The 72089-nt window shown below is 32.2% G+C and overlaps 1 protein-coding gene across 1 annotated transcript; it reads left to right on the plus strand.

The window, feature by feature from the left end:
* Positions 1-49825: 49825 nt before the first annotated feature.
* LOC111020024 (cellulose synthase A catalytic subunit 2 [UDP-forming]) lies at positions 49826-56069 on the plus strand. The gene is given in 15 exon segments (XM_022296562.2): positions 49826-50207; positions 50775-50970; positions 51065-51288; positions 51388-51490; positions 51628-51805; positions 52141-52407; positions 52496-52841; positions 52973-53110; positions 53202-53327; positions 53415-53627; positions 53748-54018; positions 54125-54321; positions 54405-54755; positions 54850-54976; positions 54979-56069. Coding segments are annotated over 15 exon segments (3273 nt in total). The 5' UTR covers positions 49826-50126; the 3' UTR covers positions 55434-56069.
* The last annotated feature ends 16020 nt before the right edge of the window (positions 56070-72089 follow it).

Below are 72089 nucleotides of genomic sequence, written 5' to 3' on the forward strand. Positions count from 1 at the left end.
CAAAATTTTCACACCATCCAAACTCCTCACAGATCATGTTTTTTAAAATCCGGGAAAGAAACATTGCCACATGTTTGATCATTGTCCCCACACTATCTAAAATCGTTGTCCCACATTTTCACATTTGAAGAGTTAGAGGTACGTTAACATTAAACTTTCTGAAATGATTTGAAATATTTTCCATTCATACATTTTCACTTGGCTTCTTAAAAAAAGAAAAAAAATGCAGTCGGTATCCCGGACCAAGTATTGTTCTGAGATTGAAGCTTCAAGATCCGGGATTGAATGTTCAATCCCGGACAAATCCAGGTTCAATCCAGAATCGAAAGATGGTTCGGGAGTGAACCGGGATACATCCCGGACCAATCTCGAAGCACTGTGGTCCGGGATATGTCTCGGACCAAGACTGGTCCGAGACGGTCCGGGATGACATGTATTTTGTTATTTTTTTACCACTTTTTTTGGACGATATTCTTATCTCACTTGATTTTATCTATTTGTAGGATGCCTCGTATTTTCATAACATTTGGTGGATAATGGAACGATAGTGAAAAAGATTACGTTGGTGGTCGCACGAGAGGATTGACAGTGGATAGTACAACCACGTACAAAGAATTTCTAGGTCACGTGTATAGATTGAGTAATATAAACCCCCTTCAGTTCGATATTATAATTAGACGCGTATATCATTTTAAAACTAAAGTTTGTGTAATGGAGATAACTCATGACGATGACCTGAATTTTTTTTTAACTGGTGAGGATGTATCTGAATTACCTATATACATATCTACTGTGCCAAAGCAGGTACATGAGAATGAAGCGTACATGTCTTCTTTCCCATATCATGTAAGCCAAAACGTGTCCTCGAGTTGTATGCCCACAGCTTGTATTCCCTCATTCCAGAGACCCACAAATTCGATACATTCATTTCCTTCCTCATCATCGAACTCCTCTTCTTCCCAACAACCACACCCCTATTACGGGCATTTAGGTCATGATATAGCGGGTTTAACACCATTGGAATCAGATGTTGTTCCATGTAACCTAGGAGATGACAGGGTATGTGATTGGAATGTTATGGGATTATGGAATGATAATCAAGATGAAAGTGATGAATCATATGACCTGCTGGGAGAGTTAGAAGAAGGAGACTATGAAGCAGAATTTGTGAATGATGATTATGACGATGCACTTGATGAAGAGTCTGAGCCCGATGTGGAACAGGTAGAAGCTGAGATTCGTAGGGATGAAGCAGCAGTCCGACAAATGGGGTGTGATGGTCTCACTGGACAGCCTAATGATGAGAAGTTGCAACTCATAGTACAGTCTTCTGGAACAAATGATGTTAAGGAGGGCGAAGTATTTGATACGAAGGAGTTGAGTTTGAGAATACATTTAGTTGCAATGCGGTTGAATTTTCAGTTTAAAGTAAAAAAGTCGACACCGGAACTATATATACTACGCTGCATTGATACTAGTTGCACCTGGAGACTTCGAGCTACAAAGCTGAGGGACTGCAATCTGTTCAAGATAAAAAAAAATATTATACCATCCATACATGCAACGGTGGAGTTTTGAAACAGGATCATAGGCAAGCCAAGAGTTGGGTGGTCGGACATCTTGTCCAAGCGAAGTTTACAGACGTCTCCCGCACGTATAGACCGAAGGACATAATACAAGACATGAGGAAGGAGTATGGTGTGAATTTAAGTTATGACAAAGCTTGGCGGTCCAGTGAAGAAGCACTTCGACTTATTAGAGGGGATCCAGCATCGTCATACGATCTACTACCAGCTTATGGTGAAGCATTAAAAATCATGAACCCAGGTACTATTTTCGAATTGGAACTCAAAGATGGAAAATATTTCAAATATGTCTTTATGGCTTTGGGTCAATCGATTAGTGGGTTTCTGACTTGTATTCGACCAGTGTTGGTTGTCGACGGGGCCCACCTAAAAGGGAAGTTCAGAGGGGTATTGTTAACAGCTTCTGGTGCGGATGCGAATAACCAGATTTACCCGGTTGCATTTGCTATTGTCGACGGTGAGACCGTAGCATTATGGGTATGGTTTATGACTCAATTAAAAGGTGCGCTCGGCGTAGTGAACAATTTGGTTTTCGTTTCCGATAGACATCAAACCATTTGTAAGGCAATTGACAAGGTATTTCCCACTACATTTCATTGCTTTTGTATACAACATATTAAGACGAACTTGTTAGCAAAATTTAAAGTCGATGATGTCCTGCCTAGGCTCTTCAACCTCTCTCCACAATAGATGATGTATTAATGGACCGTTAAAAACTACGTCCATGTCCAAAATGGGACCGAAACGCGTTTGCCTAAACATGTCTAACTGGGTTGGGGTTAACCTAGCCTTCAGCCTAGAAGTGGTTTTATCTACATGGGCAAGGTTGCTCAACGTGGCCGGAAACCAGTCATCACGGTTTAGAATTAGTCTCAAATCCATTATATGTCCTATACAAAGGTAAAATAAAAAAAAAAAAGTTAGATAAAGACTAATGCAAGGAACTTAAAAAAAACGTTCAGTGCAGACCAACATAAAAAAACTTAGCCCAACTTCTGCATTCTGCCTTCCATCCCGGACCTTATCCCGGACCATTTCGCCTCCGGGATGAAAGGCATAAAATAAAGCCTTATTCTCTGCCTTTCATCTCGATATTTCGAAGTGTCTGCATTCTACCTTCCATCCCAGACCTTATCCCGGACCATTTCGCCTCCGGGATGAAAGGCATTCCAGCCTCATCCTGGATTGATATCGATCCGGGACAAACATCTGAGATGGAATTCAAAACGTCATCTCGATCCCGGATTCTATCTCGAACCAAATTCATCCGGGATTGAATCCGAGATTGATTTTTTCCCCAAAGTTCTCAGTCCTGTAAGCACAACATGAAAATGACCCTAGATCTACATGGCTGCTTCAGATAGTACCGATAATGATATCAGAACAACAAATGTTTCTAAAAATTTTGTTATAATCTACCCGACCACTAACCTTGCAATCTATGACTTCGTTGCCTCCCACTGCACCAACAGTGTCCCATCATCTTGGCAATCCCACCAAGGCTCAGGTATGACTGCACCAACAGTAACTGATCAACAACTGCGCACGACCCCAACCAAGTCTCATATGTGATTGCTTCGAGACTGAGCAATCCCCCGTGGTCTTATCTCCCAGACGGTAGAGACACGGCCACGTGCTCCCACTCAATCTAAGTGGTCCTTGATGCTTCCTTCCTCGATCGAACCCAACGACCTCTGAAGGTAGATCTTGTTGGGTTTGGTGCCTTTAGCTCGTGTATTTGTAATTTATGAACAAATTATTTATTCAATAAAGAGTTATCTTATTATTTCTTTGCATTACTCGTATTCCAATAAACTAAGATCCAGGATTATTTAATGTAACTGGAACAGTATATATTCAATCTACCGTATATATTTAATATACAATGTATATATTTGATATATATTATATAGACAATATATATTCGATATACAAGTGGATAATGTCCAGTAATAACCTAAATGGTCTGTAGTACATGGATAAGGTTGGATTCCTTATCTTGGTAACATTATGGATACGACCTGTTTTGTAATAGTTACAAACGAGTTTATCTAGGTCGTTCATGTAGAGACATACGAGTACAATTATCCTATACAATGAGTTTGTATAAGACCGGACCGTGAAATAATTAATCGTTAGCTCTAACACCGTTAGTCAATATATTGTTGTCTCATAGGATGACCAGGTAACTCGATCTTAATCCTGAACGAGTTATGGACTCATGCCTATAAGGGATCGTCCTTTGATTTGTATGTGTGAGAATGACTCGGGTTGCCGACTCAATAATCCTACCATTTTGGGGACGAGACTGAGTGGGGAGTGTTGCGTTCCCACAACCTAGGTGAATGCAAGTGCAAGTGTACACTATATTCTTGCCGATTGTAGTATAAAAAGGTCGAAATCCACAGGGACTAAGGATGTTACTTTAAGCAGGCACTTAAGAATACCAAAAAAATGCAAATAACAGATAAATAGTGTTTGTAGAATTATAACTAAGTAAATAAAACACAAAAAAAAATTCCAAGAAAGAAATACTGTATTAACAAATGCTGGGGCAAAGAAAATGTTGTAGCAAAACGAACAAAATGGGGAAACAGTCAATGTGATGGAACCAGGGGAGATCATGACATGCTTTCACACGCTCACAGAAGATGCTCTAGCATAAAATTGCTACTAATGCTCAAACCGATGTGGTTCCCTTCCGAGACACCCAAATATGAATATCTACAACTTTCGTTGCTAAATACCCAAACATGAAGAACAGTTTATACGCATGGTTAGGTAGATCTTATCCCTAAGCATCCACAAATCTATTAGAAAAGAGTAGCTAACCACAAAAAGAGCCAAACATGCTACTTATATACTCTTTCGCGTCATACAAGAGCAAACAAACTAATAAATGTGGCCAGCATAGATCAGTAAGATGAAAATATTATAACAACTCTATTTAACAACGGCAAAAACAACTAGAAAGCCTCTTTTCACACGCTATAGCAAAGGATCTCTCCCAAAAATGGGGTTTAGTTCATGGGGAATGGGGAAAATACAATGGGTAAAGAGAGAAACAACCCATTTGGTGAAAAAGCTTTGAGAAATCTTCTGAAACCTCCAGCTTAGAGAGAAACCAATAGTTCCAGCCTCCTTCTGTCGGCTTCTTCTCGAAATTGGGACAACTTTCCTTGTCTTCAACACGTTTTGGGACTAGTTTCGTCTCTTGGGATCTTTTCCCCCTTGGGGATTGATGAATTCTTTCATCAATTTTCTTTACTTTTTCCTAAACAAAATTATTTTTATTTTTAAATTTATAATTTTAAATAAATTAATGTAATCATCATCTAATAAACAACTTTATGTAATTAAGTATATTTGTACATTACATTTACCTGTAAAATAAACTGCAATTAAATTATATAGTACCCCCATTTATTTTTAATATTTTTAAGGAATTATATTATTAATATTTATTATTATAAATGTATAATTTTAAAGCAACATATTTTTTACTATCAACATATCTGTGATATTTTTTTCTTAAAAAAAGTATAATGTGTGATAATAAGATAAATAAATTTCATAAAAATAACACCAATTGTATAATTGTCTTTTTGAAAAAATATTAAAATTCATATTAAATTAATGTGAATTAATTTGTTCTACAAACTAACATATAAATTTGTTATAAAAAAACAAAATAAAAATAAAAATAAATCTATTATATAAATATTCGTAAGGGCTGTTAGCTTTATGGCTTCAACAAAACCAAATATTTTGATGATCAATAACCAAGTATAAACTAGTAATTTGAATGTTTCAAAGTGTCCATAGCGAAGAGCTCAAAAAGACAAAACCAATATCTTTCGAATTACTCAAATCAAGTTCAATTGAAGAAGTTATAGTCAAAACAAGTCAAGAGAAAATTCCTATGTGGCAAGTGACATGGACAAGTGACCACTCAGAAGTTGATATGTGGCATCAAGAGACATACTTATGCTAACGTGGCAACAATCAAACAAATGAGAAGACGCATGTGGCGCTTTCAATCTCCACAAATCAAATTCCCTCAAATCTCTCAATCTCTACAATTACTCAATCTTCATAAATTATTTTTCAAACTCCACATATTCTTCCAATCTCCATAAATCTCCTTTATTCTTTTACCTTATCATTCACCTTAATGAACATCATTCATCCTTGTTGCCTTAAATCCAATGGCCAAAATTCATCTTCAAAATGTTGGCTTTTTTGCCTTAATCTCAAATTAATTAATTTTAATTAATTAATTAATTAATGTTTTGATGATAACAAACTTAATTTTATTTATTGACATTTTTTGTATTTTAAAGTGTCCACAACGTAGAGCTCGTTACAACAATTCCAATGACTGTTAGATCAACCAAATCGGAGCTCAAACGGAGAAGTTACGATCGAAACAAATTGAAAGGAAAAATACCCGAGAAGACGAAGTGGACAATTCGTAAGCTCACAAGTGATAAGCTTCTTTTTAAAATATATATATTGAAAAAGAAAAGAAAAAGATTAAAAAAAATTTCAAAAAGTTACAAACGGTAACTTTGTTAAAATAAAAAAAAATAAAAATTGAAAACTTTACCGTTTTCTCATATATATATTATTTTATTATTATTATTATATATATAATTCAAAACTTGTCACATCTTTATTTATATATATATATATATATATATATTATTTTGTTTTATCATTATTATATATATATATATATATATTATTCTTAATTTATTTTTTTTTCAAAATTATCTCAATCCTTCATTTTTAATAATTAAGATCTAATGGTTCAAAATTAAACTTGATTTTTTTTATCATTTTCTTCCCTCTATTTAAACTAAACTTCTCATTCAAAATTATACAACAATTCTCTTATTCTCAATCCCCCATAACTTCAAAATTCTCATTTGCTAATCTCTCCAAGTTCTCAATTTTTCTTTCCATCTTATTTGTGAGAGAAATTTATTGTTGTGAGGATTGAAATTTTTTTGAGCTCAAATTTGTATATTTACTTTATTTTAGAGTTTGTAAGTGTGTGTTTCAAAATCTTCAACTCATTGTAACGGTGTGATCCTCACCGTGGAGAGGATCGTCTTTGCTGTTATGAAGAGTAGTGTACCGGTTTGACTTCTACCGTGGAAAGAGTCAAAATTTCAATTTACAACCCAAGAGGTGCTTGGGAAGTGGAGTAGGACAGTTGTGCCGAAGCACTATAAAAATTACCGGTGTCAAATTTCTCTAACCCTCTCTCTTATTTATTTTTGTAATTAATCTTAGAATTTTATTGTTTGCTTTAAATTTCTCTTGTTTGCCTTAGAATTTATTTTATCTTACTTTGTTAAAATTGCATATCTCAAAAAGTGTATTATTTTTGTTTAAATTGGGCCAATTTATTAAAAAGCTTATATTTTGTAAATTAAACCCTATTCACCCCCCCACCCCCCTTCTAGGGTTGCCATACTGATCCAACACAAAATTCTATTTAAAACCACCAAATTTTATCATCTTTCACACCAAATACTAAAGCAAATATCTTTCTCTCTTCAAATTCTTCTCTTAAATTTTGCAAAATCTTTGTTCTCTCCTACACATAACTTGCTCAATTTTTTTGTGAGAGATACATTAGAGTGTGGCTTTTTAGCCATTATTTTAGTGCAAAACTTGTGTAATTTTCTTATGATTTGTATTGTTAATTTCATTTTGGGTTTTGTATTAAGATGTGGGTACACCTGGGTTGTGAGAAAACACAATTTGCTGGATTAAGAACCAGTAAAAATGATGGTGAGGTTTCTCTTTAGCTTATGATAAATAAATGGTCGATCAGTTTGGTTCTCACCCGTAGGAGGATCGTTGCAGTAAAATACCTAAGAATGAGTCTTGTGAAATGGAATATGAATTTTCGAACAACTATAGAAATTCTCAGTGTCACTCGTTCTCTTCTCTTCTCTTTATTAAATTCAGTATTTAACTACTTTGAATTATTTTGCTAGATTGCATCTAAGCTTCCTTAAATATTTTGTTCAATAATTCTTATTGTTAATCTTCTTTTATTGATTGCATAATTGTTTGTTACTCTTGAATTTATTTTTTATTTTGAAAAAAAGTGGTAGGCAACCCTATTCACCCTTTCTAGTATTGTTGTTCGATCCTACAGGGGCATTTTTTGAACATTAAATAAATTTAACACATCCTCAAGTACAAATCCTGTAAACCAAACGTGAATATCCAAATATTCCTAGACATCTTTATAAATTTTCCGACAAGTTTTGGGCATCTGAAATTCCAAGCATTTGTAGATGTCGGGCATGTACATTCCCGAAAAACAAACAGCTCCTTATGTCTATTTTTAAACTATTCTCATTTGAACTAGGGATTTATTAGATTTCAGACCAACTTATCCTCCCCTGTTTAAGGGATAAGTTAGTTTTACTGTAGATTACATTTTAAATTGAATGATTTAACCGATTTTAGGAATAAATTAAATTTGGATTCTTTTTATAAAACAATTGGATTCTTTTTATAAAACAATTTGATTTTATTCTTAAATTGATTTTGAAACTAATTTTAGTATTAAAATTAATTTTGGATTCTTTTTAACTCATTTTATTCCCAATTAAATCTAGATAATTTTAAATGAAATGATTTAACTTATTAGGAATAAATTAAATTTAGATTCTTTTTAAAAACGATTTGATTTTACTGTTAAATTAATTTTGAAACCAAATTTAGCAATTATAAATGTAAAATTTGAATATCTTAGTGTTAGCCGATTTTGGTGTTAAACGATTTTTCATACCTATCAAATAATGCTTAGTGTTTTAGTATTTTTATTTGCTTCTTGTATATTTATCTTTGGGGGATGGCAACGAGGCGGGGCGGGGCGGAGTCGGGGCCATCCCCATCCCCACCCCGTTGGGAATTTTTTCCCCATCCAGCCCCCGTCCCCGAAAATTTGGGAGTGGGAATGGGGTGAGGATTCCCCAATCAGTGACACGTTAAAATATATTTTTTATAATTTTTATTTAATTTTTTAAGAATTTTAATTAATTTTTTATTACTAGTATAAGAAGGGAAGAAAAAATGGCTAATTAGGCTATTAGCTTGAGTTTTTTTTTATTTAGTTTAAAAAGTATTTATAAAATATATATATATATATATATTATTATATAAAAAATAGAGAAATAAAATAAAATATTAAACCGAGCCCCGTCCTCATCGCGGACACTGATTAGGATCCCCGATTTGACCCCGTTCCCGATCAAACTGGGGATTCCTCGACCCGATCAGGTCAGGTCCCCGCGGGGATCGGGTCCCGCGGGTTTTTGCCATCCTTATTTATCTTTGATTACCCGCACAATTTTTCACCAATGTGAATATATGTCTATTTACCTCAACATATGTATCCAATATTACGTAGTTAGTTTTAATATTTACATTGGCTTCTTGCATAGTTACCGGTGATTATTTGCACAACTTTTCACCAATGCGTATATAATGCCTAACTTGTTTTGATGATATTTTCACTTTGGTAAATAGGCATAAAACCAACAATGATATGCATCAAAGGCAGAGAGTTCATGATCATAAGTAAATACGAGCAAAATGAGTGGTAAATATCATTGAGGTAGTTAGGCCTACATACAAAAGATAAATTTCATAAATCTAGAAATGTAAACATGTCGGAAATCCTATCGTAATTCCGAGCAACATATGTAAACAAAAATAGTGTCATAAATCCAAGAGGTAAACTACCTCAATGATATTTGCACTTAGATAAATATGCACAAAACCAACCAATCAAATACTCAAAGCTAATGATCATAAGTAGATCCCATGGAAAATGGTTACAACAACTATTTAGGACCCGTTTGATAACCATTTTAGTTTTTGGTTTTTGGTTTTTCTTGTTTTTAGTTTTTGGTTTTCGATTTTCTGTTTTTAAAAAACAAAAACATATATATTTGATAACCATTTTTTGTTTTTTGTTTTTGAAAAAGCAGAAAACTAAAACATGTTTGGTAACCATTTTTAGTTTTTTGTTTTTAAAAAGTTAGAAAATTGAAAATACATATTAGAGAGAGAAAATTTTATGTAGAGTAGAGATGGCAATGGTGTGGGTGCGAGTGGGGATGCTCTCTAACATTCCCGTACTTATGAAAATTTTTAGTCTCCGTCTCCATCTCTGACTCCTTGGGTCCGAGAGATATTCTCAAGAAAAATTATCGGTTTTATAATTGTTTTTAAGTATTTTTAGAATTTAAGTATAAAAAAAGTGTAATAAATATATATTAATTATTTAAAAAATGGAATTGGGGATGGGGACGGGGTCGGGACATGCATTTCCTATTTTTGGGAAATTTTTGTCTCCCCCCATGAAAATACAAGTTTAGAGAGATGTAAATAAACTTTTTGAAGATAAATTTTAGAGAGACGAATAAAAAGATTTAGAAAAAAAACCGTGAAGGAAAAGTTAAAGAGAAAAAGAGAAAAATTGTAGAGAAAAAAAATAAAGTCGAGAGGAAAGATATGTTAAAGAGAAAAAAAAAGAAATTATAAAGAAAGAGAAAAATTATAGTGGAAATAAATTTAGAGATAATAACACGATTCAAACTATAAATTTTAGAGAAAATAAATAAATACAAAGATAAATAAAAGTTATAGTGAAAGAAAATTGAACGAGAAAATAAAATATAATTTTCAGAGAAAAAAATACGACGAGAGAAAAATTATAAAAGATGAAATTTTAGAGAGAAAAAAGTTATGAAAAATATTAAATTTTTAGAGACAGAAATGAAACTGGTCTATTAGAAAAAAAAAATACAGAAAAATTTGGAAAGAGACAAATAATAATAAATATTCAAAGTATGAAAATTTTAGAGAGAGAAAAATAAAGTTTGTAGAGAGAAATTTAAAAATAAAAAAATTTTAGAGTGAGAAATAAATTTTTTAAAGATAAATATGAGAAAGAAAAAAAAAGTTGAGTATTAGAAGAAAAAATCAGATTTTGAAAAACAAAAACCTATTTTTGTAAACTACTTTTTTTGTTTTTGAAATTTACATAGAATTTCAAAATGGTTTTTGAAAAACAAAAAATTGGTTACCAAATAATCCTGAAAAACTAAAAACCAAAAACAAAATGGTTATCAAACGGGCCCTTACTTATTAAGATTCGTTCATATTCTCCATAAATCCATAAAATAAATGTAAATTTATATCAACAAAAGTAAACATGTCGAACCATAAATTCAAGCAACATATGTAAACAAGAATAAAAATTCTTTTAGATTTACTTAAGTATGCGAGATCGTTGGAAAATATTTATATAAAAGTTAAATAATACAAAAGATTGACATGGCGGGTCCTATATGTCATTTTTGTTTATAAAATATACATACACATTCCTAAGAATATCTCAAAAAAAGGGATAGGAATATTAAAAAAATAAAAAATAAATGTTTTCAATAAATGAAGCCTCATTTAAATCGACATTACAACTATCTCAGTTTGTACATAAAACTTTAGATAGTCCATCATTCGCATACCTTCTAAATAGTGTTGGAAATTCTTGCCCGTGGGAAGAACGACTCAATTTGAAGAATGACTACTGGATGAAAGGGTGGTTGGTGCTAGGCAGTGGTAGAGGGAGGGTTGTTGGGTGACAGTGTCTACTGCTTAAACGGATTGCAGCTTCTTCTCGAACGGATAAAAGAGAGAAGGTGGGTGATGGGGCTGCGGCAATAGCTTCTACACGAACGAACGGAAGAGGCAAGGGAGGTTACTAGGCGTATTAAAAACGATAAGGGTTGAAACCAGACTGTGAGCCACTGTCTGCCATAATTGCAGCACCATGCGACTTTGAACTGACGAAAGAGCCGGGTGGCAGCCCCATGCGACTTCGAACGGACGGAAGAGTTGGGCGGTGGCACCGTGCAACTGCAAATAGAAGGAGTAAATGGAATGGGAAACAAGTGAAAGAAGCTCTATTGTTTGCAATGACTGGGAACTGGAGAAGACCAAATGGAATGAGAACAATGGGAATAAACTCTTCACTTTCAAGCAATATGAAACGAACCACGATGTGAATTGACAAGGTAGTTTGATTTGATTTTCTAGGGTTAGGGACCAATCAAACTATTTACTCCCTATTCAAATAGGATATTTTTTTAAACCCCACCCTTATTCTTATTCTTAAAAACTTAAAATTTTAAAATTTAACTTAAAAATATAACATTACAAAACAAAACTATCTTACTATTAAATTTTAAATTTCAAAATTTACATTATCAAATTTTAAATAAACTTTTATATATCTACTTTCCAAATACTTTTTGATTTCAAAATATAGAGCATCCATTTCAAAATTAAGATGCGTTTGTTCACACAAAATTTTTAGGAAAATTATATTTTTGGATCTTGATCGGCCTCTTGGTTTGTGGTTTGATCGATCTCTTGGCTTGATGTTGATCTTGATCGATCTCTTGGCTTCTGGATCTTGATTGGCATCTTGGCTTGATGATCTTGATCTTCTTTGGCTTCTCCTTGATCTTCAGAGGACAAAGGGATTTTGATCCTATGTGTTGAGAGGATTTTCTTATGCAGGATGAATTAGACGGTGAATAAACCCCTCTGTTTATAGGGTATTTCATGGGCATTAGGTGGAATTGAACTAGTTTTAAGTCGCTTGTCACGCGGCACAATCTAATTGGGTCAGCTTATGTGATAAACAGACTTGACAAATTTTGATTCGACCAATTTATGTCATACATGTCGCAATCTTATTGACCAACTTATATCATCACATGGTCATGACATAAATTGATTGATCGAATTCAAATGCTCAAAAATAACATGTGACATATTTAATTGGCCATTTTTTATATCTTTTAATTTAAATGCACTTGTCAAATTTTAATTGGCTTCCATTGAATAATATATAATTTTGCCGTTATTACGCACTACAAAAATTTTAACTTTTTCCAACGCTATAAAATGTTGGGAAATGACCAAAAAAACGTTGGGAGTAGTTTCTCCCAACGATAAATATTCGTCGGCAAAAAAGTCGGCACAAGTGCGTTGGGAAAGCACATTGTCAACGTTTTTTTAAAAACGTTGGCAGAATAATACTTTTGCCAACCTTCAAAAAACGTTGGTAGAGCTGATTTTCTACCAACGTTTCCTAAACGTCAGCAAATCTACTAACATTTTAAAGAAACATTTTAGAGAAACGTTGGTAGAGTTGTCAAATTTATGAAAACATTGGTAGAAGTTTCCATTTGCCAACGTTCTTTAAAATGTTGGCAAAAGTTTCCATCTGCAGACACTTTTTAAAACATCGACAAATCTACTATTTTGTCGACCTTTGAAAAGCGTTGGCAGATCTACTATTATGCCAACGTTTTGCAAACGTCGGTATATTTACAGTTTTACTGACGTTTTTACCAAAGATGTTGGCAATATTTATTTAATTTTTTAAAATAAAATTGGCTAATTTCAATCCCGACATTCTTGAGTGACCTCATTTGAAGGTCAAATACCAAAATATCATCCAGGTTCATATGTTTCAAAAGATATTGAGTTTACACGTTCAATATCTTTCAAAAGCTACAAAAACCTAAGTAGAGGTTTTATGTCTATCCAGACAAAGGGCATGATCCGCCTGAGGATTGACTCATGAAACTTTCGAAACTGCACAGCCTACCTGAAACACAGAAATGGAGGGATTCCTTAAGCACCGTACTTCGAAATAACAAACCCAATTTATAAATTCTATTTCCCCGGCAACGGCGCTAAAAACTTGTTCGATTCCCTCGCAACTAGGAAATATAGTGCAAGTATACACTAATTTACCCGTTGTAGTATTTAAACAAGGTCGTCTCCTTAGAGAAATAGATTACAAATCAATTCAGTAATTTCGAAATACCAAAAGTAAAAATAAAAGATGTTTTGACTTGTTTTGTTAAATCTAAAATGCATACGAAGAAAACAACAAACGATAGATAAAATTTCTAATTGCACTCAAGAGCATCCACCTATAGAACACAGAAATGATATGAGATTATGATTTGTTAGTCAATCGGGGAGGGGATTTCCACTTGCTGCTTTTCTCCAGGATGCTATCTAAAATTACTTTAAAACACTGACTGCCCAGATATTTACTGCTCTCTCCCGAGATACCCAACACATTCTTTAACCCGACTCCCGCCGTGATTAAAACAAGCAATCCAAACAATCTATAGGCGTTATATAGTGAACCTCATCCTTGAGTATTCACATTCACACTTCACAGAGGGAAAACTACAGCTAACAGAAGTAAATCCACTCAACAAGAACTCTCTCGAGCCTCAAGTGAGCTAACACACTAACCAAGTTGGCCACACAAGTTTAGTGAGATGAAAAAATAAGCACACATCTATTAAATCAGTTCTAAAGTTCTAAAACATAGCAACAATGAATATTACAGCAAGCTCGAGACCCTCCCCCCCCCCCCCCCCGGAGGTGGGAGTTTAGTTCATAATGAAAAAGAGGAAAGAAATGGAAAAGACATAAGAGGAATTCATTGTTGATGAAGATGACAGAGAATAAGAAGCTTCCTCAGGTGTACAGTGTGACCCATGAGCAAGACAGATACTCTCCAGCTTCTTCTTCGATGAAAAACCACTGATGTTAATGGGGAATGTTCCCTCAAATCGATGCTACCCAAAATGGATCAAGAATGTCTCTCTCTTTTCGGTTAGGGCACTTTTCATTATATACCAGGTCCTTAAAATTTAGGGCACCCTTTGGAGGCTGTACGGATGCAGTAACATAAGTTCAATGAGTTACTGTACTATCATACGCTCTGGGGCATCCGGGCGACTATAGGCTCCAGCATTAACACTTCTTTTTCAACGCTCTAGCATTATCCCCACGATCTTGGCAGCACTCCTTTCATCCTTAGCTGAATTCAATAATTCCTGCATAAACCATTCATAATTTAGCATAAATCATTAAAATTGAGGAATTTAGGAATTATAACAACTTTGAGGCCCACTCAATTTATTCTCACATTTTCTTAGGTTTATTGATAAGGATCCTCACATTTTCGCATATAAAATGCCCCAAAAAGCCCATAAGACACTCTCTAATTGAGAGTTATCAATACCCCTACTTGCATGTCTCCACACGAACGACCTGGATCAAGTCATTTGTAACTATTACAAAGTGGGTCGTATCCATAATGTTACCAAGGTAAGGTACCCAACCTTACCCATATATTATAGACCCTTTAGGTTATTACTGTAACATTATCCACTTGTATATCGAATATATACTATATATATATACAATATATATCAAATATATACGTTGTATATCTATTATATACTGTTCTAGTTACATGACATAACCTCGGATGTTAGTTTATTGGATTTGGGTTAATGCAATTCTAAATGAAACATCAATAACAACTTTATTAAATAAATATTTGTTTTATGTTTACAAACCACGAGTTTAGGGCATAAAACCTAAAAACGCTCCTCAATTTTATCTCATCCCACATGAAAATTATTGGATTGTTCATCCAAACATGCCTATATTGTATGCTGATCCAACTTTATTGAGACTGCCTGGAAGACCAAAAAGTTCTCGTATACATAAAAAGATGGATTGGAGAGAACTAAGTGAGTCAACAACGATGTGGGCTTTGTAATCAACTTGGTCACAATCGAAGAAGTTGTCCTTCGAGATGACATGAAGCATCATCGTAGTTGATGTGATTTAAAAATTTAGTTTAGAATCATTTATGTTACTTTTTTTGTTAATGTAATTTCTTTTTTAATCATAACTTTATGTGATTGTAGTTTGATACTTTTACGATGAATCTTGTTTACTCAAATTATATTTTCATTTAAGTTTCCAACTAATGATTATTTATGGTATTAGATTATGGAACTAGATCTAAGTTTTACTGATTGATCTGTATTGTATGTCCAAGCTCGACATCGATCAGAATTAGTTTGGCAAGGTCAATATAATGAGAAGTTGCACTACCGACGTAGAGAGGCATTATTCGATCGCTCCATCCCGCTACATCCTCTAATTGAGCCACCATTACGTGCTTCTAGATTTTACGGATTTGCCAAATTGGGATTCATCCTATTAGATTGGCATTTGATAACCACACTTGTAAAACTGTGGAGGCCAAAGACTTATACATTCCACATGCTGGATGGAGAGTGTACTATCACTCTGTAGGATGTAATGGTGCAACTTGGGTTACCAGTAGATAGTGAGCCTCTTACTGGTCCTATTGATTATGATTGGAAAGACACCTGTGAAACATTACTTGAGGTGACTTCAGATGATAGACACATCAAAGGCTCTAGGCTGAGTTTACCTTGGCTAGCTTCCCAATTTCGTAGCCTGGATGATGATGCAGATCAGGAAACTGTTGCTAGATACACCCGTGCCTATATTGTGCAGCTTATTGGTGGTATCCTATTCACCGATAAGTCTAACAACTTAGTGCACTTGATGTTCCTCCCACTGCTATCAAATTTTGATATAGCTGGACGTTTCAGTTGGGGTGGAGCATGCTTGGCATGGTTGTACCGAAATTTGTGCAAAGCGTGTTGCTTTGATTTACGTGACATCGCTGGTCCAATTATACTTCTCAAGTATGGGCTTGGGATCGGTTTCCAACGATGACTCCACAACGTCGTCATATCTCAAATCACAAGCTAATGGGCCAACCATTAGTTGCTCGGTACATCAATATAACTATTGATTTGTTTTAATGAAATTGTAGATCATTGTTAACCTATAATATTATTGTAGATGGATGGATCAATTTTGTGTTACAGAAGTATCTACACATGTTTTGATCCAATATAGATACATTTTCGACCTCTTGTCACCAGGCTCAGTACGTGTTTAACTGTTTAAAAATATAAGTATATATTTACAATTAATTATATGTTTTTACATTACTATTTCAGATGATCTGTGAGCCATATACTAAGGAATTTGCAAGCCCACCTACCTACTGTACCAATGAACATGACGTATAGTGCACCATTAGTCCACTCATATGCTTTCATGTAGTTGAGTGGCATCAGCCAGATAGAGTTACAAGACAATTTGGTACAAAACAAGCAATTCCAAAAGTGCCCAGCTGGGAACTGAGGATACATGACATAGACATTCGGGATAGTACATTGCAGGATCAGACTGCACCTTTTGTGGCGAGGTGAAGCGTGCGTAGAGATTTTATTATTCTCAATCCTCCGGTACACAATGATGCTTGCGATCCCAAATACATTATTCGATATTTATCAATAACTAGGCAATATATCACTCAAGAAAAAGCAGCATTTGGTGCTACGGTACGATTTTTAATTTGGTTATATAAACTGAATTTGAATATATATTTATTAACAAAAATTTCCATGTAAGATACGTGTTTCGAGCAAATAAGTCTTCTCTCGTCATCAGAAGATATTAATAGGTTATGTAATGTTGGTGGAAAACATCTTCAAAGCCTTCATCAGATATATAGAGTGCCTACACCTGCTTGTGGCCCTAGGCGTAGAGGACGTCGTCAAGTATTGCAAGATACTCCAATTGAGCTTGACGTTCATGTACCTAAAATTATTTATCATAACATGGAGGACATTCCACTGTTTACACAGATACAAGATGATGCTGGTCCGTCCACTATTATAGTCATGATACCAACTCTTGGTTCAAGTCAATATCACACACCACATTTGCCACCACAATATGGTCATGGGACTAGCATGGGTGTGGACGTGGGGAGCATGGACAATACATCAATCCTATAAAGGATCGAGAGATACCCGCGGTACCAAGAGTTCGTCATTAGCCACCTTGTAATCGACAACGTCCCCATTGTGAGACGGATTAGATAGAAAGACTGTAAATTGACATTAATAATTATTTTATTTATATAAACGAAAACTATTATTCTCCAATTTATTATTTTTAAATTTTTTTAATAATTATTAAAAGATATTGAAGAAAATTAAAATTTAGTTTATATAATATTATGAATATAGTTAAAATAAATTTAATGTGAATAAAATTTAGATTAATATTATGAATTAGTATGTAAACTTAAAAATAAATTAAAAAAATACAAATACAAATACAAATTACCCAATTCGATTTTACCGGCATTATTTCTGGAACAAATTTGAAAATATACAATTTTTTGTTTAATTTTAATAAATGCAGCATTATTTTTAAAATAAATTTAAATAAAAACATTATTAAAAAAATCCTCGAACACGTTATCTCTTTAAACTGGCATAATCCTGAAAGGGGTAAATAGCCCTTAAAATTGTATTATTAAATGGGCCTTTGAGAGTGTAGAAGCCCGAAAGAGTGAGCCGATGGTTGAAAAAGCCCATTTGATAACAAATTTCACCACTATGATGTCCAACCAAATTTCACCACCATCCAATCAAATATTCTCTTCATTAAAGATAATTATAAAAAATAAGTAAATAAAATAGAAAATTTGCATAGGCCACCTTATACTATTCATTTTTACGATCACATTCTTCAACTCTGTGTGTTTGAGTCTAAACTTTTTTTTAATATATAGTTTTGATAGCAAATAAAAATCACTTTAAATATTTTAAATTGATTTATAATGGTCAACCTTAATATGGCTCAACTATTTAGGACATACATCTCCAACCAAAAATTGGTAGGTTGGAGTCCCACCCTACATGTTATATTATTTTAAACCATTGAATCTTTTAAAAATATATTACTTCAATATATTTTATATTTTATATTTTGTCTCAGCTTCTAATATTTTTAAATTTTTAAATTTCGTCATTTATGTATCACACTGTCATTTGATTTTAATTTCAATTTTTTAATTTGACATGTTCGTTCATGTGCTTTTTGGTGTTAGATTTATATATTGCATTCAGCAAAACCTTAAATTGTACTAAAAAAACAAAACAAAACAAAAACAAAAACCTTAAATTACATTTAGTGAATCGGTGCTTAAATTGATGAGAGTTTTGGTATTTGAGTTTAGAAACAAGTAATTCAGAGCCTGTTTCTCGTTTCTTGTTTCTCGTTATCTAAATATTTGATAACTATTTGTGTTTCTTAAAATTATGCTTGTTTTTGTGTAATTTGATTAGCAGGTTTTTCACCACTGCTCAAAACATATTTAGTCAAATTTCAAAAATTAAAACAAGCTTTCAAAAACTATTTTATTTTTTCAAAATTTGGCCTAAATTTTGAAAATATTTTTAAAAGTTATATAACAAAACAAAAGACAGTAGTGTTGAAATCATCATAGAAAACATGAGACTAAAAATAAAATTGATAAACTAAAATATCACTTTTTAAAAGTATAACTTTTAGTCTAAATAGGTACCTTAATGAGTCATGCTTCTGGAGAAAATCTGTACTCCAAACCAAACACGTTTTACTTTGAAGTTCTTGATTAAGTTGAGCCACCAAAAAAGAAGGTGCACCTTGTTAGTACAAGAACTAATTATCAATTCTTAAATCTTTGAATCATGCTTCAATGGTCCTGAATTCGAATGTGGTACTCGTTTATCCAGTATCCCTCCTCTCTATTCGAGCACCACACCTATATTGAGGTTGACGTATTATTTTTATATATAATATAAAAAACAGAAAATTATAAAATATATATTTTGAAACTATTACTCGATATTAATAATTAAAGTAGTTTTCTTGAAAGAAAATAATAATAATAAAAAAAAAAAAGAGAAACGTGGGAGTGGGAGCCTGAGGTTGGAAGGTAACGCGGTCCGTGACAGTAACAGTTGGAGTCAGTGACACATATTTACTTCAATTTTTTTCATTTTCCCTCCTTCCTCTTTTTCCTAATTAAAACCTTCATAAATTCTCATTTTAAATGCTTCTTTTTCTTTTTTCTTTTTTCTTTTTTTATCTTGGTCCAACAATTTTTCTATTTATTACATTTTCACCTCAAAATTTTGTAAATATCTAATTTACTCTCAAAATTATAAAAGTAAACAATTTTAGCCAACTGTGAGGTTTTCGTCTTTAGTTTCAATTCTCTTTAACATTATGTTTATTTGCTTACCATTTCTTTAGTTTAATTTCACATTATTTTAAATACACAATTAAACTTTTAGCCAAAATCCAAAAAGAAAAAAAAATCTATTTTTTTTTCCAAAATTTAGCTTAGATTTTAAGAATATTTATAAAAATATAGATAGCAAAACAAAGATATAAATGGGTAAAAACAATGTTTATAATTTTCAAAAATAAAATGACGGACCCTTAATTTTTAATCTTGTTTTGCTCTTCCACCCAATACTCGTCTGAATTAGCCTACTACATTACACGACTTGTCAATCTAAACATAACTCATTTGACAACGCATCTAATACCTTACAAGATTAATTGATTGATCATCCACCTCGCAATTATTAAACTTAAATTAAAATATATATGTATAATACACACACACTTCCGACCCGCAAGAGTATACAATGAAAACTTCCGGACACTCATGCCTGATCGTGTTGAACGTTTACACGAAAGAGAACGGGGAATTCTCAATGAAAAAAGTGCTCTCTGGACCGAACGTGAAAGTCGTTTTCCATCATACGGTCGTGAGGAAGAAAGAGATCTTTGCCACACACACAAAAATATATATATATATATTTTTTTTTTTTGAGAAATGACTTCAATACATATTAGTAGTATATAAAGCACAAAACTTAGAAGTTGAGTAAATTGGGCCAAAATGTGAATCTTGATATTTTTAATTAAAGCGAAGATTTTATTTCATGAAGTATAATAAAATAATAGGGAACCACCCTAATTATTAATTAAATCGTCTCCCGGCATGAAATCTTACCAGAATCCAAACACATTTAATTTTTCTGTTTGATATTTTATAAATAAAAAAATATATATTGTTCTTATAAATGAACAATACAGCATTATGAGATGGAGAGAGAGGCCTTGCACCAACCACTGGGCCCATCCCAGCCCAGCCCACCACAATCCTTCATGTGCAATTATGCTTATTTATTTATTCATTCCTTCCTATTCTCTCCATCAATTTCAGGTTTCATCACAATATAAAAATCTGGTTTTTCCTTTTTGTTTTCTCAGAAATAAATCGACTCGATCCCGGTATTTTTATTCAAATATTTCAAACTTAGCGTCAACTTAAGTATAGCTCAACTAGTTAAGATATATATCATCGACTAGAAAGTCGAAACTTCGAATCTTTTACCCTACATGTTATCAATCTAAAAAAGAAAAGAAAAACAAAATGAATGAAAGTTTATCAATTACACGCCTATTTTAACTTGAGCAATCTCTTTTTAACTCTTATTTAATAACTATTTGAAATTTTAGCTTATAAACACTGCTTTATCTTTTTCAATATTTTGTTTTTTAAATTTAGTTATGAATTCAAATGTGTTTATAAGAATAGCGAAAAAGTGTTGAAATATTGAACAGAAGTAAACAGAACAAAATTATTATCACACAGGATTTTAGGCATTCAAATCAGTAACTCACCTTTCAAACAAAGGCACAAGAAAAAATGAAACCTTAAATATATATATATATATATGACTCTGGAAAAAGATTAAATTCTTAAAAGAAAAAAAAAGTAAATGAAATAAAATTGAAATGTAGGAAGAAGATGGCGCCACGTTGCGGCGCTATCCAAGTTTGGAAAATAGCAACCTAGTCGAGTCCCACCGACGAATAGCGCAACCCTGTAACCAAACAGGCCCCTACACCGACAAGAGGAGGATTTTTAATTTTTAGAAAAAACAATTAATTAAAACAGGAAGCGGCTGACGGATAAAAATAAAAATTATCAAATTATCAATAGATTTAATCTAACGACGTCAACCTTTGCTTTTTTGGTGACAGCTAATGAAAGCGACGAACAGACAATCACAGGCTGCTGACTTAGCTGTCACTGGGCCCCACATTTCCGACGTGGCGTCCTCTTGACCGTACGATCATCTCGCCACTGATCGTACAATTATGATTTTTTTGACCTTTTTTTTCCTTTTTTCTTTTTTTTTGCCCTCACCGACGATCCGTCTGGACTGTAGACTCCATAATTGGAGTTTGTGGGGCCGGGCGTATTACGTTGCGACACGTGGCGATTTTTGTGCTTGATTTGATAATTTTGAGGTGATGAATGGACGTACACGTACTTTTTGCTAATTAATCTGCCTCCGGGTTTAATCATATGCCCACTCTGTCATTGGTCGTTCACCGAATTAGCTGCTATCTGGGTTACGTTTACATCTCTCTGTTTTTTCTCAATTGCCCACGTGGGTTGCCATTTGCCAACTCCTTTCTCTCTCTCTCTCTCCCATTGGTTTGTTTGTCTTTTCCTTTCAAATATTGATTTAATTGATGTGGTAAACATGGTATTAACGACATGTCGATGTATTTTTAGACTCGATATTAACACGAGGTTAATCGACATTTTTATAAGAATTTTGATAAAATATCAACAAAATTTTCACTAATGTTCATAATATTAATAGTTTAATTTTTTATAATTAGAAATATTCATCGACATTCACATTTGTATGAAATTGAGATCTCAATTTTCATCAACATCGACCTTAGAACTTTGATAGTAAACAAATTAAAAAATAGTTTTTTTTGTAAGTTGGGTAGAATTGAGGGGAAAAAAATAGCAATCCAATTGGAAGGTCTTTGTCACTTTGTTTCATTTTCTTTTCTTAATTTAGTTTTTAAAAATTAATTTTGAATAAATATTTGCTAGCTGTTTTGATTTGAGAAGTTGTTTGGAATTGGAAATAGTATTTAAAAGTAGTTTTTTTTAATGATAAAACTTATCTGACAATATAATTTTTTAGGCTAAACATACTAAATAATCTATAATTTCTTAAATAATCCTTCATTTTTATTTTTAATCTTTTATAATTCTCAGTTTTACTTTTCATATGATATAAGTTCTTAGTTACCTACTTTTGAGGAGAAAAAAAGGGTAAAAAGGGTTAAAATTTAAGGACAAAAAATTTAATATATTATTAGATTATTGTTTTATTAAGATATTTAGAAATATAGTGACTTGCTTGTCAAAAATTAATTAACGCATGAAATCCAATTTACTAGACTGGGCCCGTTTCATAACCATTTCGTTTTTTATTTTTGTTTTTTGATTTTTAGTTTTTAAAAAATAAGGTTATTTGATAACCAATTCAATTTTCTTGTTTTTTGTTTTTCAAAAACCATTTTAAAAAATATAATTTTTCTCGAGAACATCTCTCGGACCCAAGAATGAGGTGGAGACGGAGACTAAAAATTTTCACAAGCCCGAGAATGAGGGAGAGCATCCTCACTCGCACTCACATCGTTGTTGACTCTACTCTACATAAAATTTTATCTCTAATAGTATTTTCAATTTTCTAGCTTTTTAAAAACAAAAGACAAAAAATGGTTATCAAAACATAAATGATTTTGTTTTTTAAAAACAAAAAAAACCAAAAACTAAAAACAGAAGAAACCAAAAATTAAAATAGTTATTAGAGGGGCCCTAAAAAATTCATTTTTTCAATGTGGCATGTCTAGTACGTGTCCAAGTATGTCTGTTTTTTTTATAAATTTAAGGAGGAGAGAAAATAGACGTAATAACAAAATATGATTTCATTGAATTACTTTTTCTTTTTCATCTCAATATAAACATACCTATTCATAATAGGATAATTTCTAATCATAATAGGAATGTCAATTTTTGTCGGCGAGAATTTCCCGTTTGGGGCACAGGTGGATGTGGGGTGCAGGACGAAGGGAAATTTTTTCCTTTTTTATTTTAGGGACAAGGACAGGGTTGTGGTCCCCGATCCCCACTTAAATATATATGTTTTTATTTTTATAATATATAATTAGTATGTTTATGATATATATAATTAATTACTTAATCATTTGTATAATTTTTTTTTGAAGTACTCATTTGTATAATTTCATAACTATGTTTATTTTTATTTTTATATCTGATTGAATTATTTTATAACCTTACCATCATCTATGATTATTTATTTTAAAAATAAAGTGCATAAAATATTTATTAAATTGTTGAACTTAAAATGAGATATTTGTTTCTAGTACGAATTTCAAGTTTAGCTATTTCAATGTAGATTCTCTGTGATGAATTAATCCAATTTCTAGAGAGGAATTTAACCTTAGTGTCTTAACGAAGATGACTCATTTTTCTTTTTAGAAAAAAGTAAATAAGAAAATTCGACCCGCATTCAAAATTTTTGAACAAATATGGTGAACAGATGAATAAATACGATGAATAGATGAACAAATATGATGAATAGATGAACAAATACTTGAAATTAAAATGAACATATACTCTGAAAATTAAGGTGAACACGTCATGTTTATTTTTGTGATACAATTAATACAAAAATTAAAAAAAATTCTACCTTTGAACTCATACGGTTGACCTCTCTCTTCTTGACCCTCTGACACTCCTCACCCCACTTACAGCTTTGCACCTGCCTTATTGCTTGTATCTCTTGCTCAATTTCATCAATTCCTCGCCCCACCTACACCTATGTCACCCGTCTTGCTGCTCCACCGTTGTCTTCCTTGCTCAGTTTCGTCCATTTCCCGCCTTGTTGTCACAATTGTTCAAATCCCGTCCATCCCGTTGTCTCTATCACGATATTGATCATGTCTCACTCTATGTGTATCGAGTTATGTTATGTTATATTTAAATATATATTTAAAAATTGAGATAGATGGTTTCTAAAATCTAGGAGAGAAAATGTAGGAAAAGAGAGATAATATAACAATAAAATCTAAGAGAGAGCATAATTTTGATTATGAAAATAATAATTAAATAGAAATGGTAAGATGGTCAAAATCAAACCAGTAAACCAGTTAGAACAATCGGAATGGACATTTTTTATTAAAAAAACCATCTAGCCATAATTCCCAAGATAATTTAGGGACAATGATGGAAAAGTCAGTCGTCGTCCCCCGTCCCACCCGTGAATATTATGGATATTTGATATATTTAACTGATTATTTAGAAACAAGACAAAAATAGATTTGCCAAACCGAGCATAGCTCAAGTGGTTAAGGCATTTATCTCTGACAAAAAAGGTCATGAGTTTGAACCCCACCCCCGTTGTATCAAGAAAAAAAAAAGATAAAAATAGATTTACGTATATTGTTACTTTTTTTTTCTTTTTTAGTACTAACATGTGAGGGTGGAGGATCGAATTTACAACCTCTTAGTAGAGATATATGTCAATTAAGCCGGGTTGATTTTGGTTAAAGCCCACATATAGGTTTAGGAAAATTTTCAACCTGACACTAGCATTGATTTTTAAAAAAAATCGAGAATCGAACAAAACCAACCAAAAACGAATTCACTTATTTATTATTAAAATTATAATAAATTAATTTTTTTAATTTAACTTATATGGTTCATTAAAAATTAATCTATTTTAGAAAATAGACCAAAGACAAAATATGCACGGTAGCAATTTCAAGAAGTAAAAGATAATGTATTGCAGCAAACTTGAAGAGTAGTTAGAATAGAATAATGTACGGTAACAAATCCGAATTTATAAAACTGGACTTAAGTTAACCTAATACTCCCCATTTCTAAAACCATAAACCAAACACCTTACCTAATCTAACTAATTTCAAGTATGTTATATTTTAAGTTGAATAAAATGTCAAGAAAAGTACAATTATTCCTTTTATATAATTAGAGTATGTCTTAAATTTTGGATGAACATTATTTTGATAGAATCCATTCTACAACCCCTTAAATAAAGTAACTCTATGAGATTTGAAATTCCAATTCTCTTCCCCTTTCTTGTGAGAATTTTTAATGATTCTATTTGGTCTCTTTTCTATTTTTGAAGAATATCTTTAGTTCCCTATCAGGGAAATTTATTGGGTCTTTTTTTATTACATTGATTTAAATTATAAATTTCACCTTAGATTTGGATAAGTATTGCAAATTTTACTCCAGGTTCAAATTCAAACAACTGCACTTGCTAATTTGAACGATAACAATATAAATACCTCAAAGAATTTAATAATTTTAATGAAATCAAGTTTGGAGAAAAATTAAGTTTGACCAACGCATAAATTTGACTATTGAATAACTATATCAAAACTCACAAACTTCAACTGAAAATCAGCTCTCGTGTTGTTTTTTCTATGAAATCTTATCAATTTAATATGTTTGGTAATTCATTGAACGTACTTGAGATTACTTTACTTTAACCATTCTTCAATGAAAACTCGTGAGAAGTTAAAAATTGCAACATTCTTTTGAGTTTGAGATAAAAGTGCAGCACCTATCTAAACTTAATGTGCAATTTAAAAATTGAAAGTTGGTACAAATTGATAAATTGATATCCCTTATCAAGTTAATGTAAATTTTGATTTTTTTTTCCTCAAAAGATTAACCAGAAAATAATATGACTTATTTTATTATTTATTAGTATCTACGTATAATTAATAGTTCATGGAGAAGAAAGTAGGGAACATATTTTAATTATAGAGTTAATTTAAATCACTTGATATTTTATAATAATGTATTCGATTCGATATCACATTTCAATAATTCTTAAAATACATCATTAATAATATTTGTTTAGTACAAGATGACATGAAAGAGAATGTATAGATACTTTAATTGCTGAACTATTTTCTGACTTATTATAAATAATATTAACTAAATAATTAATTTATCAAATTTCTATTACATGCATAGCATAGGTTTATGGTTTATTTGATAATTATTTTTCATATATATAATTTCTTATAAAAATCATTTTATTTATTTTGTAACTTATATTTTAAACAACTTTTAGAAATTAAAAAAGTAGTTTTTTTTAGAATCCAGTAATTCTGGTTTATGAAAATTGGGCAAGATTCGGGAGGATTTTTGTTGGTAAGGAAAACTTAAAACAAAAAGTTGTTATTGGGTCAACATTAATATTTAAAAAAAATAAATTAAAAATCACTTCTTAATTATTTATACAAATCTTAGCACTAAAAAGTGTTCATTTTATTGACAAGGAAATTGATATCATATTTTAATTTCCGTATTTCAGTAATTTATTGAGTAGAACTCAATAATTATTGAAACTATGCAATAATTAATTTATTAAAAATGAATGAATGATTATTGAGAACTATATTTGTAAAAAATTGTTCCTAATTTTTTAGGACAATTTATTATTAAAGTGTAATAATTAACAAAAGATATTGTAATAAGGCCTTATTGCTCGGAATTTTTTGGAGCCATGCAATTTTAACTACGATAGATTTTTTTTCTCTTTTGAAAATATATGCCTTAATAAATAAAAACATAATTTTTTATAATAATTAATGCCATTTTATATGGTCAAATAATATTTTATATGTTTTAATATAATATTATATTACAAATAAAAGGTGAGTATTCGAATATAATGCATAAAAGAGAATGAAAATGTAAGTTAGCCTCAAATGGATCCATTTTAGAGTATATCAAGTCTTCAAACTCAAGAAAAATAGACTTTTTTTTAAATTAAACTTACATATTAAAGTCTCAATCTTTTATCGTTCATATTATTCCAGTTATCATTTTACAACGTGTAATTCTAGCTCGCACACATTAAATAATATCTTATAATTAGTCTTTAGTGTTAGTTGAGTTAAAAAATTGATCAAATGATGTGGTATGGCTTAGATGTTGACGTTGTGCCACATATGTGTTGGTGTACTTTATACCTGGATCATCACAGGTCAATCTTTTGTAATCCAGATCTCGTATTTGCAATAAAGTTATAAACTCATCGCGTAAATAAGCTAAAGATGGTATACTCATGTTTAAATTTATCTTAAATAATTAAAAAAATAGCAACCGTGCTTAAAATAGGTTTTTTATTAAAAAAAAAAGGATGGGTATAAACACAAAATTAAATAAGTGGGTCAAAATAAGATTTAAAGCTAAAATTTATAAAATGCAATTAAACTTAATACTTTAGGATCAATTATTTTAGAAACTTTCTATTTGTTCAATCATTGCACTTCTACCAACTTAGAGCATCCAAAGTAAAAAGGCCAATCTCTAATGGGTGGAAGGGAGGGATTTTAGATTTTTTGAGTGAAAAAAATAAATATTTAAGTGGAAAAGATTGAAGAGAGAGAGAGAGATCATAGAATTTGTAGAATATAAAAATAAAATATTTAAGTTTGACAAAAAAGGGTTTTTTTACAAGTTGGAATAATTTAAAAAGAACATTCTATCTTGAACAACTCAAAGTTAATAACCAACTAATCATATTGAAATTTTCAAGTAGGTTACCCCTAATTTTCTTCTATATTAATTACCTTTTCAAAAAAAAAATAATAATAATAATTTCATTTTCATCTCTTTAAAATTATTTCTACAACATTATGATTTATAAAGGACAATCCATATCTTCAAAGTTTCTTCCTCATAAAAATGACAGAATTTTCCAAATTCCACTCTAGTTATGATTTCACTAATCTTAATTTTTTTTAATCACGTGTGTAAACTATTGTTTAAAAAAAACAATTAGTTTTGATCGTTTCAACTCTCATAATTTTTGTTTTAATTCTTAAATTTTTAAAAAATAGCTATTGGCTATTTTGGTCCTTGTTATATTATTTTTTCACCTATAATTCGCTTATTCAATCCTCGGTTTCAACCTATGTGGTCAGAATTACATGTTCACCTTAACATGTTAGTAGTATTTACATACTCAAAGTCGTGTTAAACCAAAATGATTTAATGTTAAGAGCTATAATAGACTGATGTGGGTCAAAAAAAAAAAATTACTTGCCACGTGGAGGATAGAGTAAGGTTGGAAGGACAAAGTCTCCCGAAGACCACCTAAGGGAGACTTGGCCTTCATACTTATTCGAAAAATCACAGTGGAAAAACCTCCCTACGGCTCAAGGTCTTACCTCATTCCAACCTTATGCACTCAACAACCTGCCTTCGGGACAACACAAATAACCGCCAGTCAGATAGCCTATCGAATCTCCAACCTATAAATAGAGAGCTTCATTTCCATATTAGGTATCACATTCTAGCTCGGTCTTAATAACTATGTCAAATTTAAATTGACTTGAGTATTGGAGTGTTTTGCCTTTTTTGTGCATGTTTTTTCTTGTCAATGACACCCAAGCTTGTACCAGTCTACCAATTGATCAAGTCTCAGACCTTGACTGATTTCACTACACAAACATAAACATCATGAGAATTTAAAGACTAAAATAAAACAAGCCTTAAAGTTCCGGAACCAAAATATTTAACATATATTTTAAAATTTTAGAAAAAAATAGAGGACAATCTTGAAAGTCGATGACCAAAATAAGATTTAAATTTTATTAATGATACATGAAAAAAAAAAGAATAACTCCACGATATGACAGTGTAGCATATATGAATTTATTTTTAAAAATAATAGTTCGATTTAAATAAATAGTAAAACAATACTATCTTTTACTCTTTTTCTCATTTATTTATAAATACATCACTGAGTAGGAGAAATTATTCAATGAGGTTGATACAACGCAACAAGTTTTAATTTTAATAAAAATTTAATCTAATTTAGTTTCTTATCCTCGAATATTCTGGATGCCACATCATATTCTCTTTTGCAATTTAATTATCACACGATATAGTAAAAACACACATCTATACAAATCATATGGTTTGTATTTTTGCAATAAAGTGTTTTATATGTTTTACAAATATTAATTAAGCCATACCCACACGATTTAATAAGTCATAATAAAAAAGTATAATTAAACTTCTCTTTCTCTTACTAAAATAGCCTCTCAAAGTAGATGTTACATCACTTTCGTGTTTTTTGAATATACACTCTCATAATTATTTATCATAATTTCATATGCAAATTTTTGGTTAGATGTCGTGTCACTAAAAGGGTATAATATTTGACAAATTATTAGATTACATAAAGTAAAAATGATGAATTGTGATTAAGTGAAAATTAACTGCAAATAATATAAAGATCTCAACTAATTATTGAGCTATTTTTGGGTATTATTTTATTTTCTTCCCATCTTGTTTAAATTATTATTTGTAAAAGGATATAGCATGATAAAGGTTTAAAAAAAACAAAAACAAATTAAAGCAAACAAAAAGAAAAAATCTACTTTGAGAGGCTATTTTAGCAAGAGAAAGAGAAGTTCTCCATCTTCTTCCCATCTTCTTTTAATAATAATACTTTTTTTATTATTTTATTTTCTTCCCATCTTCTTTTATGGCGATGGGTAGAAATCTTTCAACTAGCCACCATTAAAAGTTGACAACTATGTATTTCTTCGAAGAAAAGAGAAAACTATTTTCTCTTCTTTTTTCTACATTTCTCTTCTCTACCTGCCAAAAAAATGTTTCCTAGTAGTAGTTAGGTTGCAACTTAGCATATTTAAATTTTGAATTTAAAACTTTAAAATGTAGAATTATATTAAAAAAAGATTTTAAAAGATTTTGATAAATCAGGTTATAAACTCATTTCATTTTGGTTAGAATTAAAACATGTAAAATACAATATATTATAAATTATACAATATGTAAAAATAATCCTACCAAATTTTTATACTAATAAATTAATTAATATTATTTTAAATTAAACTAAATATTTAGTTTACAAATATATTACGAAAAACCCTGAACAATTTTTTAAAGTGAAATTCAATTTTAAAATCTACTGACAAACACATCTCTAAAAATACTGAAAACATAGAATACAACTCTATCTTTTATTGAATCCGTTATTTTCAAATCATCAATCAAATTCAATCTTTTATAGAGTTTCTATATTGTCCTTAAGGGATAGTTTGGGTGGCTTGGGGTTTCAAAGAATATCTTTAAGGTATTGGATTTGGGTATAAGAACAGCACACATACTCTTAGATATAAGGATAAAAAGACCAAAAGAGACGACCGACTCCTCCGTAGTAAGGAAAAAAAAAGAGTCTATTAAAAAGGACCCTCTTTTTTTTAGTTGACTAAAGATAATAAATTTTGATTTTATGGAAGTGTTTGGATTGGGAGGGAAACCATCCAAACTCCCATCTTTGCCCTCAAAAAAGATCTCCACAAGGTTTTATATAGAGAGAAAGAGTGGAGTTTCATACAAGAAATCTAAAAAGCTAATCCAAACAATGCCTTATATGTGTATGGTTTGCATTACTCTATCTTAATAATTATTTATTCCTTTTGCTTTTTCTTTCTTCTTTTCTTTTTTTTTTTTTTAATAATAAAAAAATTTCCATTGTTTATGGTTCACCTTTTCAATTTCTTCTTCATTAAGAGATGGATCCACACACTTTTCCAAAACAAAAACAAAGAATAGATTATAAAATTTTCTAAAATAAATCCTTTGAAATATTCTAACTTGGAAAATCGATAGAGGATCGAAAAATGGCATCGGAAGTGTTTCATTAGATAATCAAAAATATTTTGAAAATTCTATAAACACTTAAAAGTGCTTTCAGGAGAAGTATATAATTTGTGTGCTTTTCCTTTAAAATATTTTTTTTCAAAAATCATTTCAAAGTTAATTATAAAGTACGAAATTAAATATATACATGATTCAATTTAGGCACACGATCCAATTGGAGACTCTTTACCATAAAAATAAAATATGACATGATTGATAATATTAAAAAGGAATTAATAATTCTTACACTATAGTTTTTAACCATAATATCATTATAAAATAATTGTCTAAATCACGCGTGCATACTAACTTCAAAATCTTAGAACAAACACACCAACTTAGAATATATATATATATATGAAAGGTTAAAAATACTATTTTAATTTTTATGCTCTGATATTTGATTCATTTTTATTTTATATTTTAAACTTTTATTTATTTTAGTTCATGCACTCTTGAAAGGTTCATTTTAATCCCGACATTTAGAAAAAAATGGATCGTTTTGGTCAATTCATTTTACTTTTTATCTCATTTTTCTCAATCACAATTCAACGTGACACTACACTACACTCAATATATTTCTTGAAATGTAACTATGACTTTACATTAAAGAGTTTCCATTGTGTATAATATTTATGTTAAACTTTCATTTACATGAACTAAAATGCTCAATTTTTAAAAGGTAACGGGGATCAAAATGAACGTATTGAAACTATATGAACTAAAATGAACTAGAGTTGAAAGTAAAAAACTAAAATAAATAAAAGAAGAGTAATAGTATTGAACCTTTTTAAAAGCCATTAAACAAAATTTTGAGGAAAGAAAAAAAAACATTTTTTTTAAATAAAAGATATCTAAGGGTCCATTTAGACAACGATCCTGTTTCTTGTTTTTCATTTATAATTTTATTAAGAAACCTAAGCATTTTACTGTTTCTTCTCTCTCATATTTTAGAAACATTCTTAAAATTGTAACTTGCGCTTGCACGAAAACTAAGAAATAGTTTGTGAAAATTTCCTTTTTATCATACTTCCATGAATTTCTTGTATATCTTTGTTCGATCATACAATTCGCATAAATTTTTCTCTCTTTCTCTCTTATTTCTGTTGTTTTCTCTCAAAGATTTTTTTAGTTCGGTTTCGATTCCAATCCATTCCGATTAGTGCAAGTCCAAATTGGAGGTTGTATTAACCTTGGATAAGAAAAAGATTTAGCATTGAGGTCGTGTCGATATTGCTTTCAAGGTAGTGGTTCGTCTACGGCACAACGCTATTTTGTTTTCTCGTCTTCAATTCTACTTTCTTCTTCTCCAACAAAAATAGATAAAAATATTATCTTATCATTATATTCTTGAATTCATGAGTATTGGAGTCATACAATTCTATCTTCTTTGTAAAAAAAGGGGAGAACATAAACAAGAAACGAAAACGTTATCAAACATGCCCAAATGACGTTATCCTCGGTGCACAAGGAAAGGGAACAAAGAGAGAGATTTTGTTTTTCTTTTTTTTTTTAAGAAATTCTCTCTCCTATTTCTTTCTCTCTCCCTATTTTGATGAAGCAAAATAATAAAATATATGGTAGGTAATGTGTCTTATAAACCCACCACTTTACATTCCAATGGTTCTTAGGGTCCTTATTTTTCTTATTCACCCACCATTTTTGGTCCCCTCCTCCCTCTCTATTTTTTCTTTTCCATTGAAATTTTCTTTCCTTTCATTTATGTTTTTGGGACCAATTGATGCTGACTTTTTTCCTCTTTTGAGATTCGGATCCTTCCATTCCATGAAAATCTCTAAAAATGGTTCGAAATTCAATTGGATAGAATGTATATCACTTTAAAACAAGATATTAATATCGATGTTCATAACAAATATTTAAATTAATAAATAATTATTTAATTAGTTTTAAATAAGTTAAAAGATTATTAATGTTAATAATATGTGTTAATATTTTGTTGGTATTTTGTTGATTTTTTTACAATATCGATTCATCTCTCGTGTCGATATGTCGACAAAATTTTAATATCCTATTTTCAACCGAAGAGAAAAAATTATCCTCAAGATAGCGAAAGAAGTCGAGTTTTTTTAGTAGATTTCAAGAATTTGTGTCAATCATATTCTTAATAACAATTATACACTCCACTTTTTCCCTTAAAAAATATAAATCATAATTAATTTTAATATAAATACATTATTATCAATTATTAATATGTAATTTTAAACTATTTGAAATAATGATTCGTATTTCCATCAATCAATAATATATCACATTTTATTCACTTTCAAATGGTGAATAATATTTCCCAATACGAGTATTATCCATCGGTGATTGACACCTAATTCTTCTGTGAAATCGGAGGTTCAAACCTTTATACTCTTAATTTGTTGAACATTTTTTCTTACAATAAATGAGGGTAAGAATTCGAACTCATGACCTCAGGTACCGATTATCGTTGAGTTAAACTCGGCCTAGTTTATTCTACTAAAACAAAGAGGGAATAAGGACAACTTTAAAATTCAAATTTTACCTATTTTTAATATTCTAGTTTGACATATTATATTTATTCATATATTAAGACCTTCAAAAGTACAAAAATTAAATTAAAGATCGCATCGAAGAGGGCACGATTGGAGATACATTTTCTATCATTGACGTCATATGATATTTATTTCTCATCATTCTTTAGTGGGAAGAATAAAAAAAATGTCGAAGTATTTCTAGTGGAGTGAGAGATAATCGTACGGAAAATAATCCTTATTTGAGGATATGACAATTTTCTTCATGGGACAATGTCACATAGAGACTTGCTTCCAAGAAAGTGGGGATGAAGAATTTTTTCCCTTAATTTAATTATCGTGTAACGATGGTATAAATCTATCATATTTGAACAAAATATTACAAAAATAGCAACAAAATTAAATAATTACAAAATCTAGCAAAAAGGACGACACATGTATATACTTACAAGTATTTTTTTTAGTAGGGGATCGAACTCACAACCTCTTGATTGAAGATATATGCAATTATCGTTGAGTTATGCTCAGTATAGGTTTTTTTCCTTTTTATAATATGCTCATTATAATTAATCAATCAATATAGGTTAAACAGTGACAATTAATCAATGTACAGATTAATCAATATTTACCATTAATATAGTTAATTAAGCAAAAATTAGGTTATTACTTATTTAAGTTAATTGACCACTATTATACAATAAAAGCGTATTAATTTACTATTATTGAAGTTAGTCAATGATTAATAAGTTCTTTTTGTAAAACATGCCATACTTACAATTATTTTTTTAATATGCTCTATGTGTAATAACATTTACACACAATACATATTTGTGAATATTTTATAAAATTATGCTACCCATTCAAAATTTTCTCAATTTTGGTATGAAAAAAAGCTCTCTTTTCTACGACCTCCACTTTAAGCATTTTCATTGTTTTTTAAAATATATTTATTAACTTTTATACTCATGAATTAATAATATTGATTAAAAACATAATTCACTTTTTTAGAGGTCAAAAGTTCAATCCATCATCCCGTATTTGTACTAAAAATAATAATGATGATTAAATAGTTTATGAAATTAATCATTAAAACTACGAATAAAAATCAATTTATCTACATTTTAACTTTAAAAGACATTTTTTTAAATATTTATTATTATTTGTCATCAGCATAGTTCATTGACAAAGTTGTTTACTTTTTTCACTGAGAAAGTTAAATCGTCACACCTCGTCTTTGTTGTACTTAAAATATATATATCTTCCACCGCACCCGCTTTATTGCCATTTCTATCCTCATATTACATTTTTTTAATTTCATTAATTAAATTGATCTTACACTTGAGTAAATAATGAAATTAATATTCGTTTTTTTCTTTTTAATAGTTTGATGAAAATAGATTATTCGAGCATTGGTGTAGCTATACAATAATGACTATATATAAGTGTTGATATTTGTGGTGTTGGATTAGATTAGACATCTTTTTCGTTACTTAATTTAGAGGCTAAATGGTTTTGTAGTTGGGTTTAAGCAAGCTTTTTTACTAAATTTTATATGTCTCATTAACTCATTATTCTAGAAGAGTCTTAATTTAATGGAACTAAATAATGTTAGGCAAAATTTAGTTTTAGTTTAGTTTCTTACTTTTTGAATTTTTTTAATTATATCTTTCCTATTAGTTAATGATAAAATCTAGCATAAATTTGAAATGAAAAAAATTAATTTCTTCCCCAATTATTTTTAAGAAATTTGTAGAAATTTCAACTTTTCTTCTTTTAGGTGGTCCAATTCCGTGGATAAAGTTATGCCAAACTCTTTTTTTATATAAATTTATGGTAACTCATAAGTATGTGTAATGTAAGCTATTGATGCGAGATTTTGGATGATGGTGAGTCAAGGTTAGCTTTGAGGCGAACGCCTAATCAGTCAAAGTACTAACCTGCAAATCAAACCTTGCACTAATGTGGTTCTCAACCACGTACACTTTAAAGTTTAAGTTAGTATTTAGCTCGAGCTCGAGCTAGTGTCTAGTGAAGCTTAGTAGGAATTTGCGTGCCTTTGTAAAGAATGGATCCCACCTTTTATAGGGGGAACTTTGGAAAGCGTTGCTTCGCCATTATCAACGGCCTGTACCTAACAGTCAGCAAATTTTACGTTGGTAGCATCCATGTGCTTAGGGCGTTGCCAAACTAAGCTTTCATCTGGTTGGCAATTTTGGCTAGCGTGTCCCTGTCTTGGCATATTCAGACTAAGGCTCGGACATGTGCTTTCATATAGAGCCACGTGGCAAGTTAAGGTTTCACCTATAATATAAATTTACCATCAATTAATTATAACATTTACCAACAAAAATGTTATAATATAAGGGATTAATTATATAGAAACTTTTTAAACAATCCAGAGTGTTATAAAGTGTTGATGCGTGGATTTCGGTCCTCCGGTTCTCCTCCTCGCACCTACCAAACTTGTTGATCCGGGACTAGTACCTGCAAAACCAGATGAGCTAAACCGGTGCGACACTAGTCACACGGGCTCCGATGCTTAAGTTAGCAGGAGGATAATGTGAAATGTAGCTAGTTTTAGATGCCCTTACCTCTAAGGCTGGATCGCTACTTATAGTCGTCAGGTTGTTCCAGAACATTCCATAGATAGCTAACCCTAATTTCGTTGGCGGGCCTGGGCGAAACCGTGGATCGAAGATGAAGGGCCGCTGGAGGGCCGTGGGCCGTGCCACGGGTCGGGGCCGAGCCACGGGTCGGGACCGAGCCCCGGGTCGGGACCGAGCCCCGGGTCGGGACCGAGCCCCGGGTCGGGACCGAGCCCCGGGTCGGGACCGAGCCCATCGCAGCCCAGTGGCTTCCTTCCAATCTTCACCTGTACCTCGACTTTCGGTTTCCATTGCATAACATAAAGTAAAATTGAGAGAGACATATGGAGCACTCCTAGTAGGATATGTAGGCCTAGGCTAAAGCTCATCCTACCGAGTCGAAGAGGAAAATCTCGTGCTAGCTCTTACTTGGAGTAGAGCTTGCTTGGCGAAATATTGCTAACATACGGTAGAAAGGTGATTCTGTTGTTAGGATATCCCTGCAACTAGCAGAAGACCTGTTTGCTAACAGGTACGGATAGTGCTTATCAGTTCCATGCTTCTCAATGTTCTTAAAAGATAAAGTCAAACATTCCCAAAGATATACAATCTCTTGCATTAACCCCTAGCTCATAATTGCACCTCTTCGAGTTGAGTCCTAACTTAAGCTTCAGAGTACATTTGGTCGAGCACCACAACGATGCTAGATTCTATCTTGTAGATACTAGGTTGGGTTGACCAGAGATCTATGTCAGGTTCACGTTGACATGCTATCCAACCCAACATCCAATATCAACAGACTAAATTGATAAAAATACGGATAGTTTGGGTGGGTTGGGGCTTCAAAGAATATCCTTGAGGTCTTGGTTTCAAGTCACATGAAACACAACTCCACCAAACAATGATATTTTACGTAGGACTTAAATATATATTTAGCCAAATTTTAAAAGTTAAAAGTTAACCAATCCATGTCAATTAGGTGGAAAATAGTTTTTTTTTTTTTTTTTTTTTTGCCCTCTAATTTTGTTTTCATTAAGAAAGTATTAAATATTTGGAAGGTATAGAATATGTAGAGAGGAAGGGGGATGGGCGGCTAGTGGTAGGTGTCGGCAGGCAGCGGCTGAAATGTAAGCCACATTAAACTTTGCCTTTTTACAATCATTAATTCCAGTCAACCCACGTCCCCAATATTTAATTATATATTCTTTTTCTTTTTACCTTTTAATATTTCTCTATTTTAATATTTTATATCAATTTTTATTTAAAAAATTAACTGATACTGAAATGTATGATCCAAATTTCATGGCGTATCTAAAGCCTACCTCTCCATGACCTTCTTCTGCAGCATCATCCCTTTTTATTTTTTTTTATTTTTTCTCTAAAATTATAATTACACTTGGTAATTATTTCTTAGCTTTTATAAGTCAATAATAATATAATAATATATTTTTATTTATATCTTTAAAAAATTTGAAATAGGAATAAGAAAACAATAAATTTTTGTGTTGTTCCAAAATTTCTATAGGAAGGTTTCCAGAAAATGAGAAAAGAGAAACATAAATAGTTGTCAAATACTTTATGTTTCTGGATAAAATTGGAAACAAGAAATAAATAAAATCGGAAACGTTACCAAATGGACTCTACATTTTTATAACGTACATTTTTTTTTGTCTATTGTCACTATGGTATACTTTCATAACATTCATTGTGATTCATGTACCATTAAAAAGTAACCATTTGATCTTTCGTTTTTTTTATCTCAATTTTTTCTACAAAAATTCCAAAACAACATTACATACACTCAATAAATGTCTTGCAATATGTTTGTAGTTTTGTATTCAAGAGTTTTTGTTGTATGTTAAAATTTTGTAAATAGAGATTTAACAATCACTTTTTTAAAGTACAGGAAATAAAATGGACAAAAATTTATATATAACTTTGACTTTGCTAATAAGGTCTCTTAAAAATTTTATTATGTTTTTGAAAAATTGGGATAGATTACATAAAACTACACTTAAATTAGAGTTCTTTTACAAATCATATTAAAAAAGAATATTTAATTGTAAAAATCAAACCCGATCTTGCAGCCTAGAGTTAACTTAGTTAAAACTAATTTCAGGCTGGGAAACATGTTTTATTAACCATTTTAAAATTATTTTTTAAAAAAATTTTATTCTTGTGATATATGGAAATTAACATTTAAAAAAAATAGAGGTGTTTTATTTATTTATTTAGAATTTTGATAAGAGAGAAAAGAAAAAGGAAAAAAATATATTAATTGTGGACTCTCACAATGTTGTTTGGCAGTAAATAAACCACACTTCTTTTAAAAATTATATTAAAAAAAAGATTAAAAAACACACTTGATCCTAAGTCCCTGAACTTTAGTTTGTAACAATTTAGTCCATGTACTTTCATTAAAGTAACAATTTAGTCTTTGAACTTATAGCTTGTAATGATTTAGTCACTGTATTTTAAAATTTGTAACAATTTAGTTCCTATCGTAACATAATTTATTAAAATCATATAACAATTTTATCTTTCTAATTTATAAACATATTTGGTCCCTCTTTAGTTTATCAATCTATATATAAGAAACTTAACAAAAAAGTTTCACGATGAAGACTAAATCGTAATCAATTTTAAATTATAAGGACTAAATTGTTACATATTAAAGTTCAAGGACTAAATTGTTATCAATTTGAAAGTATAGAGACTAAATCGTTACACACTAAAGTTCATGGACTAAATTGTTACTTTAACAAAAATATAAAAACCAAAAGTATTTTTTAACTAAAAAAAATATTTAATTGTAGATCTTGCACTCTAGAGTTAACTCGGTTTCTTAAAACTAATTTTAGACTGAAAATTGAGTTAATCATGTTTCATTAACCATTTTTAAATTTCATTTAAAAACAGTTAATTCTAACGATATATGGAATTGAACCTTTAAAAGTAAATAAATAAATAAATAGTTGTGTTTTATTTATTTATTTGGAATTTTGGCAAGAGAGAGAAGAAAAAGAAAAAGAAAATATTAATTGAATGTGTTGGTAGTAAATGGGCATATAGAATGAAGTGTTTTCAAATCACGACAGATTGTCAGAGTGAATATAGTGCTCTGTCTGTAAGTTAACGGCATAATATTATTTTTTATTTTTCTTTTTTAATAACAAAAAACTGTTTTTTTTAAATTAATGAATGGTTAAAACTAATTATGTTAATTAAACTATTACTAGATCCTCCTATTAGAGTGCAGTGCACATGTTATTTTTCTTAAGGTAAAAGTTGGATCCCGTAGTTTTCGGGGTGACCTCCTTAGCAAGACTTAAGATATTTTAGAGGACTCAAATTTGAACTTTCGAGTGAGTTTAATACAAAATATTTTTTATGTTTCTCGACTCCAAACCTTGGGACGGAGGGTTTGGAGAGTGAAGTTACGACTCTCAATTTATGAAAAAAAAAAGAAAGTTTGATCCTATAAGTCTATTCGGTAACATTCTCGTTTTTTGTTTCTTGTTTTTCGTGCCAAATTTTTTAGAAACACAAACATTTGAGAAGTTTTCAGGTTTCTTATTTCTTATTTTTAATAAGTGTTTTTAAAATTGTGTAGAAATTTTAGAAACAACAAAATTAAGTTTCTTGATTTTTTTTTTCAAAATATAGATAGCAACATTATTTTACCATTTTTTTAACATCTGCCATGCATAATAAATATCAAAAGATAAATATAACATAAACATTTTGATTATTTAGTTTAAAAAATTAAATTTCATATATAAACTTTACTCTTTTAACCTAAAATTTTAGAGATAAAAACCAATAAATTGTTATCAAGCATACATATTTTGTTTCTTTTTTCCAATATAAAAGAAATAACAATAAACAAGAAATATTCACCCAATGTGTTATGTTTTTCTTGATTGAAAAGAGTAAACAAGAAACAATAAATAATAAACAAGTTTCTAATTATCTTTAAATCTGTTAAATTAAAAAAAAACTACTAAACCAAAAAGTTTAAACTAATAAATTATGGTAGATTAAAAGAAATATATATATATATATATATATATATATATATATATATATATATATTTCCTCATTATAATAGATTGAGAATCGAGTTTAGTCATGTCATTTGAATTTGTAAGGAAAAAAAAATTGTAAGTCTATCCATGAATTTTCTTTGGAGATGGTCAATTTTGATCATAAACTTTAAATTCTATCAAGTTGAACCTTAAACGAGAAGCATTGCAAATTCAACATTGTTTCAATTTTCACTACATCCGGTTATTAATTTTAACACAAGTCATAGTAAAAATCTCTCAAAATTCACCAATTTCAACTAAAATCATTTATCGAACAAGATTATGTTTTAATAAATATTTCAGAGTTCACATTCCAATCAAAATCTAGCTTTGGTTGTGTCTTCTCCTAAAAATGTTTTCAATGATTCTCCCACGTCATGGGAAAGAAAGTTACTGGAATTAAATTTGCATCAACATTTCTACGTCTACGAGTTCGACAACGATACGAGGGGTGAATCAACATTTTCAAAGTAAGTCAACAAAATATATATAAAAAAAAGATATCAACAAAATATATATAAACATAATATCAATACTAATAACTTTTTAACTTATTTAAAATAGATAAAATACTTATTTATTAATTTAAATATTTGTCATCAAAATTTTATTTTCATAACCTTTTAAAAATATTCATTGCCATCAAAACTTTCATAAAACTGAGAAGACATCTAAAATCTTTGGTGAAAATTGACTTTAGAAAAAAAATAAATAAATCAATGATGTGTTTGGTGAAGAAAATAAATACTAAATAGTGAGGAAATAAAAAGGGACAGGGTACCTGCTCAACCAGTGGTGGGATGGAAGCATCTATTTGACCACTTGCCCTCAATATTTATTTGAAGAATTGTCTTTGTCTGTCTAAAAAAATATATAATAAAATAAAAATTAAAGAATAAAATAAAAATACTATTCACCATGTGAGCCACTCATCTATTTCATATTAAATAATTTTTAAAACTAAAATATCTTTTTTGATTCTCAATACACATGCCTTTTTTAATTTTATTCCTTTTTTTTTCTTTTAACAAGTTCCTTTTCATATTTTTATTCATACATGTTCTTATTATATTTGGTTGAAATATTCTTTTTCAAGGTAAATTTCAGAAATGACAAAACCCTAAGGAGGCTTTTCAAATTAATAATGCATTGTGCTAATTTGGTTGTTGAGAAGATTAGAAGGTGGATGATATGAAAATGTTGAAGTCTTAATTTGATGGAAATATCGATAAAATGTAAACGTTGACGGATATTTTTGAAAAAATTAATAAAAATAATAAAATTATTATAAATATTTTAGCTGTTTTACCTAAATTAAAAATAATTGATACTTTTATGGAAATGTCTATTTCGGTGATATTTTGTTAATTTGTTTGCAATACGTTGAAAATGTGGATTTCACTTCTCATGTCGAAGTCGAATCTATAGAAAATAAGAAATATCGATAGGAAGTTGTGATGTGGACGGAATTTAATAAAAATGCCTATTAAATTCTTCCCATAAAAAAGTAATTCATTAACTAAAAATGTTTATTTATTGACATATATATATATATATATATTTTGAAAAAATTGGTTTGAATAAGTTTATTGATCTGAACTCTAGTGTACTCTTCTAGTTAATTATTATAATTTAAAAATTAAATTAGTTGATCAATCAATTTTTTCCATTACAATTAATTAAAAAGATGAAATATTGGGAATCATTGAACCAAGTTTACTGATTTTGTGTGGTTTTTTTTAATAATAAATTCAGAACTCATTAACAGAAGAGACGCCAAATTGGACTATTTTGATAGATCAAATATTCAATCTTGCTAACAACAATTTGATTCCCAATTATTGGGCAATTTCTATTGTTTTACTAAAATACTTAGACATGAGTACTTTCTCTTACTATTTAATAGGTTATAATCAAACTTCTCCATTTATAAAAGTATTATAAATATTTTTTTGTAAAAATATAAAAATAATGTTAAAGTAAATATTTAAAAAATTTAACTTTAACTTAAATATGCAAAAATTACAAACTATCACTAATCTGAACATATTTCAATGGATAAAACGTTTCTTATTGTCTTAAAGGTCGATGGTTCAATCTCTCACTCCACAATAGTTAAACTCAACCATTACGAATTATCACTTAAAAATATTGCCAAACATTTTATCCAATTTTGAATATGGGTAAAACTGTGGTTATTATTTACAAAATTATAATATATATATATATATATATATATATAAAAGCATAGAAATAAAGTGATGAACTTAAAAAGGTTTGGTATATGATAATTTGAGATATATATATATATATGTGGTTTAGTTCTTTATTATAATTATAATTAGAAATTGAAAGTATACTTAACTGTTGATGCTGAAATCCGTTGGTCATGTGTCATTCAATTGAGCCGACGGACAAGTTACCTGTAATAACAGACCTTAATGCCAATGCAATACCCTGCCTAGGGTCTTCCAACGGTTTAGTTAGTAAACCGAATGAAAGGAGAAAAATGGAGAGCACCTTGTAGTTAGAGTGATAGATCTTTCACTTATCTTGTAAGGTGAGATCTTATCTCTTTTATATGTGAGGGAGCCGACCAGAAAAGACGTCTGACGTGGGATGTGATGGGTCCCATTCGTGTATGGGTTTTGGCGAATCGTTAGGGGACATCCTCGACGCATGGTATCATCTGTCATCGCCTGCCATCTGACCCACTACAGGCTCTCTGCAGCAAGGCGTGTCGCATGTCCGTCCGCACGCCACACTACCAGTCTCGACGTTGCTCCTTCCACTGGTCATACGTTCGTAGTAGGGCTGGTCCCCACATTTGCAGCTTAATTTTCATCCTCAACACTAACTACTTATTAATTAAATTTTATAAAGAGTGACATTTAACTATATGCAAATTTTTATTGGGAAGAGTCAAAGGGACAAGAAAAGGCATATATTAATTATAATGAACTCATTGAATGACATAGGGTTAGATGCCAACAATATGCATTCTACTTTGTAGCCTACATGGGTTTGAAATCAATAATATTGAACTCACATAAATGAAAGAAAGAAAAAAAACCACTAACCTATTAAAAATTGGTATATATATATTCTTTCTTTACTACCACTATGAATCTCATAATCTCTTGGATTGTAAGAGATGTTAATTACAGCTGAGTTATGTTCATGTTGGTTAAAAATTGATAAATATTATTATAAAGTAAAAGTAAATAGTAACGAGAAAACATAAGAAAGAGAACATATAGTATATAGCTCAATGTATCTTTCACTTGATTCAAAAGCTTTTCTACAACCACTATTTAAGCTTAAATTGAAAATTGTAACTCATAGAGTGTGGTTATGACCAGTTTGGGAATACTTCAAGAGGTAAAGAGAGATATGTGTAACCTTATTTCGACAACTTTTTGAGTCACTGCTCTCACATTTGTAATGCTATATTTTTTGAAGTGGAAAATTTTAGTTATGAATGGTTAATAACGTTTTCGTATCTTATTTCTCATTAAAAAAAAAGCACTAGTGTTTAGTAAGTACCTGTTTAATAAAATCTCCATTTCTTGTTTTTGTTTTCAATTTTATTAAGAAATTGGGTATTTGAAAACTATTTATGTTTATTGTTTCTACTGTTTTTTAAAAACATTCGCAAAATTGTATGAAAATTTTTGAATCAACAAAAACAAGTTTATAGTTTATTGTTTCCGTTTCCAATTTGTTCTAACATAAATAAAAATATTGTTTTATCATTCTTGAATCCATGGATGTTGGATGCAATGCAATTCTATTTTTATTTACTAAAAATAAAGAAACATAAAAAAAAAAAATCGAAAACGTTACCAAACGAGTCCTAAATGTTTCTATTTCTCGTTTATTATTTTTAAGAAATGTTTTAAAAAATTATGTAAAAATTTTGGCAATAACAAAATAAAGTTTTTTTGTTTTTTTTTGTCCTGTTTCCCACTTCTTTTTTTTTCACAATATAGATAAAAATATTATTTAATTATTTTTTACTTATTAAATGCATAATAAATAAAATATAAAAGGTTTGAATACTTAATTTTGATAAGCTTTTACTTTTTCTAATTTTAAATCTGAAATCATAAATGATTACCAAACATTGTAGGTTTCTTTTTTCAATAAATAATAATAATAACTAAGATAAGAAGCTTAATTTACTATGCTATTTTTTTGTTACAAACTTTGCATGATATAATTTGTAGTAACCTAATTAAGTCGAAATGGGTGGGTGTTATAGAAAATAGACCTATTGAAAAATGTTACTATACTAACAATTGTCAACCTTGCAAAACATATATTAAGAAATGTTAAGGGTTTGGAAATGATTTTAGGATCACTGATTTTAGCCAAAGAGATTTAATGATAATTGATTTTGTGAAAGTGATTTTTATATAATTAATTTAATTTGGTTACAGACATCTTAAGTGATTTTATAAAATTAAAAATTATTTTGAGTGATAAACTATTTAAAGTTTAAAGAGAGAATTTGACAAAAATTTTTAGATGAAGAAAGATTAGAGAGAAACAAAAATCTTAGAGAACCCAGAGACAAAAATTTTAGACAGAAAAAATAAGATATGGGAACTAAAAACTTAGAGATTACAATAATTTTAGAGAAAAAAATTAGGAAGAATAAATAAAAGTAGAGATAAATAAAGTGAGAGCGTGACAAAAATTTTAAAAAAGAAAAATTTTTCTTAAATTTAAGGTGAAAATAAGGGGAATAGAAAGACAATTTTAAAATTAAAACATTAACCATTTATATATATTATTAAATGTGTATCAATTTTTATCCTAAATTTTTAATATCATCAAATTGCACCGAGTTTGGACAAATATTGCAATCTTTAATTTAAACTTTAAAAAATATTACAATCTTTGAATAAGATAGAAATTTATACTTTTTGATAAATTTTTCATTTGAAGAATTAGAAAAAAAAAAAAAATCTGAGTGTCCAATGACTTATAAAACATGCATGGTACAAAATCGAGAGAATTTCAAAGAAAAACAGCATTAGAGATATTTTTTAGTTGAAATTTATGAGTTTTAGCCTAGTCAATTTTGTAGACCAAACTTAATTTCGTGCGAAACTTAATTTTCATTGAAATTAGGGAGTTTTTTTTTTAATATTTTGATATTGTTTTGGTTAAAATTAGTGAAAATTGAAAACAAATTGTAAAAATTGCAATATTTAGCTAGAGTAAAAATTGATGCAATAGATTGAAACATTTGTTGAGGTATAAATAGTTTAAAAATCAATATGCAATTTTCTTCAATAGAACTATTTTTTTTATTCTATTCCTAATTGTATCAATGATTATAAGTTACATATTTAATTTAAAGTGGCATGCCATCCTTTTCCCATTGGTGATAGAGGTAATGAAAATAAAATTATTAATTAAAAGTTTCCCCTAATTAATTATATGTTTATCATGGTGAAAAGTCATGTCTATGTGTAATAAAAAGTGACTTTAAGCAATAATTATTGAAAAGAAAAAAATAAGGGTAAAATAAGGGTTGTCTTATTCTTACAAGCAAAAGGGAAAAGGAGAAATCATCAAAAGCAAATCAGCCATCAAAGAAAAGAGAGTCACTTGCATTATTGGTTAAACATCCTCTCCCAAGGGAAAAAAAAATCTATAATTTCATTAAACTAATTTTTAATGATAATTTGGATGAAAAAAATAATTAAGTGGATACCATACCTATCCCCTCAAAGATGGATGGTTAGATCCCTTTTTCCGATAATAGTTAAATTAAAAAAAAAACAATTTAAGACTCGTTTAATAACATTTCTATTTCTTATTTTGTGTTTCCTCTTTTTCAATAAATAAAAAGAGTTGTGTAGGGTAATTGTTTCTTGTTTATTCTTTTATTAAAACAATCGAAAACACGTTTGACATGGTTTCGATTTTTTAAAAATTTAAATTAAAAAGTACATTTTATATGAAAATTAATTTTTTTTATCAAATATTATGTTTTTTAATATTTATTATGTATTTTATACGTTAATAATGTAAAATAATGCTTTCAATAAAACTAGAAAAGGAAATTAGAAAAAAAACTTGATTTTATTGTTTACAAAGTTTAATTTCTTAAAAATGAAAAACAAGAAACAAAAACAATTACCAAATACTTATGTTTCGAAAAAACTAAAAACGATAAACAAGTAACAAGAAATAGTTACACTACCTAACGAGTTTTAATATCTTCCTATTCACCATGATTGATATTATATTAGGGCTATTAATGATTAAGAACCTCCAAAATGTTTTAGAACATAAATGATTTAATTATAAATTTATAATGATTTAGACAAACTTTTACAAAAAAACAAAAAAAAAGAACTTTTACCCCCAATTTTTCCCATAATTTTGGAATTTAGAAAATCTCCAAGAATCTACTTCCTGCTTTTGTAGTTTTCCTAAACACAAAAAATATAAACATGTTTATGAAAATAATAAAATGGAAAGAAATTATTTATGAAATAAGCCCTTGTATGTTTTTTAGTTTTGTATTTTGTGGAACAATTTTTTTTTTATTTTTCCCAAAAAAAAAATTGTTATAAGAAAACATGTTAAAAAAGTCATGGTCAAGTGGTTTTGTAATTTTTAAGTAGAGTTGAAATTTTCAAGTTAAAATACTAATCTAACAACAACCCAATTAAAAAAAAAATCTAGAAAATTTATAATCCAAGTACATTTTTATATTAAATAATATACCTTTTTTTTTGGTTATAAAATCTATATACAACAAATTCCTGACATCATTCCAAGTTAAGCTCAGATTTTATAATTCAAATTGTCAAATAATGTATTTAATATTTTACCTCATTTATTCAAATGTTGACAATTTTATTTAAACTTTCTTACAAAATATTTTATTTTAGAATTCAAAATAAGTAAAACTAAAGGAAGGATAAAATCAAACAATCTTCAACAAGATATTCAAATTCAAGACTTAAAAAAAAAATCCAAAATTTCTAAGTTTGGCTTTTGGGGAAGGAAATCCGAATTATTAGAAGAGAAGTGTGTAAGTTTTTTTTTTTTTTTTGGGAAATATCAGATTTTAATTTCTTTTAACCTTTGCAAAAATAAAAAATAAAAATAAAAATCTGATATCAAGATTCCAAGGCAGAAAATTCAATAGGATTGGGCAACCAAGACCAAAAATCTGACTTTTGCAAACCCTCCCTCAGAATTGCTTTTACTCTGCTTCCAAAGCACTCTTTTTTAGAGGTCATATAATTCATTATTTTATTTATTAATTTGTTAAAATTTAATTTTAGTTCATAAAATTTTCATCTCAATTATGATAGAGTTACAAATTAAATTTTATTATTTTACTCCTTCAAGTATTATTGATATCATTGCCACCACAAAAAAAATAACATCAACAAATATCGGAGGAGATCGAACCTTGCATCTTGAATAAGAAGATAGTACTTTGTCAATTGAACTATGTTCGAATTGACTATGATCCTACTATTTATGTGTCATTATATCTACAATTTTTAATACTAAAACTTTTTTTAACGAATTTTTTTTTGGAAAATAATTTCCTCCGAACTAGTCAGCAACAATTTTCTATTAACCCATTTTTTGACAAGTAAGAAAGAAGAATAAAAAAAGAGAGATTTTTTTTTCAAGAAAAAAATCCTCAATCTTTTAACTGTGGTAAGGAAGAATTTGAAGAAGTATTTTCCTTTTTCTTTTCTATCTTCTAAATTTGTCCATCTTATTTATTCGAGTATTCTCTCAATTTCTAAAGAAGTTATAACTAAAAAATTTTATCTCACACACACATATAACATAATATATATATATATAAGTATATATATATATATATATATATATATTTTAAAGTAGAAAAAGTGGGTTAGAGTTATCTCATATATTCTTAATTATCTAATTGTTTTTTTTTCTCCAACCGTTTTATTAATTTATTTTTATTATAAGAACAAATACTATAAAAAAGTGTTGGATAAACAGTAGCTATTTTAGCCCATAGTATATAGAAATATAATAGAAGTACCCAACAAAATGAATGTAGACTTGTTTAATTTTTCATTTTTTTTGCTTAGAAAAAGTACTTTTCTTGATTTAAATCTTATTTTGATCTCTGAATGTATTTATTCGTCTTTTATTTTATAAACTTTCACACACATATATATTTTTTGAGACATTCATATATTTTATTTTAGTTGTGAAACTATTCGTTTTTCTTTCAAAATACAATACAAATGCGGAATTTTTATTTTATTTTTACAACTATATTAAAAAATACATATATATTTAAGCTATAGATAAATATCAACAAAACCTAATATATACATGTCTTTTATCAATATTCCCACAAATTAATTTATATGCATATAAATACTCAAACTTAGTTTAAATATTAAATCTACCTACCTGAGTATAATTCAACTATTACAAAAAGTAACGAGTTCGAATTCTCACCTAATATTTTATCTTAAAAAAATCCGAAAACAAATTTCGATAAAAGTAAAACAAAATTTAATTTCTTAGGTTGTTTTAAATATTACATTATGTAATAATGAGCTAATCAATCAGATAGAGAGAGAGAGATTTATTTATTTATTTATTTATAAATAAAAAACACACATTTATTTATTTCCTCGAGCGAGAAAAGTGAAAGAGAGGCGACCGACAAAAAGAAAATAAACAAAAAAGAAAAGAAAAGAAAAGAAAAGAAGGGCATTTCGGTAAAATCATGGAAAGTGGCAAAGAGTGGGGTCACAGAGCCAGCCAGTAGTACGTGTTGATTCTTGAAAATCTCGCGAGATTTCGCACGACCGTCGGCAGACTCGCCACTCCACCGCACGTGCTCCACGTGACACCTGCCCTACTCTTTCTCTCTCTTCTCTCTCTCTACAAATTTTTTCATCGCTCTCTTTTTTCCCTTTTAACCCATTTTCCGTACCTGTCCTCTGTCTCTGCCCACTGGATTGGAAGTAAAAATCTGGGCACTGTTTGGCTCCGCCGGAACAGAATAAAACCCAAACCCACTACGGCGGCGCCGCCGCGGCTGCTGCTCCGGCGAGGGGGACGGGATTTCTCCGGGACCCACCAAAAACCCCCAACTAATACGAGCGATTACTGATTAATTAGGATTGAATAGGATGGATCGAGAATTATGTGTTTTGTCTGTGTCCCAATTTCGTCTCTTGTGTTTTACGCGTTGAAAATTTTCCCTTTAAGAAACCCACTTAGATTCTCTCTGTAACTCTCTTTTTTTCTCTCTGTAAATTTGTTTCTTTTTTTCTCTGTTTTTAAATTTGTTGGTCACAGATCGAGAATCCACCATGTAATGCACAGAGTCCAGCTGGGAGGAAACTGGGTCTCACAAGAAAAGAATCATTCATTGCACACACACATACAATTTTCTTTACTCTTTTTTAATTTAATTTTCCCTCTTTTTCTTTTGGGGGATTTTTCTATTTTTCTTGAATTGAAACATTTTCTTATTCCCCTGATTTCTTTTATATCTAAACCCACCTCTGTGTCTCTCTCTCCGTCTCTCATAAAGAGCTGGCTGTGTTTTTTTATTCGTTGAAGGAGTGTAGGTGTAGTGTTTGATGAAATGGGTGTTTGAGAAAGTGGGCTGAGAAACCACGCACGTAGAAGAAGGGGGACTTAGAGAGAGAGAGAGAGAAGAGGAGAGAAGAGGAAGGAAGTTGAGTGAGATGAGAGAAGTTGAAGGGCTGCTTCTCTGAGCCTTGGTTTCCTTTGGATTCTGAGTTCTTTGATTTTTAGTGGCTTTTCTTAGTCTAATGGACACCAAAGGCCGACTCATTGCGGGTTCTCACAACAGAAATGAGTTTGTTCTCATCAATGCCGATGAGGTTGCAAGAGTAAGTGTCATGATTTCAGTTTTTTCCTTCTTTTGCTCCAAAATGGCACTGTTTTTGTCTTTGAAAATCCTATTTTCCACCCCAATTTTAGCTTCTGCCTCATACCCATTTCTTCTAATTTCACTCCCTTTTGCTTGGTTACACCCCTAACCGGATCCCAGCCTGATTTTTCTTCCCATAGCTGCAATTTGTTACCCCCCATCTTCTTCCTAAACCCAGTTTGGATCTTGGTGATGAACACTTTTTCTCTCTTTGTTACCTTTATCATCTAAAGTTTCAGTTTTTGGTTGGGATTTTTCTGTTTATTTGGTTCCTAGTTTCTAGGGAAATCCATCTTCTTAAACCAGATCTTGCCATTACTTACCCCCCCTACTTTCTAGATTTCAGGGCTAGTTAGTCAATGTATCCGATTCATTAAGTGTTTTTCTCTATTGATTCTGAATTTGTGCTAACAGTTGATGAGTAACCAACCTAGTGGGAAGCAAGAAAGAAATAAAGAAACAAAGCTTTTACTTTTTTTCTCTGACATTCTTTTTCTAAAATCCTTTTGTTATTTTTGAGTTGCAGGTGACATCTGTGAAAGAGTTGAGTGGGCAAATATGCCAGATCTGTGGGGATGAGCTTGAAATCACTGTAGATGGAGAGCCATTTGTTGCGTGTAACGAATGTGCCTTTCCAGTTTGCAGACCTTGCTATGAGTATGAAAGAAGAGAGGGCAATCAGGCTTGCCCTCAGTGCAAAACCAGATACAAACGTCTCAAAGGTATAATGAAACAATGAATCAATAAATATTCTTAGCGTGTTAAGGTCCATTGATAATTCTTTTGGCTAACTAAGAATGTGTTGATCAATTTCAGGTAGTCCTCGGGTCGAAGGCGATGAAGAGGAAGATGATACTGACGATCTGGAGAATGAGTTTGACATTGCAAACAAGGATCCCAACAGTGTATCTGAGGCAATGCTCTATCCCCACCTCGCCGTAGGGCGTGGTTCTCATGCTAATGGCTCTGGAAATATGGCTTCCGACCTCGATTCATCATCGGTCCCGACCGATATCCCTCTCCTTACCTATGGCCAAGAGGTGAAGAATGAATGAATCTTCTTCTCAATGTTTGCTTTTACCATTTTGGTTTGACTCTCAAAAGTTGCTTAATCTTTGATTGTGCTGTTTGATCTGAAGGATGCTGGAATTTCCTCTGATAAGCATGCTCTAATCATTCCTCCTTTTATTAGCCGTGGCAAAAAGGTCCACCCAGTGCCGTTCTCTGATTCTCCCATGTCGGGTAAGGTCCCCGAATTCCTGTGCATTTTGTGTTTTTTAATCCTCTTCTGGGATGTATCAGTGTTCCATCTAGATGATCAATGATGTTTATGTTTTTTCTGACGTAGTAACTAACATTTTGAAGTGTTGTTGTTGCAGCTAATCCAAGGCCAATGGATCCAAAAAAGGACTTAGCCGTGTATGGATATGGAACTGTTGCGTGGAAGGAAAGAATGGAGGAGTGGCGGAAGAAACAAAATGAAAGACTTCAAGTAATTAAGCATGAGGGTGGAGGCGGAAAAGGAGAAGACGAGCTTGATGATACAGATTTGCCTATGTATGTTCCTTCTTTGTATACTCTTTTATTTTAAGATGCTTATATGTGCTGTGTATAAGTTGGTACTTCTAGTGGTATGTGTTGATTATTCTTGATGATCCTTCCATTCTACTCTCATTAGTATTAGAGTTTTTTTCTTTATCTTTTGATATGGATTATAAATTTATTGGTGTACTTTTGCATATCTTTAATAGATGATTGGGTTTGCTAAGGTGTTAGAATTAGGATCTATAGCTACTACTTAAAGGCTCAGTGTCATATATACATATATTTTGGTTCGGAGATTTCGAAATTCTTCTTTAGCTTATGTCAGTTGTTTATTATTGTTTTCGTAGGATGGATGAAGGGAGGCAACCACTGTCGAGAAAGCTGCCGATCTCCTCAAGCAAGATAAATCCATACAGAATGATAATTGTACTTCGAATTGTCATTCTTTGCCTCTTTTTTCACTATCGTATCCTTCATCCTGTCCATGAGGCATATGGATTGTGGTTAACATCAGTCATCTGTGAGATATGGTTTGCTGCATCATGGATATTGGATCAGTTCCCGAAATGGTGCCCAATTGTTCGAGAAACTTACCTTGACCGGTTATCATTACGGTACTTCTGATGTCTCCTTTCACTCCATCCTCCATCTCCCTTCCCCTTTTTCTTCCATATCTCAGTTTCATTTTGTTAACGTTTGCAGATATGAAAAAGATGGCAAGCCATCTGAGTTGGCTTCCATTGACATTTACGTCAGTACAGTGGATCCAATGAAGGAGCCTCCTCTCATCACAGCAAACACCGTCCTGTCTATACTTGCTGTTGATTATCCGGTAGATAAGGTTTCATGCTATGTTTCTGATGACGGTGCTGCCATGCTTACTTTTGAAGCCCTTTCGGAAACTTCTGAGTTTGCAAGAAAGTGGGTTCCTTTCTGCAAGAAATTCAATATCGAACCCCGGGCCCCAGAGTGGTATTTTGCCCAGAAGGTTGACTATTTGAAAGACAAAGTTGATCCGGCCTTCATCAGGGAACGTCGTGCAATAAAGGTTTGAAGATTGTACCTGTTTTGCTTTTCAGAAAAGTAGTGTGTTATATAATTGTACAAATGAGTGCATGATGAACTATTATTGTATTGAAATAATTTCTGGACCTGAAAGTTTGGCATGGCTTTATGCAGAGGGACTATGAAGAATTTAAAGTTCGAATCAATGGGCTCGTTGCCATGGCTCAAAAAGTTCCTGAAGATGGGTGGACAATGCAGGATGGAACTCCGTGGCCCGGGAACAACGTCAGGGATCATCCTGGAATGATTCAGGTGAGGGGATGTTTTCTTGATGCAGTCAGTCGTATCATAAATCCATGCCTTTATATGTTATCAACCCGTTTCTTTTAACTGTCTTCTGCAGGTATTCCTTGGTCAAAATGGGGTTCGTGACTTGGAAGGAAATGAATTACCTCGTCTTGTGTATGTATCTCGTGAGAAGAGGCCGGGATTTGATCACCACAAGAAAGCCGGAGCCATGAATGCTCTGGTACATCTCGTCCTCCCTCTTCCCTTCTAACATATACATTCAATTCAATTCACCATGACTAATATACATGCTATTTGATTCTTCAAGGTGCGTGTCTCGGCAATCATCTCAAATGCTCCTTACATTTTGAACGTGGATTGTGATCACTACATCAACAACAGCAAGGCACTTCGAGAAGCAATGTGCTTCATGATGGACCCGATTTCTGGAAAAAGAATATGCTACGTGCAGTTTCCACAAAGATTTGATGGGATTGATAGGCATGATCGATACTCGAATCGCAATGTCGTATTCTTCGATGTAAGTAAATAATATCTATATCCTCAGACTCAAATGTTCATGAGACAATTCTTTATCCCCCATCACAGCAATGGGCCAAGGAAATGCTAAGTTCTCTTACCTTATGAACAACCATTTCAGATCAACATGAAGGGATTAGATGGTATTCAAGGGCCGATTTACGTCGGAACTGGGTGCGTGTTCAGGAGGCAGGCCCTTTATGGGTATGATGCCCCTGCCAAGAAGAAAACACCAAGAAGGACTTGCAATTGTTTGCCAAAATGGTGCTGCTGTTGCTGCGGAACTCGAAAGAAGACTAAAACAAAGAAGACCAGTGACAAAAAGAAGTTAAAGACCAAAGATACGTCGAAGCAGATTCACGCCCTCGAAAACATTGAGGAAGGAATCGAAGGTATGGAACGGACATGGTCTGAAAATACCAATGGACCAAATTTGCATACTTTTAAATTTCAGAATTTTTGGTTTAATGAGGTGAAAATCTTTGTGATCCAATGCAGGAATAGATAATGAAAAATCATCTCTGATGCCCCAAGTTAAGTTTGAGAAGAAGTTTGGGCAATCTCCATCATTCATTGCTTCCACACTTATGGAAGATGGCGGTGTGCCCGGAGGAGGGACTTCTGCTTCGCTATTGAAAGAAGCCATCCATGTAATCAGTTGCGGTTACGAAGATAAATCCGAGTGGGGTAAAGAGGTATGAAGGAAGCTCTCCCGAAGTTCAGAAATGTCGATTTGTGTGCACTCCTTTAATATTTTTATTTCCTGTACTATTTGCAGGTAGGGTGGATATATGGGTCTGTTACAGAGGATATTTTAACAGGTTTCAAGATGCATTGCCACGGCTGGAGATCAGTTTATTGCATTCCTAAAAGGCCAGCATTCAAGGGTTCCGCTCCTATTAACTTGTCCGATCGTCTACACCAAGTTCTTCGGTGGGCTCTTGGATCTGTTGAAATTCTGTTGAGCAGGCACTGTCCGATATGGTACGGATACGGATGTGGTCTGAAGTGGCTCGAGCGTTTCTCGTACATAAACTCCGTTGTTTATCCATTGACGTCGATTCCATTGATCGCTTATTGTACCCTTCCGGCTGTCTGCCTGCTCACAGGGCAGTTTATCGTCCCTGAGGTAACTACAATACCGACTTCTGAATGCATTCGCATTTTTTCCATTTGTCAGGTTTGTTCAGCTGAGTGAGACATGTTCTTTGTTTGATGTGCAGCTAAGCAACTATGCCAGTATAATTTTCATGGCCCTTTTCATCTCTATAGCAGCGACCGGTATCCTCGAAATGCAGTGGGGAGGAGTCGGGATCCACGATTGGTGGAGAAACGAACAGTTCTGGGTTATTGGGGTGCCTCGTCCCACCTTTTTGCACTTTTCCAGGGTCTGCTAAAGGTTTTGGCTGGTGTTAACACAAACTTCACTGTCACGTCCAAAGGAGGAGACGAAGGAGATTTCGCTGAGCTTTACCTCTTCAAGTGGACGTCGTTGTTGGTCCCTCCATTGACCTTATTGATCATAAACATCATCGGAGTAGTCGTCGGGATTTCAGATGCCATCAACAACGGTTACGACTCATGGGGCCCGCTCATCGGTAAGCTATTCTTTGCATTCTGGGTGATTGTCCATCTGTACCCATTCCTCAAGGGTTTGATGGGGAAGCAAGACAAGGTACCAACCATTATCATTGTGTGGTCCATTCTTCTATCATCCATCCTATCGCTTCTATGGGTCCGAATCAACCCGTTCCTCGACAAGGGTGGCATTGTATTGGAAGTTTGCGGGTTAAACTGTGACGACTAAGATGCAGAAATATACACGGCACGAAGTGTTACGGGTAGGAGGAGTTTGTTTTCTGGGTTGAGCGTCATGGGGACTACTAACTGGTCTCGAACATGCATCTGAATAGAACACGGTAACGCTACTCCGCCCGAGATTGTGAAAGATGAGTTGCTGCAAAAGGCTACTTGTCCTGGATTTGTAGATATGGAGGAATTTGCATATCACACATCATCAAATATTTGTTCTCTCTGCAAACTTTGTCATTGATTCTTTCTTCTTCTTCTTCTTCTTCTTCTATACATGGTTTTTTTTTCTTCTTTCTTCTTTCTTTTGATTTTGTGGAAGGGACTGTAATTTATATCATGTGTCTGTGAAAATCCAAGAAGAGCACATAAAAATGGAGGGAGGTGGGTTTTAGTTTGATTCATCATAAATTTATCCCTTCTCAAAAGGGATTTCCCAATTCCCATTCCCTTAGGTGGTTTTGTCTGTTGTATCCCTTTGTTGTTTGTAAATCTCTTCTTCACTCAATCAGCCCTCAGTTTTTATTATTTATGGTTGGTTTCTTTCTATATTAAAACTCTCCAATTCTGCCTTGTTGTAATCACAATAATTATAGTTTTGTCATCTTAATGCAATAATCATGGACTTCCCTCATTACATTCTTCACTTTTTCTTATTTTCTTATTGATTACATTTATTTTCAGTTTAATTTACGGATTTTGAAGTGAGTTTATTTATTTATTTGATTGGTCCTTGTGAATTTCTTGGGTAGATATGAATTTATTTGATTCAAAGGAAAGAACTACGCGACTGGTTAGTCTTTGAATACGAGATATCCATCCAAGTCATTATAGATGCATTTGCCCAATTGTCGCTTCTAAAGAGTTCCATGTTAAAAAAAAAAAAAATACAAATCTCGTTTCACAAAGATACTTGGTTTCAGTTTTTCTTGATTCATCAAAACATTTTATTTTTAGATTTAGGGGCACTTGCAAATATGACAAAAAATTTTTAGTAAAATAAGCAAAATAGTAACCACCCTTTAATGATATATTACCTGACCACTGATATATGTCTCTGATATACCACTAATATAATAATGATATATAATTGATTTACTTCTGGTATAACTATGATATCTACCCGACTTCTAATATGTCTTACCACCGATATACGTATGATAACTATTGATTTACCACGCTGATATAATACATATATATGTGATATATATTTGATATATCTCTAATTTACCATTGATATACAAATGATATACTACTGATATAATTATGGTATCTACTGATATAACTTCTTATATGATTATATGATTTACCACTAATATAATACTGATATATACTTAATATGCTTCTAATTTACCATTTATGTACCTATGATATAACCATTTTATCTACTAATATAACTATGATATATGTGTGTTCATATCATACTATTATATCCAATATTTTTTAAGATGAAAACAATGGTGCAAGATTTTTTATTTTTTACTTTTGAAATATAAAGCTATTATATAAAGGTTTATGTGGACCATGCACATCCAAAAAGACAAGTTAAAATTTTGATATACTATATAAATTTAAACCGTTGATATCCCTTATATTTAGTATCTAATTAATATTAATATTGAATAAATAGTAGTGATATAGTAATCAACATTATTGATAATATTAGTATATTAATCGACAAATTGAAATGATAAGCTATAATTTAAACAGTTGATATACCACTAAAAATTAAAAATTTGATATATCTTATATTTAGTATATCAGTTGCAAATATATTTAGTATATCATAAATTAGAAGTACATCAGATATATATATTATATGTATAATACGTACATTTGATGTATATAAGCGGTATATCTGATAATGTATATCATGATACATCAATATTAGGGGTACATCGAATGTATATCGGAAGTATATCAGAGTTACATCAGATGTATATTAGATATAGATTTGATATATATCATATACAAATTTACATCAGATGTATATCAGATATAGATTTGATGTAAGATATACATAAGATGTTATCAGATATAAATTGGATGTATATCAGATATAGATATTACATTGAATGTATATCAGATATAGATATACATCATACATATATCAGATATCATAAGGGTAAAATTGGAATAATAAAAATTCCGAAAATAAAAATTCAAATATTTTGCTATATTTGAAAATTTGAAAAACTGGTGACATTTTTTGAAATACATAAAATATTTTTGCTACCCACTACAATTACCCTTAGATTTATTACATTAGTGAACAAATTCGATATTTTTTTGAGCCTACTTGAGTCCAAAACTATTAGGATCCCTTGGTGATTCTAACCAAGGTTAGTATAATTCTCGTACAGTTAGGCCTCCTAACCAAGGTTAGTATAATTCTCCTGCAGCTTATTTGGGCTTGAAGCACTTCTATATGAAGTCCACTCTTTTACTATTAAAGAAGGATTGTTTTTTATTTTTGAATTTGAAGTCAACTTTCAATTTTGTCTATGTATATTTGTTTTACATATTTAATGAATAAGGTGTATTTGTTATATTTGAATATGTGTTCTGAATATATTAAGACTAAGTTTGTGTTGACTTTTGGCTTTTGAAGTGAAGTATTTGGTATCAATTGAAAAATAGCCAAAACATCTCGACACTGTTAAACTTAATTATATATTTATCTCTAATGCTCCGGTATATTTTTTTCAATCTAATCCGTATTGTTTAAGAGTTTCAATTTTTTGTTGAGTACAACATGTAGGGATGGGAGTTCGAACTCACAACCTCTTGATTAGAGATAGGTGCCTAAACAGTTAAGCTAAGCTCATGTTCACTTGAAAGTTTCGATCTGTTCTTATATTTTAAAACTTATCGAGTATACTCGTTTTCATTACTAAATGATATAATTGAAAGCTTATATGACATAATACTTAGTGAATTGATAAAAATTTAGGGGAGAAATATTGGGTGACCTAAAAAAAGAAAAATCTAAATTTATGCTAACTCCTTGGAAATTTAGAGGAAAAATTAGAAACTTTATCTAAGTGACCTAATTCTCTACATTTTTGCCAACTCAGTAAATATCCTGTCATATAAGTCTATCATCCAATTTAAGTATTTTCTAGGGAGGGTTTTTTAACAAATATTAAAATATAATTAATTGAAATGAAATATTTTACTAAAATATATATTTAGTGTTGAGATATAATGGAGCCAAAACAATATTAAAATATGGATAGTTTGTTGGGCCATGAAACACCAAGCCCGAACTTAATGTGTTTTCCTTTCCCTAAGTTTACCACCATTATATTTGGGGCAACCAGATGAATAGCTAAATTAAATAGTTTGATTTGAAAAATGGCCAAAATAACCAGATATCATAAAAATAGCTAAAGAACAATTAGAGCTTGTATGTAGACAAATTTACCCTCCCCATCAAAATAGGTAAATTTATCCTACCATTTCCCCTATAAATTGGTGACGAAACTACCCTTCAATAAATCTGTAGTGCACCTAAATTGTAGGAAAGAAGATAGTGAATGGAAATTATAGAGTTCAAAAATTTTAAATTACATATAGATTTCAAAATTTCCAAATTTGTAAGATAAATCTGTTGAGTATTTTGAAATAAAAAAAAAGATTTAATCAAACTATAAAATAGACTAAAAAAAACGTAAAATCAAATTAGAAAAGTGGAAAACTAAAGATCAAAGCTGTAAAGTACTGTAAATTATAGATGAAGTAGTTGAAGATTAATATCATATTAGGATCCATTATGGAAGGGAAGGTAACTCAAATGGCTCCTTCCCACTTTTGCCCTTTAACTCCTTCTTCCCACACTTGCCGTAACTCTTCCTTCCTAAAATCAAATAAAATTGGATTCAATCAAGTCTCAAGCCCCTCATGCCTTGTGCGCCTCAAGCTTTCGGCGTCCCTCTTCGGCGTACACAATCTTTGGCATCCCTCTTCCCACTCTTGCTTATCCAACAAGGATATTCATCGATCGATTTTGAATGTTGTTTAAATAAATGAGGTTTAAATAATTGACCGTTTTGTTAGCAACCTCCAATATTCAAGGGATTTTGTTGGACACAACTTGTTTTTAGGACACCTTGTAGATATGGTCAATTGGGGATATTATATTGAAAATATAGTTTAGATTAAATAATAAATAATAAAAATATTGTTAATTAGATTGCCAGGTAGTTTAGTTTGCACAAAAAAAAAAAAAAATTTTCAATCTTAAATTTCAAATTTCAATAAATTTAAACACATACCTCAATTCTGATGTTTCAATAAATATCATTATACCTGGAACTTGTCAATTCCGATGTTTTTTAGTTCAATCTAACCATTTTATTGTTAAATATTTAAAATTTATTGTAAAAAAATCAAGAACATCCAATTAGATTCCCATATAACTAATTGATACTTATGTGGTACTAATTGATACTCATAAGGAACTAATTAATTTTAACAATATTAGGAATACGCATTCTTATTTGTTGGTTCTACCGGACAAATTTTTTTTGGGGCTTGATTCAATGGTTGAATCTTGTGGAGTTTTCTTTTTTGTTAATAATCTAATTTTCTAAGAACTGGGTTTGCTGCAATAGGAAGATTTTTCGAGTAATGTTTCAGTAACTCGATGACTAATTCTCATATAGCAAGAATTAAAATGCAGCTTCTTAGAATGTAATAATCGTGGCATATTAGTCATGTATGTTGATGGACAAGGATAACCCAGTCAAAATGGTCATCTACTCTATAGAATCCTATTACTCCCCGTTGTATTGACGTCTCTTGCTTATTTTGTGAGATAACCTCTAGTAGCCATATATTTACACATCGATCGTCTCTCTCCTTAGTTAAATATTATATATGTTTCCTTGATTGCTAATATGCATTTTTGATTTTGTTGGTTTTGGTTACCTTTTTGTCATATTTTATGCATTGATCTTTGTTCCGATTTAGTGATAAAGAAAGATTATGTGATGCAAAATATGACTATTTTCTGCAGATACTTTTCAATCTTTTTTTGGCGTCTAAACTTTCACTACCCCGTAGATGATGTTATATACGGGGTCAGTATCTACAACTATGCCGTAGTCGCTGCACCTGACATCCGCCAACAGGGATATGGCCCACGCCACGTCCCTATCTACTAACAGCATAATTATCGACTTGCTAGTACCATTTCGGAAAAGTGAAAGACGTGTAATTTTTTTCCTTCTAGAAAATGAAGATCTCTAGAGATACATTCACAGAGTTGTTGTAGGGTGAAATCGAATGGAATTGAAACGTGCCCGGTAATGAATCCTTGATAATTGTTGTGCTCCTCCCAACTAAAATCGTGGCTAACAATGATCGCATAATGTTCCCGCGTTGATTGATTTAATTCTCGAGAAAATGTAAAAATAAAATGGGTGGGGATTAATGATACGTTGTGTAAGAATATTAAAGAAACACTGTATTTAAGGTTGCTGATTACAGTGGAATGTTCAAACCAATTAGTTAGATTTTTTTAAAAAAATTAAACACATTTAAAACTTGTTTGAATCATATATGTAGATTTGGTGGTTTAAATTTTGTGGAAAGATTTTAGGAATTATATAGATTTTGTAGTTAAAATGGTTTCAATATTAGGTATGATATAGGTAGATTTTGTGGTTTAAATTTTGTGGAAATATTTTAGGAATTATGTAGATTTTGTAGTTAAGGTAGTTTCAATATTAACTCGATAACATTGCTAGTTTAGGAGAGATTTAAGGGAATGTAGGAGGCATAAAACGTGGACGGGTAAAATGGAGAAAGACTGCAAGGGCAATATGAGTATGAAATGTACAGAGGGATAAATAAGGAATTATACATCTCCTAAAATCTAGGAAACCAACTTTGGTCATGTCATGCAATTTAGAAAAACTTTGGCCATTTTGCTTAATGATAACCTGTGACTAGCCATTTCTAAGGATTTCCCATTATATTTTGGGGCAACTAGAGGAGTAACTATGTTAAATAGTGCGACTTGAAAAATAGCCAAAAGAATCCAATATCATAAAATGGCTAACAGGTAGTTAGAGTTCAACGCTAGAATTAAATGTGGACAAATATACCCTCCCATCAAATTGCTAAAATTATCATATAGTTACCCCTAAAATTTTGTGGCAATCTTTGCTGCACCTTAATCTTAGGAAATCAAATAGTGAATTAAAATTTTAAAGTTCAAAATTTCAAAAATAAAATCTAGATTTAGAAATTTCAAAGTTTGAAACAAAGGATAAAATATGTTAAGTGAAAACTTTGAAATCAAACAAAATTAAGATGCTCAACAAATGCAAAATAGTAAAATCAAATGTCTAACAAACGTAAAATCAAATGCAGAATAGTAAAAAATGAGTAAAAAAAAAAAAGAATTGGAAAAACAAATGTTATTTTTAAAATTATGGGGGATGTAGCTACATTGGGAGACATGATAATTAATATGAGGTTGGTAGATAATCGAAATGTCTCATTCTTCCCCAATTTCATTTTCTTGTACCTTCTTTTTTGCATGCGCTAACTCCATCCTTCTAACTCCCTTCGAACCCACACAATGCACGCCTCAACGTCTTGCCAATCGCGCCTGCCTACAGGGTAAAGCTTCGGGTGATCGAACTCAACGCCTCCAAACCTTGACGAGAACGACAGTCTATAAGGGTATGTACTCCACGTTAGCGCCTGATTCGAAAGTTTTTCCTTTATTCTTCCTCCAGTTTTTTCGACTGCATGTCTGCGATTCACCTAAAATTTGTTTTGATCATACAATTGTTTGCTCTGTAGTTCCTTGCATAATGATGTTTAAATAATAGGGTAAATACGTGTATAGACAGAGTAAGTAGAGACATACGATACCTGAATTTTTCTCGATCAGTATGAGTTAGTAAAAATCAATAGGGTTCATGAATATAAATTTCTTCCCCCTGAGGTAAACTACGTTCTGAGTGATGTTCGCACTTCCGCTGCCCCCCGTAGATGATGTTATATACTGAGTCAGTATCCACAATAATATAGCAGTCGTTGCACATGACATCCAACAAAAGGGATATGGCCACACCACATCTTCTCTGTTACTGATAGCCTCATAATGATTGACTTGCTCGCACAATTTCTGAACAATGGCGTGTAATTTTATTTTCTTATGGAAAATGAATATATCTAGAGATGCATGCAATGAGTTATTGTAGGGTGAAATCGAATGGAACTGAAACGTGCCCAGTACTGAACCTTAATAATTGTCCTGATCCTCCCAGCTTCCATCATGTAAACCGTTGCTACGAGGGATTGCATAGTATTCCCGTGTTGCTTGAATTAAATTCTCAAACAATGTAACCAAAATGGAGATTGATGAAACTCATGTAAGAATATTTAAGAGACCTAAAATGGTGATTGCTGTGGAATTTATTAACGAATTGGTATGTTTGTTATATATTTTAATTAGATTATGTTGGAGACAAATTAATTAGGAATAATAATTAGTTAGAAGAAAATTCAAAATAGGTAGATTTGACAGTTGGATTATCTAGAGATTTTAGCAGTTTGGGTATGTAGAGATTTTAAGGATTCATGTGATTTTTGAAACATGAGAGTTGAAAATGTGGATGGGTAAAACAGAGAAAGGATGCAAAGGCATAAACGTGAAATCTAAGTATAAATGTGTGTGGGAGGGTAAATATGGAATTCTACCCTTCTCCTAATTTTCAGGAACTCAAATTTGACCATTTTTCATTAATTACGGTATGTTGTACGTAGCCACTCCTCAGAATTTCCCTTATATTTTTTTAGGCAGCACCCGTGAGATCAAAATCGGTAGAAGAAAAAATTAAAGTGTGGCGGCAGTAGCTTTTTGTAAAGTGGAAGAGAGGAGATTCTTGGGTTGTAGTGTGTCGTTGGCAATTTGTAAGTATCGTGTGTGTGTTTTTTTTGTACTTTTTTTTATTTATATATTCTATATTCCTAAGTACCTAGGTGTAGTACTTCGAAGTTAGGTGGCCATTGTTGTGGCATCTAGAGAAAGTTTTATAGAGCGTTTTGTGAGACTTATTGTATTATCCCAAAATCATAGTAGAACCCGGACATCTTGCACGCGCGATCTCTACGCCCACCAACATCCCTCCTGCCCACACCACGCCACACAAAACTTCGACAATATCCTTTTAAATCCGCGCTAACTAAGTTGTACTATAGTTTAAAAATAGTTTGGGAGAATCATGGTGCCACAAGACTGTAAGATTTTGTCACATTACACTAAGCAACCATCCATGCACTTGCCATCCCACCCAACACCCATCACACTAGAAACTGTATCTGGAAAGCGATGGGAAGATCATGTGCAACAAGATTGGAAGGATTTAGTCACACGACACCAATCCACAACCCATGTAGTTGCGATTCCACCCAACACCCATCACACTAGAAACTATATCTGGAAAATGGTGATTGTAGTCATATTTATTCGTGGAACTAAGAATCATAAAAGAACATTGCCCACAAAAAGTTAGAATGCTATCATTGTCGACTTAGATACACGAAAGGGTATTGTGCGTGGCATAGTGGCCTTGCTACCACAATACGCTGCGATTAAGTCCTTCATTGCTTTTATTCGTCCCTCTCAACACATAAAACCCATTTATTCCTACCGAGTGTCGTGGATGTTATAAGATCGACAAAGGAATGTCACATTTGCTTAGTACTATCAAACTTGTTTAAGTTTTTCCAAGTAATGTGGATGCTATTACTAAGCACAAGGCATGCTGCATCCACCGAGTCCCATCCCACGCCTGCCTAGAGCCACCAAATACCCAAAATTGTAGAAAATATATCTAGAGAACTTCAATTGATTTGAAATTTTTTATGGGATCTAAACATCATAAAAGAATGCTGCCCACAAAAAATTAGAATTTTTCTCAACCTGCAGTTGTTTTTTTTAATTTTTTTGAAATTCAAAAATTCAAAAATTAATAAAAAGTTACGTGTTGGTTCAAAAATTATGAAACTTGTTTTTAAGACTCACTTGAATGTCTCAACGATGGATCAACCAAGTTAATGGATTGAAACATCCTAGAACTTGAGATTTTTGGCCGAGTGACTCCTCGTCACTTTGCATGTTCAAGCCTGCCACACCAAAAATGCTTAGAATGTACTATATAGGGGGCGACATGCTTGCTTGGGCATGGTACAGGGTTGCCCTTATATGCCCACGCCCGAGGTGGTTTGGGAACGACGGTCGGAAGCCCGAGGTGGTGGGCGGCACGACGTCGAACCATGCTCGATGGGGTGGGCCCCGATGCCATGCGCGCTCGGTATGAGCATCGTTGGGCATGAGATGTCGTTATCCATTTCGGGGGCATCATCTGCTTCGAGGTCGTTTCTCGAGTTCCAAGTGAGTCTTTCCATCCCATTCGGGGTGGTGGCATGCTTGGGCCTCGGGCGTCGGCGTCGGTCGTGGGCGGGATGGGCAATTGGCAGATCTCTTGCTGGACGTTGGAATATGTGATGTCGATTGTCGATGTCGCCACACCCCAACGGCTTCCAGTCGGATCGGATCAGATGGAGACCTGAGCCCTTCCATCGGGCGGGGTGACGCTCGCTGGCTGTCGAGTCGAACTCGAAGTGGGCTGCTTTGACAATGATTGCACGTAGTTGTTTCGTTGGCTGCCTTTCGATGATAAGAAATAGCCTGGCATGCATAGTTGTGGCACGCTTGATTTAAGTGAGATGAGATCACCCCCATTCACTCCCTCACTCGATGGAAGGGCTCGTCTAGCAACATGAAGGAAGTGAGAGACCTCGCACAACGTTGTGGGCTCGGCTTTGCCCGACGACGCATCATGCAAATTTCTACCCTATCAACTTTCAATGGTAGGATAATGGCCTACTATGGTGGTGACGGGTGACGGAGAATTAGGGTTCGATTCCGGAGAGGGAGCCTGAGAAACGACTACCACATCCAAGGAAGGCAGCAGGCGCAAATTATCCAATCCTGACATGGGGAGGTAGTGACAATAAATAACAATACCGGGCTGTTCGAGTCTGGTAATTGGAATGAGTACAATCTAAATCCCTTAACGAGGATCAATTGGAGGGCAAGTCTGGTGCCAGTAGCCGTGGTAATTCCAGCTCCAATAGCGTATATTTAAGTTAAGTCGTTGCAGTTAAAAAGCTCGTAGTTGGACCTTGGGTTGGGTTGGTCGATCCGCCTATGGTGAGCACCGGCCGGCTCGTCCCTTCTGCCGGCGATGTGCTCCTGCCTTAACTGGGCGGGTCGTGCCTCCGGCGCTGTTACTTACTTTGAAGAAATTAGAGTGCTAAAAGCAAGCCTACGCTCTGCATATATTAGCATGGGATAGCATCATAGGATTTCGATCCTATTCTGTTGGCCTTCGGGATCAGAGTAATGATTAACAGGGACAGTCAGAGGCATTCGTATTTCATAGTCAGAGGAAATTCTTGGATTTATGAAAGACGAACAACTGCGAAAGCATTTGCCAAGGATGTTTTCATTAATCAAGAACAAAAGTTGAGGGCTCGAAGACGATCAGATACCGTCCTAGTCCAACCTATCTCAACCATAAACGATGCCGACTAGGGATTGGCGGATGTTGCTTTAAGGACTCCGCCAGCACCTTATGAGAAATCAAAGTCTTTGGGTTCCGGGGGGAGTATGGTCGCAAGGCTGAAACTTAAAGGAATTTATGGAAGGGCACCACTAGGAGTGGAGCATGCGGCTTAATTTGACTCAACACGGGGAAACTTACCAGATCCAGACATAGTAAGAATTGACAGACTGAGAGCTCTTTCTTGATTCTACGGGTGGTGGTGCATGACCGTTTTTAGTTGGTGAGCAATTTGTCTGGTTAATTCCGTTAACGAATGAGACCTCAACCTGCTAACTAGCTATGCGGAGGTGACCCTCCGCGACCAGCTTCTTAGATGGACTATGGCGCTTAGGCCAAGGAAGTTTGAGGCAATAACAGGTCTGTGATGCCCTTAGATGTTCTAGGCCGCATGCACGCTACACTGATGTATTCAACGCGTCTATAGCCTTGGCCGACAGGCCCAGGTAATCTTTGAAATTTCATCGTGATGGGGATAGATCATTGCAATTGTTGGTCTTTGATAACTCTCCAAAAGAGAGTTATTCTGGTGGTTATTTGGGCGAAAATGTGCATTAAAATGTCAAAGTGTGTCGGTTTTAGGTCATAATTAGCATAATTAGTGTTTAATTGGCCAAAAACACCATAAACTATTGTATTTGTGGTTCTTTTCCACAGGTTTTTAAAAAAGAGCCGAGAAGAGAAAGAAGTGTTTAACCAGAGAGGAAAAGCCAAAGCATTATCAAGTCGGAGCATATAAAAGCTGAAGCATAGCATAGCATATCATGGCATGGGTCTCTGTACAGTTAATTAAAAAATACGAGATTCACTTATGTCCGTACAATCCCCAGTCAGGTGCCCTAAAAATGGGACCCGATATTTAAAGGGAATGTTGTCCTAGCCGACGGAGAGACAGATCCCAAGGGAGACAAAAATTAAGAGCTGAAAAGACGAAGGAAGGGAATATACCCATTTTCGAGAGGAGAGTTGACGCCAGAAAGGGGAAGTTCGTCTGCTGGAACGCGCTGATTGCTCTTCTTCTCTCTATCATTTAGCTATTTTCTGCTATGAGTTGTATTTCTTCTCCTCTTCCATTTTGTTTCTTCACCCATGATGAACTAAACCCCATTTCGGGGGAGGTTCACATGTTGGAAGTGACTTGAGACCGAATCTCTAGCATGCTACATTTATTTTTGAGCAAATCTGAATTTATTTTTGAAATCCTCGCGTTACTGTTGGCCGCTGTTTCATGTATGCTAGCTCCTATATTGACCCAGAAGGGCTTGTGGGTGCTGATTTGTTTTGCTTGTGATTAGCGCTTTTCTATAACTATCTATAGGGATACTCAGGAATGAGTCTCTTAGTCATGCCTATAGTTTGGATTTACTGCTTGGGTATATAGCAATGAGAGTTGTATTTACTCATGTTTGGGGTGTCTCGGAAGGGAACCGAGTCGAACTGGGCATTAATAAATGTTAGCTACACTAGAGTATAGGTTGATAACGTGTTAAAGTATGTTGAATCTCCCCCGCCATTCTCATATCTTTTAGTCCCCCATTATCGCTTTCTATTCTGCTATTTCATTGAGTCGATAACCTTGAAACTATTGTCTCTTGCAACGTTCTGTCGTCCTACTATTTCTTTTTTTTTTAATTCTTCAAGATAATATTCATACTCAGCTCTGTGCATTTTTATTTGTTGGTATATGCTTTTATCATTAAAATATAAACAAAAATCCATGTGGATACGATCTCGTTATGTACTACAATTGACCATTCGTGTATACTTGCATGCGTTGTTGACATAGTTGTCTCGACGCAACAGTCTTCAACGAGAAATTCTTAGTAAGAGCGAGTCATCAGCTCACGTTGACTACGTTCTTACCCTTTGTACACACCGCCCGTTGCTCCTACCGATTGAATGGTCCGGTGAAGTGTTCGAATTGCGGCGACGTGGGTGGTTCACTGCCCGCGACGTTGCGAGAAGTCCACTGAACCTTATCATTTAGAGGAAGGAGAATTCATAGCAAGGTTTCCGTCGGTGAACCTGTGGAAGGATCATTGTCGATGCCTAAAACATCAACGACCCGTGAATGCGTTTCACGAAACATTCGTGCTCGTGTCGGGTGGGCCTCTCGTTTGGTGGGCTCTCCCCCCCATGCTGCCCTCCGATGTGCACAGACCCAAACAAAACCACGGCGCAGGTCGCGCTAAGGAACTCCAACGAATTTGCCCGCCCCTCGCCCTGGTCTTGGCGTGCAGAGGGCAGAGCATTCTCGACAACAGATATCTCGGCTCTCGCATCGATTTATAGGGTCTGCCATTGCTTCTATTTACTACATGATGTATTAAAATGAGAAGGGTGATTTTTTTAATTGAATTTACTAATAATGCTTACAAAGGAAAGGTAGCTTCTATTTTTTGGAGAAGGGCTACGGTAAACCACTTGAAAATTAAAGGCTTGTTTGGTAACGTTCCATTTCTTGTTTCTCGTTTCTAATTTTCTTAAGGAATCTAAGCATTTTGAAACTATGTTTCTTGTTCTTGTTTTTTTTTTTGGAATATTCTTGTATAGAAATTTTGGAATAACCAAAACAAGTTTCTACTTTCTGTTTCCATTTCAAATTTGTTCCAACATAAATAATCTTTTTTTTTCATTCTTGATTACATAGGTGTTGGAAGCCATGCAATTCTATTTTTTTTTATTAAAAAAGAGGAATGATTAGATTTTTCTCAAAAAAAAAAAGAGGAATGATAAGATTGAATTTATACCCTTATTTTATATATTTATTTTGCATTTTATTAATTTATTGTTTTAATATTTAAATTTAATTATAATTTAACATTTTGTGGCAGATTGAAGATATTTAAAAATAATAATTCTAAAGCACAATTTTAGAGGATAAGGCGGACTTCACCAAATTAGGGAGAGCCCAACATATAAAATACAAACACACATTATTATGGCGGGACGCTTCAAATTGAGAGTTTTGGATTTTTATGATAGTTGTAAATAAAGTGATATAATAAAATTAGGAAACATAATCCTAAATTGATTAGGAACTCTTTTATATAATTTATTTCTTTTTAATAAGATTTTTCAATTAGTTAGGAATTTCTTATTATAGACAATTCCTCTTTAAAAGAGGATAAAATTAATTCAATAAATCGATGAGCCTTATTGAAAGATCCATGATTCCACTTCCAACGAAAAGCTCTGGGAGGCTCGCATTAGATAGGGATTTATTTATTTTCAAGTATTCTTTGTTTCTTGTTCTTATTATTTATGAACAATTTACATTAATTGAATTGACACCTTAATTCATATTATTTGTACCCATGAATTTGTGATCCGTAATTGTCATGAATGATTAAAATAAATAGCAAGGAGTTGAATTATGCATGTATATTTATGGCTTTTCCATGTTACATAGCCTTGCATAATAGACTCTAGGGAAATAAAAGACAAAATTAATTAACTTGTAGCTGTCTCAAATTAATTAATTTTGGTTTAGTTTATTCTCATTATCCTTAATGCTATTCTTTGTTTAATATGGAACACTATCGTGCCTAGTTGATTAATTAATAAGATTTAATTTTGATGCTTGGTCTAAATTAATTAAATTAAGAGAATTAAAACTTAAGACCCCACCGGTACTAAAACCCCAATCAACAACTAGGGGTGGCTAAAGAGGCATTGTCGGAGGCGTTAGGTCAAAGTGTTAGTTGGTCGTTGTTCGTTCCAAAATTGACAATTTCGTTTCGTTGGATTGATGATCTTTTAACAATACCTTCTAAGGGATGACTAGTCCAAGAGCTAACAACTATGAGAAATGTCGAATAGTGACCAGTCACACCCTACGAACAAAGACTGATGGCGACTCTATTTTTTTTCCTCTTAGGAAGAAAGCCGGCCGCTTCGCGTCGCAAGCTCATAACAACAACTATTTCACGTGCTAAGAAGTTCCAAGGAATGATGGCCTAGTACGTGCAACACTTGATGAACATCATGCCTGAGGAAGAGAAAGGAAGGACATCATGTTTTTACGATAGTCAAATATCGATCATTGAGCTAAAAGAGGAGCCCATCAAGAGGTTAGCATGTTTGTCACAAGGCTTAAAGACCCAAGATAACCTTCAAAAGTCATCGCAAACCTCAAGGTTGGATCATCACAAAACCTCTAAAGCAAGGCGCCTACGTCCATTCAGCAAGTTAAATGTCCAAGCACAATGCCTAGCACCCCACGCCACACGCCCATCATCAACACTGCTAGCCTACCAAGCACCTGCCTCTTGTGTCTCGTGCCTGTCGCCAACCTCGTACACTTCAGGCCTAGCCCCTGCCTGTGCATGTTACCTGTCGCTTAGCACCCCGTCTAACTAAGCACTATCACCTACACTTTTGACCTATAGTTGCTGCACGTTTGTTATTTTTGTTTCCTCATTTATGCTACAATAAAATAGGAGATCTAACCATTCTTTCCAATATCACCTAACAAATAAAGAAAGATAATTTTTAGTTAAAGAAAATATTTATATTAGGAGTACTACTTTTTCTTCTTAGCTAGAAATTTATCCCTTATTTGTTTTTCCCTTATAGCCAAATTTTCCAAGGATATTTAAAGCCTTCTTCATGTATTTCTTTGACTAGTATTGTTGAATGAAAATCAATCTTTTAGACACCTCTTTGTCGGGAGTACTGAACCCCATGTAAATCTTGGGCATAAATTAGATTGCATGGTTTAGAAACATTCAAGTTTTATTTGTTATCTAACTTGTGCGTAACTTAATTGCATGGTGATAACTCTCCAAAAGAGGTTATTCCAGTGCTTATCTGGGTCATTTGTGCATAATTGTGAGGATCTTGGTCTAAATCGCATGTAGATGTGAGGAATTGAGTGGAAAAGTAAATTAACATGTCTTTAACTCCTTGAGTTGTTAAAATTCATAAATTCTAGCTTATTTCCTTTGTTCTAGCTCAATTGTGTAAGATGCGAAGAAGAGAAATGATGTGGCTGAGATGCAGCTAAATCAGAGGAGAAATGTCGGAGCGTTTTTATAAGGGAGCAAGCTGAGGCTGGAGCAACTGTATGCGGCAGCATATGATCACAACGCAGTAACTAACCCACAAGTGAATTTTTACCATGCCTGTACAAGGACCATCTGGGTTGCCTTAAAATAAGACCCGATATAAAATGGAAATGGTCCTCCAACTGACGGACACACAGATCCCAAGAGAGGAATTATTCCTTGCGTGATGCTAAATACAAGAGGAGAATCACCCATTTTTGGGAGAGCTGATGACAAGGGCTGGGGCTGCTGGTTTCGAACTTACTGGCAATCTTTAGGAGCTTGTTTCAGTTTATTCTTCAAATGGGTTACCTCTTTTATTTACCCATTGTATTTGTCCCCTGCCCCCCATGAACTAAACCCCATTTTTAAGGGAGATTCAATGCTGTAGTTCATTAAATAGCAACACTCTAGTCGATTTTGTGTGCTGATAAATAGAACTAAGATAATATTTTCATCTTACTGATTTTTGTAGGCCACTTCTATCCGTTGGTTAGCTCTTGTATGATTCGAAGGATATGCAGGTAGCGTGAAATAGCTCTATTTGTGGATTAGCTACATTTCTTCAGTAGATTTTGTGGATGCTTAGCAATAAGGTTCCCTAACCATGCTTATAACTGCTTTTATTGCTTGGGTATATAACAACAGAAATTGTAGATATTCATGTTTGAGTATCTCGAAAGAGAACTGTGTCGGTTTGAACATCAGTCCTAGAGTGTAGGCTATGAGTGAATGAAAGTTAAGAGACCCTCCCTCGTCTTAACCTCATTTTTGTTCCCCTTATTTTCACCATCTGTGCTAAAGTTTTTCTGGCCCAAACATCTATTAGGCTGTGTATTCTTCTATTGGAGTCATTTGTTTGCACTTCTATGTTTAATCGTGTGTAGCTAGCAACGTACTACTGGATAGTATTATTATTATATTTATTTATTTATTTTTGTATATTTGGTATTC

This window comes from Momordica charantia (assembly GCF_013281855.1).
Source record: "Momordica charantia cultivar OHB3-1 chromosome 11 unlocalized genomic scaffold, Mcharantia_2.0 BLBB01000011.1, whole genome shotgun sequence".
Taxonomy (NCBI): Eukaryota; Viridiplantae; Streptophyta; class Magnoliopsida; order Cucurbitales; family Cucurbitaceae; genus Momordica; species Momordica charantia.